General features: G+C 33.8%; 6 protein-coding genes across 11 annotated transcripts in view; 4 read left to right on the top strand and 2 right to left on the bottom strand.

The window, feature by feature from the left end:
* The first annotated feature begins 8,131 nt into the window (after positions 1 to 8,131).
* LOC18043120 (protein CHROMATIN REMODELING 24) lies at positions 8,132 to 20,614 on the top strand. Of its 3 annotated transcripts, XM_024184018.1 has the most exons (23): positions 8,132 to 8,394; positions 8,508 to 8,621; positions 8,814 to 8,912; positions 9,222 to 10,402; positions 10,493 to 10,623; positions 10,726 to 10,780; positions 11,210 to 11,338; positions 12,401 to 12,508; positions 12,648 to 12,703; positions 12,778 to 12,868; positions 13,766 to 13,903; positions 13,999 to 14,076; positions 14,348 to 14,557; positions 14,644 to 14,715; positions 15,597 to 15,677; positions 15,757 to 15,875; positions 16,826 to 16,937; positions 17,399 to 17,467; positions 17,555 to 17,649; positions 18,256 to 18,384; positions 18,886 to 18,951; positions 19,048 to 19,180; positions 20,193 to 20,614. In XM_024184018.1, exons 1-23 carry the CDS (start codon positions 8,289 to 8,291, stop codon positions 20,364 to 20,366), a joined length of 3,546 nt encoding a protein of 1,181 aa, XP_024039786.1. In that variant the 5' UTR covers positions 8,132 to 8,288; the 3' UTR covers positions 20,367 to 20,614. The 3 variants fall into 3 exon arrangements, with proteins under 3 accessions (XP_024039786.1, XP_024039787.1, XP_024039788.1); XM_024184019.1 differs by lacking the exon at positions 19,048 to 19,180 and having other exon boundaries at positions 20,193 to 20,285; XM_024184020.1 differs by lacking the exons at positions 18,886 to 18,951; positions 19,048 to 19,180 and having other exon boundaries at positions 20,193 to 20,285.
* Positions 20,615 to 24,484: 3,870 nt separating this feature from the next.
* Positions 24,485 to 25,330, top strand: LOC112097972. The gene has a single exon (XM_024183569.1). The coding sequence runs from the start codon at positions 24,485 to 24,487 to the stop codon at positions 25,328 to 25,330; it is 846 nt and encodes a 281-aa protein (XP_024039337.1).
* Positions 25,331 to 25,550: 220 nt separating this feature from the next.
* On the bottom strand, positions 25,551 to 26,084 carry LOC112097971 (sentrin-specific protease 1-like). Its single transcript, XM_024183568.1, has 2 exons — positions 26,067 to 26,084; positions 25,551 to 25,949 (listed from the first exon to the last, which is right to left on the bottom strand). The coding sequence occupies exons 1-2, from the start codon at positions 26,082 to 26,084 to the stop codon at positions 25,551 to 25,553; spliced, it is 417 nt and encodes a 138-aa protein (XP_024039336.1).
* An 823-nt stretch (positions 26,085 to 26,907) lies between these two features.
* On the bottom strand, positions 26,908 to 28,596 carry LOC112097970. Its single transcript, XM_024183567.1, has 5 exons — positions 27,985 to 28,596; positions 27,747 to 27,899; positions 27,554 to 27,658; positions 27,213 to 27,470; positions 26,908 to 27,087 (listed from the first exon to the last, which is right to left on the bottom strand). The coding sequence occupies exons 1-5, from the start codon at positions 28,594 to 28,596 to the stop codon at positions 26,908 to 26,910; spliced, it is 1,308 nt and encodes a 435-aa protein (XP_024039335.1).
* A 4,317-nt stretch (positions 28,597 to 32,913) lies between these two features.
* LOC18043119 (pentatricopeptide repeat-containing protein At2g13420, mitochondrial) lies at positions 32,914 to 36,818 on the top strand. 4 transcript variants are annotated; one of them, XR_002905591.1, is made up of 4 exons: positions 32,914 to 34,626; positions 34,831 to 34,967; positions 35,059 to 35,160; positions 35,975 to 36,818. XR_002905591.1 is itself a non-coding variant. In XM_024184973.1 (2 exons), the coding sequence occupies exon 1, from the start codon at positions 32,960 to 32,962 to the stop codon at positions 34,580 to 34,582; it is 1,623 nt and encodes a 540-aa protein (XP_024040741.1). In that variant the 5' UTR covers positions 32,914 to 32,959; the 3' UTR covers positions 34,583 to 34,626; positions 35,975 to 36,818. The 4 variants fall into 4 exon arrangements, 1 of the variants encoding a protein (XP_024040741.1); XR_002905590.1 differs by having other exon boundaries at positions 34,822 to 34,967; XR_002905592.1 differs by lacking the exon at positions 34,831 to 34,967 and having other exon boundaries at positions 35,975 to 36,817.
* A 20,767-nt stretch (positions 36,819 to 57,585) lies between these two features.
* Positions 57,586 to 60,103, top strand: part of LOC18041663 — a 3,043-nt gene continuing 525 nt past the window's right edge. The window contains exons 1-3 of the mRNA XM_024185109.1: positions 57,586 to 58,012; positions 58,096 to 58,217; positions 60,034 to 60,096. Coding sequence (XP_024040877.1) covers positions 57,754 to 58,012; positions 58,096 to 58,217; positions 60,034 to 60,096 — 444 coding nt within the window. The 5' untranslated portion in view covers positions 57,586 to 57,753. The remainder of the gene's footprint in view (positions 58,013 to 58,095; positions 58,218 to 60,033; positions 60,097 to 60,103) is intronic.

Here is a 60,103-nt window from a genome sequence, read left to right as displayed (position 1 = left end):
TGTAAAAACACTCTCATCCTAATTTTCCAATAAGGATAATCATTACCATCAAAGAATGGAGGTCTAGTGGTGGATTGGCCTTCCATGAAAGTTGAACTAATTTGGGTTGCTATTGATCTTTAACTCTAGACGGTTAAGTCTACACAAGAGCACCTTGCTCTGATACCAAATGAAATATAAGTGTGCAACCCAAGAGGGGGGGTGAATTGGAAATTTAAAAATTATCCTAGCAAATCCACACAACAAGTAATCTAATGCCTTAATCAATTCGAAAACAATAAATTCAATGAAAGCACAATAATAAATGAGCAAGGGAAGAGAAAGCAAACTCAAGGATTTTTACGTGGTTCGGCAATCCCCGCCTACGTCCACGCCTCCAAGCACACCGGGCTTGAGGATTTCACTATCCAAGCCTTTCCAAGGCTTCAACGATTACAATTGACTTCGAGGTGTCAATAAACCTTTTCAACAAGAGATTATATCTCCAATCTCTTTACCCCAAGTGTTTCCCACACTTGTACTCTCACAATTTGATGAGAAATGATAAATACAACAATGAATCTCTCTTTAAGAGTGGATATACAAATTGAAGAACAAAGATGATTTAAAGAATGATGATTCACGAAGTTGAAGCTCAATATATGTTGTGTGCACTTGTTCTTGCTTGTTGGAGATTGTTGGAGAGCTTCAAAATGAGTTGGATTTGAGTTTTTATAGTTTGAGCTCGAAAACTAGCCGTTACTCACATTTTGGTCGTAACCGAATTACCGGTTATGGACATCCGGAATTCCGCTTAATGTTACCGTTACAGCCACAAATTTGAATTTCTGAACATCCGGATTTTCGCTTTGTCACATCCGGATTTCCGCTTACGCTCAGTAGCATACTGCTCAACAACCGGATTTTCGTTTGTCAAGATCCGGAATTCCGCTTTTAATTCGGATAGATTCTGCCTCGAATCCAAACTTCCGTTTATCAGAAACCGGATTTCCGCTTGCTACAGTAACTGCTACAGTGAATATTTTCTCAAATTTACAGTTTGACCCCAAAACTTTATAAAACTATAATGTGGCCCAAAACGTTATGAAAGTTTGCAAAAAGGTCCAATTTCAGAACTTTAGAATAATGCTGTGTCAATCCCACAACTTTCTGAAATTATGACTTTGCCCAAACTTTGTGAAATTATAGAATGGCCCAAAAACATTTAAATAGTTTCAAATAGGTCCAAGTCCGAAATTTAGAAAACTATTTGTTTATTTCAAAGTTTTCAAAATTCTTTCAATTAAACCATAAACTTTGAAAAACAACCAATTTCATAAAATCATTTTTCCATTAAATATGAAACATTTATAATATGAAAATAATGATTTATTTAAAAAGAATATTAAATAATTTGAGCTTAAAAAATTAATCATTTTTAATCTTGTTTGTTATCATCAAAATCAATATTATGGAAACATATATGTTAACAGAATTCACTCCAGATTTACACTTAAATTTTGCTATATAACTCACTTTTCAAATTTCTCTACAAATATTCTACTTCTCTCTACAAATTCCTAATAAAAAATTCAAGCACAAAATTTTTTAGAGCTCTTGCCTTTATATAGGCAAATTTTGAGTTGATCAAGTATGGACATTTACATGATATTTTTTATGTGCAATTTTAGTTGCACAATCTAAGGCTCTAAAGTTGCAACCATTATAGATTGTTAGAGTGAGCATAATCAATGGTAACAAATGAAGTCAAAGTAAGACCCTCCATTTGCTCATTTGTTAAAGGTGGTTTATCCACCAAATTGATGTCTTAAACCTAGTGCAACAAGGTGCATGTGAGCTCAAACACATGGCACGATCTCACCTGTCCAAAATCAATGGTAGACCGAAGGACTAGCAAATCTTCCAAAGGCTTCTAATTCTTTAGAATTCAAATTTCACATCTATTTTTTCGATGCAAGTATCATGAATTTCGGGATTTATCTATAAAACACAAAAATCATACTTAAAAGCAAATAAAAATAGACAAGTCATAAAATAGGTTAGGGATTTGTAAATGTGATAAAATTATTAGTGCTATCAACACTGTAAGTAAAAATAATAATTTTAACCTTTATTAAAAGCACACTTTCTAGTGCTAATCATCTATATACTATCCTATGTTGCTCATCTTGTTCGAAAAATAATAACGATCAATTCTGAGAGAGTTTCTAATCCTTGGTACATAGGATTAGATAGAGTAGGATAAGATAGGATAGGATAAGAAAGGATAGAATGAGATATAATATTATTTTGTGTTTGGTGTAATATAAGATTGGATAATAAATAATCCTATTTTTTGTTTTGGTAGGCCATTTGGTTGGTTAGCAACTAATACAAATTTAAAAATTAATTCTGTGAAAATTATGTTAAATTAATTGTTATATTAAAAACTGGAAAATATTTGCCTGTTGTTTTTAGTTTTTACTACTTTTTTTGGTTTACTTTTTAAATCATAACTTCTAACATCCGAAGCTGAACTTAGCTACAAATACAATTCTAATTTATTATGAAATATAATCGAACTTAAAGCATTTTATAGGTAAAAAACGAAAGAAATCAGCCATTTTCCAAATTACCGCACATGGATTCTTTTCTACTTTCTAGCCGTGTTTTTTTACCACTTAATAAATTGGTCCATAACAATTCCCAGAAATCATTCACTTCACAATCCAAAATAAATAGCATCAGATTTCTAATGGAAATAAATTACGTAAGTAAATTAAGAGAAAAATAAAAAACGACCAGTTAACAAAGTGTAATCCAAATTTGAGAAGTCTTATTGCATTAAACTGATGAAAATATAGAAGATCAGAGATGATGCAGGCACGTTTCCTGTGAGATCGAGCAATTTGGGTATCCGAGAAAACGAGGGATATTGTTTCTCTTGTCCATTCTAATAAGATAGGATAAGATTTTGGTTTAAAAAAATTTATCGCAAGGGTCCCCCATAGGATATGTTTTGCAAATATTTGCCGGATTAATGGTGAGGCGCCCTGGATTTGCCTATCCTACCTCTATTTTTTGCTCTGAATGTTAGATTTGTATTATTTTTTCTTAATATTATCCAATCTCAATGTATATAGCAGCAGCCAAACAGCTCCGAAGGCTACGTTTGACACGTAATATTAAATTGAATTAACTATTAGGATTAGACCGGATCAAATTCAGTTGAGTCAGTCTAGATTATATAATATTATCTTATGTTTGGTATAATATCATATTAGACCATGATAAATTATATTTGAATGAAATTGCATAATATTTAAGTTGACATTAAAGTATAAATACGAACTATTCATGAATATTTTATATAAAATCATTATTAAAATTACTTAAAAGACAATTAATAAAAAATTAAATATATAGAAAATTAGTTATTAGGTAGACAAAATTATAACAGACAAATACAAATAGATTAAACTGAATTAAGCTAAATTAAAAAGCATTTAAAGATTTAATTTAATTTTTTATTACATATATTAAATACCTTTTATTTTATCAGAAAGTTAGCAAATAATATATATAAAACCAACCAATTACTTCTATTATCAATTTTCATTATTAATTTTAATATAGTGATTATTAAATTAAATATTATATTAGATATACGAGTAATGGTTAATTAAATAGACAATTATTTTTAAAATTAATCCTTACTAAATTCATACGTAAATTGGGATTGTTAATCCAAAGATTTAAGAATTAAATCAAACTTAATACCTTAATCTAATCTAAAGTGAAGCTTGCCAAATATAGGATAAATAGTTTATCCCAAAATTAATCCAATCCTACACTTAATTTTAGCTCTCAAACATAGCTTAAATGTCTGGAACAAAATAAAATAAAACCTCATCTATCTTCTGCATAAAACAAATGGCGAGACATTAGAAATCGTGTTCTCACTTAAACATATTGAATGGATCAAGGGTCAATATTGATCTAATGGAAATGGCTAGACGACTTGGATTTGGAATTGGCGCTTGTTTGAGATTGTTTTTATGAGGCTCAAAAGTAATTTTAAAAATTTTAAAGTTAATTTTAATGTTTAGTTAAAAAATTAAAATCACTATTAACAAAATCGGTTTCTTCTACAACAGGCTTTGAAAAGTAGAAATGAATAACTTTTCAAAATTTGATTTGAATAAACAAGTTTATACTTTAATAAAGTCCCATAAATATTCTTATAATTATCACCTAAACCCAAAAATATCCCAATTCAAATTGGAAACAAAATCAATATTTCAATAAAATTTATTATATTTTTTTTAATTCACGCATTTGTTTACCCCGTCGGCAACCATAGAGGCAAGAGCATTGACAAACATATGTGTTCGTTACCTTTTAATTAAATTTGGGATAGTATCATTTTAGCATTTAATATTTTATAACATAACATTTACCATCAAAGTTTTCTAATAATTACTTTTTCCCACTTAATGTTTTAATTTTTATCATTTTACTACCAAATCATTAACCCATTAATTAATTGTTTATGTCAAAGAGATATTTTAGAAATTTCAATATATCCATTATTTTAGGAATTTCAAAGGTATAATATTTACAATCAGTTGGGATAATTTTGAGATATTGATTTAGACCAATGGGCAAGTAACACAAGGCAACAAAGAATAAAAGAGAAGAAAAGTCAACACTATTGAGTGAATGGAGTATAGCTCAAGGCAAGCCCGGAGTACTCTTTGAGAGAACAACTCCACCACTTTGAGGGGTAAAATTGAAATTTAAATATGACAATTGAAGGCTTCATATCTGAGGGCTGCATGTCATAAAAAAAGACATAAATATTTTTTTTTCCTTTAAGCTACATGCAAGATCTTTTTCAATGAAAAAAAGAAACATCAACACCCCTCAATTATCCCCTAAAAAGCAGCAGGACCATTGCACTAGCTTTCACCACATGACAAAGAGTTAAGACTACATGAGGGCTAGAGAAATTATTTGCTCACTATCAAGTGAATAAAGAAAAAGATGAAAATAGCCCCAACTAAGGAGGGTTAAGGAGGGTAGCACTAATGAAAAATCTCCATGTGGCAGAAAAAATAAAAATGCCCCTTAATCCTATAAATTCAGCTTAAGACACAAGAAAAGGGTCTTTTCTAGATCTAACTTCTTAAAAGGCTTCTTCATCTCCTTTTTCCTCAATTTCTAAGGTTTCTTTCCTCCACTCTGCACCTTTATGGAAGATCTTGACTATCTCACATCTTAGAGGAGCTTTTTCCTTATTCTTTTCTTAAAAAACTCTCTAATCTCCATAAGACCCACATCTCATTTTTGTTATTATTTATCATAAACAATCTTTGTTATGGTTTGTTGGTATCGTAAAGCAATGTAAAACTTCATTTATATAGTGGATTTGAGATAAATTACTTTTGTGGATGTAGGCTAAAGGGCCGAATCACGTCAAATCTTGTGCATTCTATTATGCTTACTTTCTACTTATTATGATGATTTTGATGCCCAAATCGTATTTCATATACAAGTTCACATGAGTTATACTATGAGCTCTATTGAGTTCCTTGGATAATCTCTTTAGAGCTAGCCTCAAGTTCACCAGAACTATCCCCTAAGCTCTCTTGAACTCCCCATGTCAACTCTCTAAATTAACTCAAGTGAGTTTCATTAAGCTTTCCATATTATTCCAAACTCAAAAACCTTAGTTCACTTCCAAAATCACCTCAACTCACCTCCCAAATTACTTCAACTATATCACATATCCTAAATATTAGTACACTTAAACCTTTATTAACTAAAGTTCTCTTTAAATATAAATTTATTTGTTTGAATAAGATTTCATCTAGATTCAGTAAAACATCCACTAAATGATTTAATTTGGATTCTAGAGAAAATTTGGTGAGAGCAATATTTCCATTAATTAATTATTTTAAAATAATCAATTAACAGAAGCATTTTTTTCTTTGGTTATAATTTATTTCTTATTTTTAAAAATTTAGATGGTTAAATTATACTTACATAGTTTAGGATTAAAATTTATTTATTATAATTGTCGTTAAAAATTCTATTAAGTTTAATGGTTTAGTGGTAAAGGATAAAAACTGAAATACTGAAAAAGTAATTATCGAAAACTTTGGTAGTATAGCATATGTCAAAAAATATTAGGTGATAAATGATAACATCCAATTAAATTTTGTTTATTTCTAATAATTTTTTTGTGCCAATCAATGGGTTCATGTATATGGGTGTTTGTCACTGTTAGTTTTTATATCATCTATCAATTCTTTCCAATAATATTATTGATTGTTACCTTTTTCTCATATATTGTATCCACCTTTCATTTCCTTTTTATTCATTATAAGTTTTAAATCATCGTTGATGTTAAAATATGTTTACAATTATGTAGATGGACAGAAACAAGAAAATTGTCAATCAAACTAAAGCTAATAATGTACCACGGGATAAGACTATATAGGATAATGAGACTGTTAATTTTTTGAAACTTGCGTATCATAGAGTAGAGAAAAGATATTGCCCTGAGACTCATTTTACTAAATTAGGATGAAAAAAATTGGTCAAAAACTCATTTTACACCAACAAAGAGACAAGGAAAGAGGTAACAGTAGAGAAATGACATCGCCCGAGAACTCATTTTACAAAATTAGGATGAAAAAAAATTAGTCAAAAACTCATTTCACATCAACAATGAGATAAGGAAATAAGTCAACGAACAAGAAGGTCTAGCACAAGACATATTAACAATGAACTCGAAACACAAGAAATGAAAGTTCTAAAAAATAATATTGTTGAAAGTTTAATGATAATTTACTATTACATGAAATCTATTATTTGTTTCCATTTTGATACTTTGTAGCTCATTACATTTTTTTTTTATGTTTTTGTGAAAGAGGGCCTCATTATACTTTGATTATACAATAACTATGTTATTTGTGAAAATTATTAGATGATTTTTTAATTATCGATTATTTTAAGATAATAATATAAAAGAAATGGAATTAATGAAGTACAAATTTTATTTTTAGTTAAAATTATTATAAATATAGAATAAAAATATTGTATGGACATGTTTTTATGTGTGTAAGTAAATTTAATCTTATATTATGTTTGTTTTAGTCATTTATTTTCTTACAACTATTTAATAATAAGATTTACTAAACATCTATAACTATTTTTAAAACTCATAGCATTTTCAAATACAAAATTTATCAAATATTTAAGTAATTATCTTCATAATTGATTATTTCGACAAAATAATTAATAACAATTACTTAAAAAAGCTATAACATTACCGAACTGATCATATATCTAATCTTGCATCACTAGAGAAATACCTAGAAACAAAGGCATAGGAGTGACTGAAAGATGACGTTCTCTATGAGATTATGAGCATTCCGAAAAAAGAAAAGGTTGAGTGAAAATTGAAAATCTTTTATCATTTTGCCATTGTGTACATAATTTATATTAGGGTTTAGTTATATTAGAGTTGCTATAAGGTAGAGTACTCATTCGTAACCACATAATCAAAATTATAATAAATTTTTTATTATTTATCATTTTATATGTGTGGTTGAGATTCGTGCTCTACTGTAACTCTGCTCCAACATAACCATAGTCTTTATATTAATCTTTTATATCCTTGAACAGTAGATCTTTTTTATAATCGAAGGGCATGCTAATTATTCTCGCATTTCGTACCTCCATCTTATTGCTACCATGTGTCAACGTCTTCTTCGCCTTACAAATAAATCTTACCTGCAGAAAAAACATTTTTATTAAATGTTAGCATATTACATAGTATATGATGAAACAAGAATTTGGGAAATAATATTTCCAAGTGTTTATAAAATCTGTAAACTTTAATAATTAGGCTGGAAGTAATTATTGCGAACCTTTGTTATTATTTGACTTGGAAATTGGAATATAAACTTGAAATTGAAATAAAAATCCCACTAAAATACTTGCAATATAAATAAAAAATCATAGAAAAATGGAAAAAAAAAACATAAATCAAATTGTAAATGCATATTTTTAATTGATGTATTTGGGTTTTGCTTCCAATGTAGCAAATCAAATCAAAGCGAATCAAAATTCAAAAACCGGTGGATGAGCGGGAAAAAGAAAGGGCAGCCCAAATGATTTTAATAAATAAATAAGAATATTCCAAACAAGCTGATTCGTACAAATTGGCCTTCGCTTTTTTGCTCTCTGTAAAAAATCGACGACTTGAATTTCTGTTTTAACCCAAAAAAAAAAAAAAAATGGCAGAGAAGAAGAGCAAGCCACGAAGCTTAAACGACAGTCACTATCGTCTTCTCCAAGACCTCGCCTCTCCCACGAATCGAAGCGCCCTTTCGTCATTTTCCGGTAAACTTTATTATTTTAATTTTATTTTTAGGGTTTAAAAGTTAATTGACAATTATTATTTGTTTGTTTCTAGTAATAATTAATTTGTCTGCTGATTGATATCCTGTTTATAGAATACGAAGAAAAGCCATCCGTGGCCAAACACTTGGCCTCCTCCAAACTAAACGACAACGCTTCTGTTAAGAGACTTCAGTTTTCCGACACCACTCGTTTCGATTCTACTCTCGGTATTTTTGTTCTTTATATATATATATATATATATACACTTCCGTTTATAGTAAATTAGATTATTATTATTTGTTTTATTTATTTAATTATTTATGTGTTCATTTCGTACTTAGAATATGAAGAGCACTTTTTTTGATTTTCTATAGTGGTTCTTTTATTAGATTACTAATCTCTAATTTTTATGTATTTAGATGATAAGAAGCCTGTGAAGGTGGAAGCAGAAGTTAGAACTAATGATTGCAGTGTCTTGTCTCGAGATCATGATCATGTTGAAAGTAGATCAGTAATTGGTGAGGAAACTAATTTCGGATTCTGATTCTATTTTTGTCCATTCATTTGTTGGATTTTATGGAGTTACTGGTGTATTAATTCTTACTGCAACTCAAGACTTGTAACAAATGATGATAAACTTTTAGACATTGAAGTTAGCCTTTAGTAGTAAGCAGTGAGGCCACACTTAACACTGAAGATATTGAAAATTGAAAATTTGACTTGTATTTAAGCATTGTTATTGGTTTAGTAATTGGTATATGTTTCACCCCTTATGATGGAAAATTTGTTGTCTTACGTGGGTTTGTTCATGAATGGATCTATTTCAGATGAAGAAAAGCCACAAAAGGTTAAAATTGAAGGTAGACGTCGGCTCTGCAAAGTCTCATCTCGAGATGTTGATAACACTGAGAACAGAGCTGTTGTTGATGATGAACCTAACTTTTCAGATATTACAGATTTTGATTCACCCCTACAGTCTAAAACTGTGAGTACGATGGTGAACATTGAGAGCAGAGCTGTTATTGATGATGGGCCTAAATTTTCAGATATTACGGTTTTTGATTCACCACCAAAGGCTAAAACTGTGAGTGAGAATGATAATTATAAGGGTGGGAATGAAATTAGGGATATTCTAAATGATTTGAGCGCAAGGCTTGAGATTTTGTCTATTGACAAAAGAAGAGTCCCTAAAACTGTAGATCCAGAAGATGATTTTTCACGGTTGGTTAAAAATGGAGATACTGGTCAAGGGAGCAAAGGAAATTTGCCAGAATATGCAAGTGCGGAGTCCTCATTTTCCCTCACATCTGATCTTTCTGATTCCTCATCTGGTGTAACGAAGGATAATGTTGGAGGTGTTGTTGAGAGTGTGGCAGATGAGTATGAAGAGTCTAAGGGTGATGATGTTGCTGATGAGGAACAGGAAACCGAGAATGTTGGTATAGGGTTGAAGAGGAATGAACCAAGATGGGTGGACAATAATTTGGTGTCTGCAAGAGAATCATTCGAGTCTAATCTTGATGGGGAAGAGGATGGTGGTTCGTTGGGTGAGGTTGAAGGTGATGAGCATTTGAGTAGAGTACATGAAACTAAGAAACATCATCAAAGGCAGAAGAAAAATGAACCAAAGAGGGTGCATGATGGAGAAAGGTTTAATGGTCAATCTTTTGTATCTGGTGGTAGAGAAGAGTATGATGATGAAGATGATTGTGTAATTGTGAGTGGAAAACTTGTGGTTAATAGACCAGATAGACGTGATGGTAAGTTAAATAAGTCTGCTCACTCTGGTTTGGTCAATGTGCTGGATGATTACTCAGATGATTCAGTTTTGGAAGATGAGGGTTCCATTACTTTGAGTGGACCAAGGTCTACTTACATGCTGCCTGGTAAAATTGGAAATATGTTGTTTCCACATCAGCGTGAGGGGCTGAGGTGGCTTTGGTCTTTGCATTGTCAGGGGAAGGGTGGAATCTTAGGGGATGACATGGGTTTGGGGAAAACAATGCAGGTAAGAAAATGCATGCAAGGCCTTCTGAGATGATTTAACTCGTAATGTTTGTTGTAGAAGCAATTGACTCTGATTTGCCTCCTTTTGCAGATATGTGGCTTTCTAGCTGGATTGTTCCACTCAAGATTGATCAAGAGGGCGTTGGTTGTTGCCCCAAAAACATTGCTATCTCATTGGATCAAAGAATTAACTGCCGTGGGGCTTTCTGCAAAGATTAGAGAGTGAGGCTGTTTGGCTAGAATATCTGAATTTTGTGATTTTTTCTAAATTGCTAGAATTAATTTTTCTGTTTATAACATACATATCTATGTCTTTTCATGCAGATATTTCGGGACTTGTGTTAAAACTCGGCAATACGAGCTCCAATATGTACTTCAGGTTTTATTTTTTCTCCTTGCTTATCTATCTATCAAAGACGTTGACTAATCACCAGCTAAATCGCTATAAAATAAGATGCAAGAAATGCATGTAAGCCACAAATTCTTAGTCAATAATATCTACGGGAAGAAAAAATGCCACAAATACACATAGATCTTAAACTTCTAATTGAACTCGGGATTTAAAAGAAGTTGAAGCGATTAGTGCGTTTAGTAGATGAGGTTTTTCTATTGATTTATGCACGGTTTCAAAGTTTAAATTTTATTTAACATTAGACAATTTAGAAGCTGAATAATTCTGTAAGCTTTCTGAACGTCTAGGTTCATTTCTTTTTCTTCTTTTTGATACATGACTGAGATTCATGGTCTTTTGTTTGTGGGCATGACATTAAGGGTACCATCTCTATCTGCATCTTTTGTCTCCTTGTAGGACAAAGGTGTGCTTTTGACGACTTATGATATTGTGCGGAATAACTCAAAGTCATTGAGAGGGAGCAGTTTCATAAGTGATGAAGCTGGTGATGATGATGCCATATGGGATTATATGATACTCGACGAGGTAGGAATTTTATGCTAGCTATAGTTAAGAAATTCTGAACTTTTATGCAGTCAGTTATGCTATAATACATTCATGAACATTTATGCAGTCAGTTGTACACCTAGAAATGCTTTTCTTTCTTTGGGGTTTTTCTTTGTTTCACACATTATTTTACAATGTGAAATGAATATTTTATATGTTTTATGTTGTTTGATTTATCCTTCTTCTCTCTTTTACTCTACATGCATGTGTACATTTGTGCTTATATACATACATTCATGGGTATATACATACTTGCATGCTTTTAGCTGTACTCATGGTGGGCACCAAAATTCAGTTGATTCAGACAAAGCTCCATCACTCTCGTCTATTGGTCTCAAAATGCAGTAAAATATTGCCAGTGCAGATGTGATTTAGATGTCTAATTTTAGGTGAAGTTGAACAAAAGCAATAAATTATAACTTTTACCAAAGTGTGGTTGTGGTATTTTTCTTGATTGTTGGCCTTATTATTGATGAATTGTTGTGACTAGATGTCCTACTTCATTGTCAATTCTTGTAAATCTAATTAACTATTATTTTATCTCTATCCACAAGTGTCACTTTGGAGAGTCATTATCTATTTTTCGAACTTCAATTCTAATAAGTTTTGATTTGTTATAATTGCTGGTAGAAATCTTGACAGTTGTACCCTGATCGGAAGAAAATCTGGTTTTGGTAGTCTTTGCTAACTTTACTAATGAATTATGTTGCAAACAAAAAGGGTGCTTTCCTGTTGATGTGTCTATTCAGAATAAGGAAACAGAAATATGGATCGCCAAAAATGCTTATAGATAACGAGGTGGTATATGTTTTAGGTAATTTAAAGTGTTCACTCTGAATTTGGAGTCTTCTTATATATTCCTTTTCTCTCTTTTGTTTTATGCGCCATACGGGGTTTGTACTTGGGGGATAATAGCGAAACTGGCTTGTGAAGTTATCTTTTGCCTGTAACTGCTTTCATATCAGCATTTGATTTACTTTGACACTGTTACGTTACATTATGACTCTATCTTTTCCTTGATTGATGGATTTACCATCGTAGGGGCATCTCATAAAAAACCCTAGCACACAGAGGGCCAAAAGTTTGCTTGAGATACCAAGTGCTCACCGTATAATCATAAGCGGCACTCCAATTCAAAACAATCTTAAAGTATTTTCTTTAACCTTTGCTCTTTTTTTCCTTTTTGGTTCTTTGTACCTTATAATACTCCACTAAGATTTTACTGCATTTGAGGCAAAACATATATGATGTTATGTTTTGGCTTTTGTTTCTTGTTACTCTGAAATAGGAACTGTGGGCTTTGTTCAACTTCTGTTGCCCTGAGCTACTGGGCGATAATAAATGGTAAATACGTTCTTAAAGCTCTATTTTGCTTGAGTTTGTGATTCTTGTGGCTTGAAGGTTCAAAATATTGTCAGGTTTAAGGAAAAATATGAGCTACCCATACTTCGTGGAAATGACAAACATGCTTTAGATAGGGAAAAGCGTATTGGTTCTGCAGTTGCAAAGGTGATGATTTTATTATTTGTATTATCTTATTGGAACATCATAACTTGGAGGTTCTGATTCTCCCTTTTTTACTTCATTTGTCATGGTATGTATATTATGTATATCTCCATTTAATTAAAATATAGCGTTTTCAATTACCTTGAGCTTTTTTATTTTATTTTTTACACCAAGCATGTATATTGTGGTTAGTTAAACTGGTTCATTCCAAGCCTTTTCTTGGTCTCTATCTAAGTTTATTAATTGTTTTGTGGTGGTAGTGGGACTTGCATTTAAATACAGAAAATCTCTAAGAAAATTATACGAATTGCAAAATTCTCTGCTTATCATGTATGATGCATTCATACCAATGTACAGTGGTCATTGGTTCCTTGATTTTTTTTCTTCCTTTATGATCAGACTATAATCACTAAGAAAATATTGTTTAAGACGCTTAAAGCTTAGCTATAAATAATGGATGTATTATATGTTAAATTCTTTGGGGGTTTGATCAAGTTGCCCGGTGAATATCGCAAATCAGCTAAGTTTAATTGGAGATGTGATTGCTAGTTATTCCTATTGTTTTGTTTTTCTAGTTTTTGTTTTCATTTGTTTTTAACTTTAGATGCCCTTTTGTTATTATGTATTGTAAAAAGTAAAAACTATTAACTCTTTGTGGAAAAGAATAATTTTTCTCTGTATTTCTTTTCTAATCAATACAATTACATATTTATAGGAAAACATAACCTAGTCCTTCCTAAATTAACACCTAAATTAATTCCTACAATCTTTCTAATTTAAAGCTCCTATAATTATGGTAATTACAGCTAAACACACTCTTTTTTCATGCTTGCATAATATTATGCCAATAAAGAGATTTTTACTGTAGCATGATGTTTGGCATTTTTCTTTTTTGCTTAGGAACTACGGGAACGGATTCAACCTTACTTTTTGCGTCGCTTAAAGAATGAGGTGTTTCATGAAGATGATGTCACTTCAAGTGCAACACTTTCTAAAAAGAATGAGATGATTGTGTGGCTAAGATTGACTAGTTGTCAGGTACATTTTGCTCTACTCTGGCAACATTTTTCGTTTCTTGTAATTTCATCTTTGATTATCTTGTTATTCTCACAGTTCTTCTCTCATCTATATAGCGACAACTCTATGAAGCTTTCTTGAATAGTGAGATAGTTCTTTCTGCTTTTGATGGCTCACCATTGGCTGCTCTTACGGTAATTTTTGTTGTTTAGTTTTCACTTTGCTCACTCTTTCTATTTCTTGCTTTAGTGTGTGATCCTAAATGTAATTATTTTTTACATCTACTGAGGCTTCTACAGATATTTCCTTTCGAATTATTCAGTTTGTTTTTTCTTTGGTTTTTTTGCCAAATTCTTTTATTTATTATTTTTTTGGACGTTTGCAAAGTATTTTATTACTTTTTATGCTTTAGTTGGCTATACCTTACGACAAGATAATAAACAGTTATTGTTTGCTTTGAAGTAGATTCTGAAGAAAATATGTGATCACCCACTTCTCTTGACAAAGAGAGCAGCTGAAGATGTTCTAGATGGGATGGATTCAATGCTTAATCCAGAAGATGCTGCCCTGGCAGAAAAATTGGCTATGCATATTGCGGATGTTGCTGAGAAAGATGACTTTCAAGAGCAGCACGACAACATCTCATGCAAAATATCTTTTATTTTGTCACTATTGGTTAGAGATGCCACAAATTTGCAGATTAATGGTCTGAATATGTTCTGTCTTTGCTGAAGTGTAATTTGTTCTATGTTCATTGACAGGATAAATTGATTCCAGAGGGCCATAATGTTCTTATCTTCTCACAAACTCGCAAGATGCTTAACCTTATTCAGGTTTGCTCTAATCTATGGTTTCCCAGCCTGTGATGCCTTTGAAGTATTATGATCTTTAGCTGTTGACCTTCCAAGTGTTTCATGAGGGTAATTGATAGTGTGGTAAATAAGAGTGCTATAAACTCACTCATTTCAGGAATTTGCTGAGATATTTGAAAAAATTGAATCCAAATCTCATCATTATATCATTACCTTGTTTGTAATTCAAGTTCCAAAGTTAGTCGAGTTCTGATTCTGTCTAGGTGCTATAGCTTCTGGCTTGTTTCATTTTGAGTTTAAACTGGTAAAAATTATTTATTTTTTGTACATGGTTAGTTTGGATGAGTAATCAGCTTATTGTATGGTGTTGCTGGGTAAAGTTGTTTTTGCCTCTCAAGTCGACATCTCGTCTGCCTTTGTACTCTCACACTCTTAAATGCTTTAAGCTTCATATCCAAAAAATGATTGGGGTGGCAAAATATCTATTGTTGTAGATATTCCTGTCATTACAATCTCGATACAAAGGTTGTGACAACTTATTGGTACTCAAAAACATGTGATATTAGTTCCAAAAGCTAGGACACATTGTTTGAATACTGAAATATTTGAATACTGAAATATAAATATGATGCATTCGACATGTTGTTTTACCATTTTTCTTACAACCTTAATTTTTTGTTTTCCCTTTTGCATGAACTCATTTATTGCCAACTTGAAAGGTGGAAACAACATAAAAACTAGACTGCCAGTTTGTATATTTAAAAAATTCAGTTGAATTTCATTTGTGAAGTTTGCAAAAGTAATCTGGGTCACAAATCAAGACATTCTGTTGGTTGAATATTGGATTAGTAATTTACTGTATATAAAAGCCAATTTGTGCTTGATCTTTGTTTTGTTCATAGGAATCTATTGGTTCCAAAGGTTACAAGTTTCTACGCATTGATGGTACCACAAAAGCTAGTGACAGAGTGAAGATTGTTAATGTGAGTTTACCACAAAGTCGATTTTATTGATTGTTTGCTGGTGTGAAATCTTAATGTCTTAATATTTCTTCATTTAAAGGATTTTCAAGAGGGTGACGTGGCTCCTATATTTCTTTTGACATCTCAAGTTGGGGGTCTAGGCCTCACACTTACTAAAGCAGACCGTGTGATTGTGGTGGATCCTGCTTGGAATCCAAGGTGCCTCCTTTTTTCACCCTCTTGGACTTGGTAATTTATTATTTACACATGATTCTTCTGAATCTCGACATGAATGCTGGATATATATATGAAAGGCTGTGATGCGCATTATTGGGTGAATGTGTATGGCCATAAGAATTCCATGTAAGTTTTTTTTTTTTTTTTTTACCTTGAGTATTAGCTTAATACATACGGTAAACTATCAGCTTTTGATTACTAATGTACCGTATCTACTGGTTACTTGATTCTTCTCTTATCCTATGCCTCTCGGTTAACACTGAATAAGGCTGTCATGTCCAAGTATGGATGACCAGAGCATTTTTCTCTACCCACTATAATGTCAAAAGAAAACGGGTCACTTCTAAAACATATGGCCTTCCCAATTTTGCTTGACCAGAAACTATCTCAATAAAATGGGTCAAGGAAAATAACACTTGTTAACATCAAAATGCATACAGCTGAGGAAATCATGTTTATATTGTTGCAAGAGCTGAGAGAGAGAAATTTGACTATTTATATTGAAATTTAGATCAAGCATGGTAAAAGCTGTTGGATCAACATACATTTGCTCTTATTGATTTTATTTCTTACACTCTAATAACAGAAAACTATGGCAGAGACTTGAAATAAAAGTGAACTACTGTTGGATATTGATCTTTAAGATGCTACCTCCTTTGTCATGGAGCATCCCATGTTTTGTACAGGATTCCTGGTTCTAAACCCATCTTTCAGGGTACAACTAAAAGTAGGCTCCATTGTCTGACCCAAACACAAAAACAGATTAAAAAAAGGAAAAAAAAAGTAGAGGAATCACAGTCAACTGCAAAGTTGATGATGTGTAAATTGTAGTTACGATGAGATGGTGGTCTATTGAAAAATGTCACTAAGGCATAATATTTTCATTGTTTAACCATTATTTTGATTCAATTAATTTATTTTTATATATACAGTACTGATAATCAGAGCGTTGATCGTGCTTATCGAATTGGACAAAAAAAGGATGTCGTTGTGTACAGATTAATGACATGTGGAACAGTTGAAGAAAAGATTTATAGAAAGCAGGTTAGAGATTTGTTTCCTTCCTCTGTTTGGTTGTAGCTGTACAGAGATTTTCCCTTTTATTAGCCATATTTTGTAATTCCAAAGATGTGATTTTAAGCTGTTGAGACTACCACACTGCTAAATAATATGTTTTAACAAGTTGTAAACCTACATGGGCCCATAAGCCTACATGGACCCATAGCTGTTTAGAATCATCTCAATCACTTGAAGGAAATATCATACTCTGTTGAAGTGTTGAAATGAATTGAAGAAGCTCATGTTCTATACTTCAACACAATCTAACACTTATTTGAGAGAAATAATGGATTTTTCTAGATGCTTTCTATGATACAAGTTGTATTAAGATAGTCTCTATGCAGTTCTTTATGAAGGGATGATTAGAAGGTTTACTGTTTGCTTGTCTTTATTTTTGTTACACGTGAGTTTGGCATCATCTTGACTGTTCAAACTGCGTGGTTTAGATATTCAAAGGCGGATTGTTTAAGACAGCCACTGAGCACAAAGAACAGATTCGGTATTTTAGCCAGCAGGTATATGCCTGTAAAGTTCAAATATGTTGCTGAACTGAATTTTCATTTCCATATGATGCTTGATGTATTGTCTTCTTTATCTTTCAGGATCTTCGGGAACTTCTCAGTCTACCCAAACAGGGGTTTGATGTTTCTCTCACCCAGCAGCAATTACATGAAGAGCATGGGGACCAGCACAACATGTAATGAAACTACAGCATTATTTTAGTTTCTGTGAAATCTTTACCTTTTTGTTCCTCATTTGCATGCTTACACTGTGCAATGATTTAGTCAACATAGTATAAACTTGCATGGTAAATTGGTAATGGTCCCATCCTTAAACTTTTTTGGAGCTTTTACCTCCTGCTCCTTGTGGCAATAACTGAGTCCTTTTCCCTGAGCTGAGTCAAATGAAAACATCTAAATGGTGCTGGGCCGCAATATAATCTTAATAACCATATTTATTTAAGTTGGTCAAATAGGTTGTGATTATTTTTTTATTAGCTCAATGTTATGATACTCTTGTCAGATCCATCCTTTTAATTTTGATAATGGATGCTTTTATGATGCCTGTGACTTTTATATGCTAAATTATAATATTATAGTGAATTTTAGCAATATATGTATGCATAGCTGAATCTTAGTTTTGTAACATAATATGTTAAGTTGTTAACCAGCATTGTGAGCATGTCTGTACATGTACAGTATGCTTTCACTCAATGTACAGTTTGACTGTGGTTGTGTGTTTAATTCTTTTAAACAGAAGAGATAAACTTAATTTTTTTGTATCCTAATACACTTTTTCCTAGGGATGAGTCCTTGGAAGCCCACATACAGTTCCTTGACACACTAGGTATAGCAGGAGTCAGTCATCACAGTTTACTCTTCTCCAAGACAGCACGAGTGCAAGTAGTGCAGGAAGAAGAGGAAGCGACAAGGTGAAAATTTCTATCTTATTCTTACCTCCTTGGGTGCAATAAACTAGCTCATTACACCAATGATATGTCTATTGCTGACATTTTGACTTTTTAAGTACTTGTTTTCAACATGTTTCCTATCCACATTTCTAGAAGTCAGAACTGTTGCAAATTTGATATCCTATATTTGTATTTGCAAGAGTATCAGTGTCTGGGCATGCGTGCTGCTAATAGTAAAACTTGTTTGGTGTTACATATATTTTCAACTCCAAGATCGTGAAATTCTGATTTAAGTTGTATGTTTTCTGGATAGCTTGTAAATGTGCAGTACAAGTAACATCTTGTAACATTTTCTTCTTTTCTAGTTTATCAGGCTTTTATTGAAGATGCTAAAAACCATTAAGATAAAAGTAATTGGTCTACTAAGTTAATGGTGTACTGTTGTTCATGGACTATAATGTTTTGGTTGACTTCCATCTGCCTCACTGTTTCAAAATTATTGCTGCTTAACTTTGGGTGCAGGAGAAAAGGAACTGCATTTGTTGGTAATTCGTCATCTAGCTACTTGGTTGCACGAAACGTCGATGGGTACTTGAAGGATCTTTCACCTTTTTGAACCAATTGTTTATGTATTTGTTATATTTCAATAGCATGCTGTTAGTAAAATCTTTGTGCTTCTCACAGGGCTGAGTATGCGTTCAATCCTAGAGACATAAAACTGAACAAAAAATCTTCTTCCCCAAAAAATGAAGCTAAATTAAAAGAGTCTGATATCAAGGAAAGAATTAAAAGGCTGTCACAACTTATATCAAACAAGGTACGGTTTTATTGTAAGTAATAATAATTAGAATATCTTGACAATTGATAAACCTGTTTATTTAAAAAATTTCCCCAGTTTTTCTGGATTTTAGCCTTTTATTTAAATAGGTTTTGTAACGACTCTAATTGAGTCCCACATTGCTATGTTAGGCTTGGCTTGTGGGCTTATAAGTATTTGGGCTTCCTTTCCTTGGAAGCTGATTTTTGAAGAGGAGTTTTACCAATGTGTGCGTGACAGTTGGTATCAGTGCAAGTTCTTTCCCTAGGATGTGGCTTTATAAGCACTTGGGGTTCATGGAATTGTCAGCCAAAACCAACATTATCCTTTTATCTTCTCTCGTCTCCTTTGTGCGCCTCTATCAATTTGAGTAAATGGTTATTTAGAAAAGTTAATTAGTTAAAGCACATGTAAAATTTCTGGGAGTGCATATTGAATGCCTGCAAAAATTGAGTCATTCATCAGCATTTATACTATTTTTGTCATCGTGATTTCATAGTTTCTTCTAAGGATCTAAACCTCAATTATGAGGGTGCTGAATATATGAGAACAAAGGATTATATGCTAATGTTGATATGTATAAAATTTCAAAAACTGAGTTTGAGTAATTAGGCTGGCAATGTACTCGACTGTTTCAATTGCAGCCTATAGTTTATACTATTTGTGGGAGTGCTTATTGATTGCCTGCAAAATTTTTGAGTCATTCATCAGCATTTATACTATTGTTGTCATCATAATTTCATTGTTTCTTTCTAAGGATCTAAACCTTGATTATGAGGGTGGTGAATGTATATATAAGCACAAGGGATTTTATGCTGAAGTCGATTAGTATAAAATCTCAAAAACTGAGTTTGAGTAATTACGCTGGCAATGTACTCTGACTGTTTTGATTGCAGCCTATAGTTTAGACAGTCTCCTTAAGAAATTTTATTTGAAAAACTTACAGGTGTATGTGCTCATTTACCCTCAGTTGCTTGAATGTTGAATGTTCTTTTTGAAACATTGTTTCCAGGTTACCGTAGAGAGATTACCAGACAAGGGAACAAAATTACAGAAGCAGATTGCTGAACTAAATTCAGAGCTTAACAAGATTAAGATGGAGAAAAGACCTGAGCCAGGAGTCATTGATTTGGATGATGTTACTGGGAAGCTCCAACGAGGGCTTTTTTTGACTCAGCAATTTTGAACTTAGGAAAAATGGTCGTCTGAGAATTTTGGCATGTTTGTTACAGCACAATGCTGTTGTATATGAGATTGTCTTTCTAATTCCAGTTCTGAAGTCACTTAGTGAAATGAGAATACGTTTTGAGAAACATGAATCTGACGATTACTCATTAGTAATCATTTTTATTTGGTAATTGGAATCCTTCTAGAAATTGTAAAAGAGCCTGAACAAGAAAATAAACAAGAACACAGCGTAGTTGCAATACTCAAGTTCAAGGCTCTTCTCGCATGAAAGTGGAATTTTCTCAAAAGAGAAGGCTGCGAACCAACAGAATTGTTCTCTCACAGAAAAGTATTTTCACTTTTCAGTTTCATCAAACCCCAAATGTCAAATGTGCAAATAGGTTCCATTAATCTTAATGAAACTCGATGGTATGATTGGTTTGAAAGAGGCACCCATAATATAGTTCAAAAGGGTTGGCTGCGGAAGAGTTTTAGGAGTAAACATCAAAAGTTGTTGGTATATAAGAAGTGGCACAAGAAACGATCCCCAGCCCCTTTCAATTCGTCTTAGAATCCAGTCACCTAAGGTCCTATTAGAGGCTAACCTAATGTTCGGGTCACAATATTGTTCTTAGGACTCTGTTCCCCTCTTATATTTGATCAGATTCGTGGGTAGAAATAGAACAAATTTAAGGTGCATTTGGTAACTTTTTAATTTGTTGTTTTTCATTTTATGAAAAAGAAAATGGATAAAACTTGTTTGGTGGGCTATATTTTAGGAAATTACTACAATAACCAAAAATGAAGGGAAATTTACAAAAATAACCATTAATATTTTATTATTTTCGTAATTAACCCTCTCAACTTTTTTCTATCAACATTAGCCAAACACAAGCCTTTCTTCCCAAATTACCCTTCTTTACAGAACAAAACCAACATTGTTTCTCCCATCTCGCCAAACCAAAAGCAGCTTTTCATTCTTGAATCATAAGCCAACGGCGACCGCAAAAGACAACTGTAAAAGTGATATCCGATCATAATCTATCCAAATTCAACACAAATCGACGTCACTTACTGGTATGAATTATTTTCTGAACTTACTGAACTGAGTCGGGTGAATCTGAATCTGGCGACAGGCTGCCTGTCGCAGCAAAACTTGGTGCGACAGGCTGCCTGTCGCAGCAAAACTTGGTGCGACAGGTGCCTGTCGCACCAAAACTTGGTGCGACAGGCACCCTGTCGCACCAAGCTTCGGGCGACAGGTTGCCTGTCGCACCCACTCTTGGAGATTTATTAAAATTGTATTATTTTAATTAGGACTGAAATAAAATATTTTTTTTTAATTTCAGGCTTAATGGATTCAGTTGTACTTGAATTGTGTTACGATGGTTGGTGGGAGACATTAGAGAATGGCTGTATGGAGTACGTGAATGGTAAAAATCAAGCTTTTTTGGTTGGAAAAAATTACCTGTTTGATCAGTTATTGACAAGAGTATATGAGGTGTTAAAAATAAATCGTAATGACTATAGTATCACAATGAAGACAACTTTGAGGTCTAGTAACACATTATATCGTATATGTGCAATGCCCATGGATATATGTGATGATGAAATGGTGAGAGTTGTGTTGCATATGGCATCTGACGTAGCTAATTTTGGATGCATTCCTATATTCGTGACCACATCACCTCGAGTTCCGAGCGAAAGTATTGAGCCACATGTCGATACAGAAACTTCGTTTAGAGCAAATATGTCTGGCCCCGATAATGATGAAGAGGTGTTGCCAAGGACAATATCGCTGCAGCAATATTACTCTCCAATCCACGACAATTATGACAACATTGATGATAATGGCGTTACGTTACAGGATGTTGGAGCAACGGTATTTCCAATAACAACGTCGTTGGAGCAACAATATTCTCCGTATCACAACAATGATTTTCGGGACAATGATGATTTTCATAATGAGACAGAGGGGGATAATGTTTGTGCAGAACCTTCTAATAATACAAGGCGGGGCACTCGTTTCAATAATGATGGTGATGATGGAGGAGCCGGTCCTTCGAATGTTCCGTCGTTTCAGGATGAGGATGAGTGTGAAGACAATACTCCTATGAATAACAGAGGCAATAGACCTATTCCTTCTATGGTTCGATCGAGAAGGAGAATTGACCCCCTTACAAGTCTTGCTCCAACTTTACCTTCGAACATGGTTGCTCCAAGCTTTGTTAGCAGTTGTGACTCAGATGATATCAGCGTGGGTAAGCTATTTGCTGAGAAGAATGAGCTTATATTACAACTACGCAAGGTGGCCTTTAGAGATAAGTTTGATTTTAAGATTGCACGGTCTACTACGACACGTTTCGAGGCTCACTGTTGTTCAGAATCATGTAAATGGCGTATTCGAGCAACTAGAAGTTCGAACGAGCAACATGTTCCTTGGGTGGTGAAGAGAATTGATAATGTACACACTTGTCATAATGAGGTATTGGTTGATGGACGTCATCAACTAAGGAGCCGGGTTGTCGGTCATATTATCGCAGAAAAATATATTCAAGATAAGAGGATTTATACTCCCAATGACATAAGAGCAGATATGCAACAGGAATACGGTGTTCAGTTAACATACCAGCAGGCATATAGGGCGAGAGAAGTTGGTCTTGAAATAGTACGCGGCAACCCTGCAGAGTCATACAACTTGCTCCCTAAATACTCTCACGTACTAACTACAGCGAATGAGGGTACAGTCACTCACCTCGAGCAGGATGGAGATGGTAATTTCTTGTACTATTTTGTAGCACTCGGATCTTCCATCAAGGGGTTTATGCAGTACATTCGGCCTGTCATTGCTGTAGATGGTACTCATCTGAAGGGATTATATCGTGGAAGCATGTTCGTGGCAACATGTCTTGATGGTAACAATCAATTGTATCCGTTAGCCATTGGGATCATGGATTCAGAAAATAATGATGCTTGGGAATGGTTTATGATGAAGTTACATGGAGTGATTGGTGATAGACCTGAGTTGGTAATTATCTCTGATCGATGCACTGCCATAAGGAGAGCCGTTCTTAAAGTATTTCACAATGCAACTCATGGCGTTTGTTTTTACCACGTCAAAGGTAACATTAAGTCACAATTTAGAATGTCCAAAGCTCTTTGGGATGAATTTGAGCCTGCCTTTATTAATGCAGCAAAAGCATATGGCCACGAGGAATTTAAGAGACAACTTGAAGGGTTGTGGATGATCCACTCGGGTGCGGCTGATTACCTAGAAAATAATGTCGGTACGTGTAATTGGGCAAGGTCTCAGTTTGAAGGTAGGAGGTACAGCATTCTTACCACCAACATCGCGGAGAGTGTTAATGCTTTCATGAGGGAACCTCGAAAATTTCCTGTTACTCATCTTGTTGATCACTTCAGGAAAACATTGCAGCAATGGTTTTATGATAGAAAAATTGTGGCTGAATCCATGACTACTCGGCTAACAACATGGGCGGATGAAATAGTCACTGAGAGGAGAACTATAGCTGAAAGAATGATAGTTCGGCCGGTGTCTCCGCATCGCTTTCAAGTTATAGGCGGTGGGCTTAAGGAAGGGTTGGTTGACTTGCAAAAGAGAACTTGCTCCTGCAGAGTGTTTCAGCTTGATCAGCTTGTGTGTGCTCATGCAATTGCGGCGTGTCTAACACACCGGGTGGATTTTATTAACCTTTGCTCGGACTTTTACACTACAGAATCGTTGGCGATGGCTTATGCACAACCAGTGGAGCCAGTTGATGATGTGGCTGATTGGGAAGTTCCAGATGAAATTCAGGAGCTGCAGGTATACCCACCAGTTGAGGCACCGCCACCTGGACGTCGTAAAGAGCGCAGAATACCCTCGGCTGGCGAGGACGTTGACCGGCGAACTGTAAGATGCGGCCGGTGTCATGAACTTGGCCATAATCGTAAGCGATGTAAGAATCCTATTGCGTCGACTCGAAGTTAGTTGTATTTTGTGTGTTATTCGTTGGTTAAAACTATTATTGTTTTTGTGTTACTGCCATAAGGAGAGCCGTTCTTAAAGTATTTCATAATGCAACTCATGGCGTTTGTTTTTACCACGTCAAAGGTAACATTAAGTCACAATTTAGAATGTCCAAAGCTCTTTGGGATGAATTTGAGCCTGCCTTTATTAATGCAGCAAAAGCATATGGCCACGAGGAATTTAAGAGACAACTTGAAGGGTTGTGGATGATCCACTCGGGTGCGGCTGATTACCTAGAAAATAATGTCGGTACGTGTAATTGGGCAAGGTCTCAGTTTGAAGGTAGGAGGTACAACATTCTTACCACCAACATCGCGGAGAGTGTTAATGCTTTCATGAGGGAACCTCGAAAATTTCCTGTTACTCATCTTGTTGATCACTTCAGGAAAACATTGCAGCAATGGTTTTATGATAGAAAAATTGTGGCTGAATCCATGACTACTCGGCTAACAACATGGGCGGATGAAATAGTCACTGAGAGGAGAACTATAGCTGAAAGAATGATAGTTCGGCCGGTGTCTCCGCATCGCTTTCAAGTTATAGGCGGTGGGCTTAAGGAAGGGTTGGTTGACTTGCAAAAGAGAACTTGCTCCTGCAGAGTGTTTCAGCTTGATCAGCTTGTGTGTGCTCATGCAATTGCGGCGTGTCTAACACACCGGGTGGATTTTATTAACCTTTGCTCGGACTTTTACACTACAGAATCGTTGGCGATGGCTTATGCACAACCAGTGGAGCCAGTTGGTGATGTGGCTGATTGGGAAGTTCCAGATGAAATTCAGGAGCTGCAGGTATACCCACCAGTTGAGGCACCGCCACCTGGATGTCGTAAAGAGCGCAGAATACCCTCGGCTGGCGAGGACGTTGACCGGCGAACTGTAAGATGCGGCCGGTGTCATGAACTTGGCCATAATCGTAAGCGATGTAAGAATCCTATTGCGTCGACTCGAAGTTAGTTGTATTTTGTGTGTTATTCGTTGGTTAAAACTATTATTGTTTTTGTGTTACGTTGGTTAAAACTGTTATTGTTTTTTGTATTTCGTTGGTTAAAATTGTTATTATTCATAAAACTTTATTTTATTTTAAAGTTCAAAATGTGAGGCATTAAAATTATATAAAATTAAGTGCGGAAATTAAAAAAAATGTAAATTTCAACATTGAAATTACTACATAGGTCTACAATATAATATCGTCATTAAATATATCAACCGCAATCTTCTTTCTAAAGTACTCGACATGACTAGCGTTAAACTCCAACCTAAGCCCGAACATTAAATACATCGTAACCATCAATACAAAAACACCGCAATCGCCAGTTCCAGGCTCTTGTTGTGGCGCGCTCTTAACTGCGATAACTTTCCACGGGTCTTCACTCCGCAACTCAGGTCGTATATTGTAGAAGCCAACATATTCCAACCAGCGAGGGAATATAACTTCAAGTGGCTTGAATTTCAACTTGTACCTTTTGTCGTCGCGAAATGTGAGTAATGAGTCATAAATCCAGACTTTATTTTTCCGAAAGTCAACTCGTGCTAGTACCCAATGCGCGCCGTCCAAGTTAACAGGGATGAGTAACTGCATATAAAAATTTAAAAACATGTTCGTTATATATGAAATTGAAATACAACAAAGAAAAAACAACTCCTCGAATATTTTCATTATAGAACATGTGAAATGTAATAAAATACATACCATATCGACATCCGTCATTGATTTTTACATTGTGTGCTGTCGCCCACACAGATAACTATTCAAGCGGTCGTCGAATACCATTGAATCGACTGCACAATTCCCGTTATTCCATAACTGATTCAAGAACACCTAGTACATAGATAACCAAGAAATGCATAAATTAATTAAACTTAAAGGCAATAATTAAAGAAATTAAATAGTATTTGTAAGTTTTGTCGGCACGTTACCCAAAAAAATGTGTCCGTATGTGTGACACGTTGGAGTAAGGCATTTGGATACTGCCGTTGTTTCCCGCTAATCAAGCGGAGATACTCGTGAATATGCTGTAGAGAAACAGAAATATTACGATTTTAAAAAAAAAATTATACACAAATACACAACAGTATACACCACGAGGAAAATATAAATACCTCATCGCCTAGCCATCCCATCGAAGCTGTCCCCAAAATTATTTGAAAGAATGACCGCGGGTGCTGGACGTTCCGGCGGACTCTGATATCACCAGTGAACAATCGCATGCTCCATGATTTGGGGTCGAGGTAACCTCCGGACGTTCTGTCCTCGCCTGACCGGAGGAATCATGTAAGGACTGTTATAAACATACGACGGTATGTACGCGCGGCCGAACTTACTAACGCCCGGAGGCACCTCTGTGAACACCTGCACGCTCTCCCCACTAACATCCCCGTAGAAACTAACCAATGACGTGGGCGTAGACAAATTTTCATTGCCCACGTCAGTATACACTCCATAGTCATCCGGGGCCTGTACAATCGCCAAAAAGAACATATTAAATAATTATCAAATTAAAAGTTAAACGAACATAATTATTTAATATAAATTAGCTTACCGCATACGAGCGTGCAGTGGGAGAATCCTTATTTGGACGTTTAGAAAATGTGTCGATGAAGCCAACAACGGTTTCTTTAAAATCTTTTAATTCTGACTTTATTTCATACACGTTACGATCAATCTTATCCAGCCGTCGTCGTACGTAATCATTAAACTGCTTTGTCCTCGACTAATACAAAAGAAAAAAATAAAACTTTAGAATAACAATAAAAAAATAATAACAACCAAAGTGAAAAATATCGTATATTATTTATAACCTCAGAAAAGTGAAAAATATCGTATATTATTTATAACCTCAGAATCCCGTGCGTCATCAGAGTTGTCTGTTTGCTGCTGGTCATCAACAGCCACCTCATCCTCAAAAGCGTCATGACGCTGCTCAAAAGCGTCATGACGCTGCTCAAAAGCGTCATGACGCTGCTCAAAAGCGTCATGACGCTGCTCAAAAGTGTCATGACGCTGCTCTGGTATTGGGTTTGGTATGTCGTCATGATCGTCATGCTCGTCCGATTGTCTTGTAACCGACGGCATCGCGTTGATTGAGGGTTGGTGCTGTATAAAGTATCATTTAAAATTACTAAATGAAAAGTCAAAAATTTCGATAAAAAAAATTTTTGTACTTACAGTATACCGACCTTATGAACCCAGTCTGGAATGCTTGGCAAGTAATCCTTCACAGAGAGCCAATATTTTCTGCTACTCTCCTTTGAATTTGGCTCAAGAGTTTGTAAAACGTCCGTCTGCCATAAATTTAATTGAAAAATTTAAGTAAGTAAACCCAACTTAAATTTAGTAAAGTTAAAAAAATAAGTAATACATATTACTTACAAGACGAGATTCGTCGTTGAAGAACGAATAAACCTCCGCAAAGTTGATTCTCGAAGACGCCATAGGCTTCCATTGCAGAATGCGGGGAATCTTACTCTTCGTTTTGACGACCCATGTTGATGGTAACCCTCCGATTGCTTCATAAATCCAAGCCTACAACAACCAAAGTGAAAAATCAAATAAAACAACTATCAAATATTTAATAATATAAAACTTATTAATAAACAAAAAAAAGCACCTGCACCCCAGACGTAAATCCGTAAAGATTGTATTTTTCAATATTATGATCTGGATTTTTCAACCGAGTCTTCTTAAATTTCTCGTCTTTTTCGAACAGTGCATTGTCAAGACTCTCATAAATCATTTCCCACGACAATAGACCCCATGGACGCTTTCGGAAGTACTGAATATCATCAACTTGGTCAAGCCAATCGAAATTAATTTGACAGTGATTTTTTCTTGCATTTAGTACTCTGTCCGCAAAATAAAACATCGCAATCTTTAATGCGTCCATATCGTCTATTTCCTCGAAATTCAACTCCTTAAATACGGCATCAAATTGCTTCACATTAATCTTACGATGCACACCACCAAAATACGTATTCCGTAGCCTCTGCTCCATTTCATCATTTTTTTCATTGGTATCAACACCAAATGAAAGTCCAATAACCAAGCACCATTCGACAATTGACAAGCGAATCAAATGCTTACCAATTTGAAACCATAACTGATCCTCACGGCTATCTTCTTCATGGGCCACTTGACGCAGTAAAAGATTATGCAAAATTACCCCACTAAATGGAAAACTTCGACACTCCAAGAAATGCCCAAATATATCCTTTTTGAACATACTCAACTGCCGGTTTGTTAATTTTTCCTCGATAGCTTTTACGACCGAAGATAACATACACATGCTCGAAATTCGACCAGGAAAGTGATCAGCATAACGAAAATACATCTTGCCTACTTCAATATCCGGTGATTCTGATTTCGCCATGTATCTGTAATATTTATAAAATTATTACATTATATTTACAGAAATAAAAAATTAACTCGTAAAAAAAAAACTCTAATTTTTTGGTGCGACAGGCGCCTGTCGCACTAAATCTGGTGCGACAGGCAAGCCTGTCGCTCCAAAAAACTCGTGCGACAGGCCCTGTCGCACCAAAAAATTGGTGCGACAGCGCCTGCTGTCGCACCAGATTTGGTGCGACCGCAGGCCGCGCATGGGCGCGCGCTGCTGCCCAGCGATGGGCGCCGGTGCGCGCCCTGCCCCCCTCCCTCCCCACCCCCAAAATTAAGCGCAATCACTCCAAAATCAAAAACAGTACTCCCAAACACCACCAACCACCACAAACATCATCACCACCATTATCAATCTCAAGCTATAACTATTATTATTCTAAAATCTCATTTTAAATTAATGAAAATAAGAAAAATGACTAACCTAGGTTTTGTTGAAGGTTGTGGATCGTAGATCGGATGCCGGTGAGAGATGGAGCCGCCGCCGACGGGGTTGATGTCGCCGCCGATGATGGGAGTTGGATCGGTTTGGGAGAGATGAGAGAAAGAGAGTGTTGGGGAAGAGATGAGGGAGGGGTATTTTGGACTCAAATGTTGTTTAATGGCTAATGTTGATAGAAATATTTTTGGGGGGTTAAGATGAAAAAAAGCAAAGTTTTTTTGGTTATTAGTTTAAATTTCTCAAAAATGAATCATTTACGTTTTTTGAAGTTTGTGAAGGAAACTAGAAAAAATCATATTGGCATTCTCAAATTTTTTATCTCTGCTAGGGGTCTCACAAATTTGAATTTATATAATCATTACAATAAAGTTCATGGGTCCTACAATAAAGATGATTATAACAATGAGAATATGAACAAAAGTAATATAATTATAAATTGATTTATATTATCTTCATAATTTTCTAATTAAATAAAATTTTTAATGACATTATTTTTTTATTTAATATATTACATTATGAAATTTTTTAATGCCATTTTTTGTTATTCTTATATTATTTGGGAGGCTGATGCTGGTTTTTGGAGGTCTTTTCATTTTGCACTCTCATCTTCGGCTCTTTCTTCACTACTTTCGAGGGCTTAAAAGGAGAAAAGTTGATACTTTTGTCAATAAGAGAACTCACCCACCCTTTGTGAGATCAACTAGACATTTTAAGGTGCAATACCCTCGAGAGCATCTTTGTGTCTTTTTGAACATGTGATGATCCACTATTAATTAGTTCTCTCTTCGAGTAGGGTTTTAAGGATAGTTTGGCCTTTCTAATTGAGACCTTTGAGCTTACTTGGATTGGATAGCTGTCCTCTAAGGGACAGTCTTTGTTGGCAACATGTCCTTAATTCTAATTACCTCATTTTAAATAAATTAATTAGGCTAAGAAGCACATGATTTCACTAGAGATTGTACAGGTAGTTGTGTCCTAGTCCCCCTTTCTCTAATCTGACTTTGGTAGCTTGTAAGAAGATATTTTGGAGACAACCTAAGTATCTTAGTGTTGTTGGCAAGGCTGCCACTGTTCTGCGGTCCTGTATAGACACATGGTGACTTAGATATATTGTAGAAGGCATTTTTTGTTGTTCTCAAATTATTTAAGAGGCTGGTGCTAATTTTTAGAGATCTTTCCATTTTGCCCTTTTCTTTACTACTTTCAAGGGCTTAAAAGTCATGTGCAATATCTTCACAGGTGTTGTATCATGCCTTATTCAAATTTTATCACCACTAAACTTCTCCTTAGGTAGATCTTCTATTGGGGGACAGTCTCAATAGGGATCATCCTGGGATCTTGTGGCATGATCCTCATATTCATTTGCTTCCCCCCCCCTTTCCCCCACAAAGCTACTGCCTAGTGTAGGACTAAGGCGGCCAGGAGGATAAATGTAGCCCTTTGGAGAACAGGGTTGCCATTCGTGCGGAATCGGTCCTCATGAGGTTTTGGTTGCCACTTAAGGGGTATTTCAAGAGGGTGTGTTGTGCCTTTGAGGTGTCATTACTTATTTGACGTCTTGGTATGGTCGTTAGTTTGTCATGGCCAGAGAAATCACCCATAGAAGGGAGGTTCCTCATGTATTCACTACATCTCATAGGAGACTTTCATTATTTGCATTCCTCTTTGTGAGTTTGATTGTTCATTTCCATTAGCTTTTTCTCTTTATCTTTATGTTAATCCCCCATCTTACAGGGGCGGATACGTGCGAGGTAAGCCAACATGACAAGGATTCAGTAATAAAACTCGTTCAAAAGCTCAAAAGCAAGGTTGATGTGAAAACATTGGGAAACCTTTTGGCTGAAGATAAAGTTTGGTGATCAGGTCCGCAGGTGATCGAAATCAAAGAGAATCTTAAAGTGGAGGTATTAGGGGACCTTCTCCTTCTAATCTTGGTGGCTTGTAAGGGGATATTTTGGAGACAGCCGAGTAGGGACCATGCAATGATGACATGTCTTGGTTCTGTTTGCAAGGCTGTCACTGTTCTGTAGTCCGTACTAACATGTGGCAACTTGAACATATTGTATGAGATATTTTTTGTTATTTTAAGATGATTTGAGTGGTTGATGCTGATTTTTCGTGATCTTTTTATTTTGTCCTTTCATCCTCAACTCTTCATTCACTACTTTAAAGTCATGTGCAATATCTTCACACGTGTCATATCATGCTTGATTCAAATTTTACCACCAACATTTTGTTTTAAAGTAACTTCTCTCCACGTGGTACAATAAGATAACGAGAGGAAAACTTAAGGAAAAAGTAAAGTTTAGAAACTTTTAAGATAACTTTACATATTTTTAATATTATATAGAAACATGTATTAGTATTTTGAAACAATGTATAACTCTTTTTTGAATGTTTATATATAAATTTTGATATGTTTCATTTATTAATTATTAATATAGTACATATTTTGTCTGTATACCACTTGAATTATGGGTAACTAAATAAAAATTATAAATTTTGTAACTACACTTTTAACCCACTCATAGTAATAAAAAAAATTTGGTCTCAATATCATGATTATAGTTCTATTAAATTATAAAAGTTGTGCTGTTAATTGAAATCTTTCACTGAAATTACATTTAAGGACAAAATAAGTGTGTATAGTAGATCTTATTTATTAGTTATAAATACTTTTTTAATTTGATAAGCTATTTTAAAATTTTTTTTATTGTTGTTTGGTAATTTTTTTAGTAAAGTTTTTTAAGATTAAATAAATTATTTAATTCCTATTTGCAAGCCCAAATTTTTTATTTTTATGAGTAGAGGTTGATTTTTTTAAAATACTAAATATCTTTTAATTATTTAACAATCATATTTCATTATTTTCATAATATAACTTTAAAAAAATTGTATATTAAAGTTATTTTATAATTTTTAATAAAAAATCTCGTTAATAACTAAATAACTAAAATTTATTTTGTGAAAATTTTATTTATAAAAATTTATTTAAAAAGATATACAGAACCACCTTAAGACTTTGTTTGGTACAATTTTTCAAATAGAGCTTTTATTAGTTTTACCAAAACAATTTAGTTATTTGGTTGTTAATATAAGATTTTATTAAAAAAATTATGAAATTACTTTAATAGGCAAGTTTTTTTAAAAAATTATGTTATTAAAAAAATAAATTAAGATTGTAAAATAAGTAAATGATATTTTAAATATTTTAACATTTAAAAAGAATTTCAACATCCTCTCCCAAAAGCGTAAAACTTTAGTTTTTACAAATAGAAGCAAAATAACTTATTTAAGCTTAAAAAACTCTATTAGAAAAATAATTAAATAATAACAAAAATTATGATAAGAGCTTATCGGATTAAAGGTTCGTTGGGGATTGAGGTTGTGCAGTTGTTATTTGGTAAACACTAGTTGATGTACCTTAAAAGTTATGTTAATATAATTTTTTACTTATACGATAAAAAAATTTATTTTATCTTTAATAATTTTATTAAAATTATTATTTAAAATTTATATTTACTATATACTATTAATTTATATTTCATAATTATAATTTTTTTTCTATAACAGTTATAAATTAAAATATACACTATCTCAATTTTAAATAAAATTTAAATAAATATTTATAACCATTAAATAAGTTTCACCAAATTTATTTAAATTAAAATCATTTTATTTGGAGCCCCACTCATGATAAAATACAAAAGAATCATGGTTCTTGATGGAGTTTGTTTGAACGCTGAATATGGCGCTGCTTCGATCGTTATTCTCAGTCCAAACACGGACCCCTACGTCCACCATTACGCGCCGATTCCTTCGACTCAACCACAACCACTACCACTTCTACTCCACAAAAAGCGACGCCGTTCTTCCTTTCACCATCGATCTCCCAAAACTCGAGCCATCAAACGACGCCGACTTACTCTCCCAAATCGTACTTGCCCACCACAACCCGTTCCACGCCATGGAGTCCTCTCTCCAACTCCACGGCATCACTCTTTCCCCTCACCTCCTAAACCAAACACTCCTCCGCCTCCAACACTCTTCCAAAGTTGCCCTTGCCTTTTTCCACTATTCCCAATCTTTACCCTCCAACTCCAACAACCCTCGTCCCTCCACCTCCGCCTCCTCTTACAATCTCATCATCGACATTCTCTCCAAAGTCCGCCAATTCGACGTCGTTTGGCAACTCATCGTCCAAATGGACCAAAACAACATCACCCCCATTTCATCCGCTTTCTTGATCTTAATCCGCAGATTAATCGCCGCTGGCCTCACCCGTCAGGCGATCCGAGCATTTGACGACATGAAATGTTTTGTTCAAACTGAAAATCAAAACAACAACAATAACGTTAACTTCTTTTGCTTCTTGCTCGATACCCTTTGTAAATACGGCTATGTAAAAGTTGCTGTTGAGGTTTTTAATAGGAATAAGCATGAGATCATACCGAATGTGAAAATGTACACGAGTTTGATTTATGGGTGGTGTAAAATTAATCGAATTGACATGGCGGAGAGGTTTTTAGGAGAGATGATAGAGAGAGGAGTCGAGCCGAATGTTGTGACTTATAATGTGTTGTTAAATGGGGTTTGTAGGAGGGCGAGCTTGCATCCGAGTGAGAGATTTGAGAAAACAATAAGGAACGCCGAGAAGGTGTTTGATGAAATGCGCGTGAGAGGGATTGAACCGGATGTCACTAGTTTTTCGATTGTGTTACATGTGTATAGCCGGGCTCATCAGCCGCAGTTGTCGCTTGATAAGTTGAATTTTATGAAGGAGAAAGGGATTTGTCCGACTGTTGCTACGTATTCCTCTGTTGTTAAGTGTCTTTGTTCATGTGGGAGGATCGAGGATGCAGAGGAGTTACTTGGAGAGATGGTGAGGAACGGTGTTTGTCCTTCTGCGGAGACTTATAATTGTTTCTTTAAGGAATATAGGGGGAGGAAGGATGCGAATGGGGCTATGAAGTTGTATCGGCAGATGAAAGAAGATGGTCTATGTGTCCCCAATATGCATTCGTATAATATATTGATAGGGATGTTTATGGCATTGAATAGAATGGATATGGTGAGGGAGATTTGGAATGATGTGAAAGGAAGTGGGTTGGGGCCGGATTTAGATTCTTACACAATGTTAATTCATGGGTTGTGCGAGAAACAGAAGTGGAAAGAGGCTTGCCAGTATTTCGTTGAGATGATAGAGAAGGGTTTGCTTCCACAAAAAGTTACTTTTGAAACTCTTTATAGGGGCTTAATACAATCCGATATGTTGAGAACATGGAGAAGATTGAAGAAGAAGCTTGATGAAGAGTCAATTACTTTTGGTTCTGAGTTCCAAAATTATCACTTTAAGCCATATAGGAGATGATGCACCATGTCTTTGCAGCTTGAATCAAATCTTCAGCTCGTGAGGTACTCAATGACAGTAATTTTGGCATATTTCAAAATTTAATTTAGTCACTGTTCTGGTGTAATTAAGCTGGTTAATAATCCAATACTATGAATCTCATATCAACTATTAAGACTAAGTTAATTGGTCTATTCCCGCAGCACTTCAGGTATCTCCAACTTTAATGCTACATATATTTTTGTTGATGATTGATGTAGGGATAGCAGATTTTGAAGCCTTTGAAAACCTCAATGTTCCTGTAATGTTATTGGTGTAAATTGAAGAAAACAGCATTCTTAACTGTGGTCAAAGTCTAGATTGAAGTCCCTGTGAATATTATTAGATATAGGTGCCTGCTTTGCAGGTCAGCTATACATACCTTTATAATATGTTCTTGAACTCTAATCTTTTTCAGAACCCACACTTACTTTTGCTCCCAACTTCCTTGTAAACAGGACTTTTATCAAGGGACCAATACCCAAACATGGTGGATTTCCTTGCTTCTGCCTGTAAAAAGGTTTTGGGGCATGTACCTTGAGTTTTATAACTAAATGAAGGTAGTTTATTGTTTATAGATTTTTTTCTGCTGGTTGATTTTTCCTTTTTGTATTCTCATGCTTCTCTGTCGATGGGAATAAATCAGTCCTTTTATTTAAACAACCTGGATTAGTTTATATTCTTATCTTCATTAATGGATCGCTCTTTAATTTGTAGTCTTATGAGCTGAAATTACAATCCAGCTGTTAGTGACACAATGGAGGGCATTATAGCATTGGTACTACCTGCTGAGGTTTAGAATTTACCACTTCCAGTTATTAATAGTACAAATTTCAGTTATGACAAGAATTAAGATACAGTATTTTACTTTGATGGAAATCCAAGTTTTCAACTTGGAGAGACAGCTAGTGGGAATATTTGATCCTCTTGATCTAAGTACAGTAGGTAGGTGTAGTATATTTACAGAAAAATAAGAAGAATTAATTAGTATTCAAATTTAAGTGGTGTAATGACACTTTGTCGATACTTAAGTATGTGCTGGAACTAGCATATTTTAAATACAAATGATTGGATTAATTCTTGAGTAATTTAAATTCAGAAGTTCAAACTATCTTCAAAACTGTATTCCCTAATCCCTTAATCTTTGGATGATACTTTCATGCACTTCAGAACTGATGATTATTGAATTTGTAGTATGTTTGGAATTGGAGGTTGACATGTAGGCAAGTTGAACTTGTTTAAATATAGGAGAGTAGGAGGCATAAGCATGGCTTTTCTCTCAATATTTCTTCTCGAGCTAATAGAGTTGCTTTGTGTATAAACTCGAATGCTTTTCCTTCTCACTGAAACTGAGTAATGAATTTTGATTCGCAGAACAGAGTATGGAAGAGTAAAAAGAAGCAGCAGCTCAACTAAAAAGAGACAGCTAGCTGTTGGTCGGGGGGGAATGGAAAAAGAAAACTGCTGGCAAATTAATAGAATGCAGAAACCTGTTTGTTTGTGAGCTTCGTGTGTCAGTTGTATCTGCTGGCTGGCCCGGCAATGAAAGTTTAGCCAAACCCACAAAAGTAGATGAGTTGCTCCCATTTTTGTTGTCTTTTTATTTTTTTCAATCCTTTTATGTTTTCTCAAGTTTTGAAGTAAATTACTCAGTCATCCCCAAGTGGAGTGTGAAACAAAGAAATCTCAAATGGCAGATGTTTTGAAGAAACCTGGAATCTATCATGAATTATCAATTTTATGAACTCATGATTCGGATTGGGGTATTTTAATTATAAATCTCCTTAATCTAATTCGAAAGTTGTTTCCAAGATCGACCATAACGGCTTTGATAGGTATTTTCGAAATGAGTGATTTTGCTCCTTTGTGCTTATTATCATGACTCATGAGGCATGTGAAAAAGATGATCTTAAAAAACTTCTGCTATCCAGCACTGAAAAAGGAACAAATCCAATGCGGTGGTACAGCTTTTGTTTAGAAGAAAATATAATGAAGCTTTTATTTGCAAATTGACTGACAGGCACGGGTCCAGGCTATGCCTCTTTAGGCACTTAAGGAAGCAAATTTTCTCCCCACTGGCTTTTGTATCTTTCACCATCATTTGGACAGAAATTTCACCATACTTGATTCACTGCGAAGCCTATAGCTTGATCGGCATTGGCAGATTGTATGCAGCTATCTTCTGCATTATTCTTGTTGCTTTCTATTTCCATCTTGAATTACAGATTTACAACAGCAACTTGAAGAACTTGTTTAATCTAGTATCAATTAATTTATAAATATTTCTATTGTTTCAGTCTAAGAAGAGTTGACATACTCCGTGTGCACTGATCGAATTTTATTTATGAATTCTCCTTGTTTTACTGGCCATAAGCAACTGCCAAGTTGAACAGTGGCAGCTGCAACTCAAGTATAAGCCCAGGAATTTTAGAGATATTAGTTCATGTTAAATTTAACCAACCAGACTTCGTTATAAATCGAGTCCCTCTAAACGAGCTGCGTGCCAAATTTGCGACTAATATGCTTAATCTAACGCCAATTCCAAAGCACAGAATGTTCAGAAAAACAAGAGCAACAAACGTCATACATTCCCGATAGTGGGGTCAGCTAAACTGGAAAAGTACCATCACAATTCCAAGCTCAGCGCTTTTTTTTTTTTTTTTTTTTGGGCTGTTGTACCAAATTTACAGGACATATAAATACAGTCAATCATCTATTATCCTCATTTCGAATTAACTACTTGAAAATGTCTACTAATCCCAACAAAATAAGACAATTATTTGAGCACAGCTTCAATTATTTGAGCACAGCTTCCTGGTGAAATGAGTTCAAACATTTTAATTTAAATACAGCTGAATTTTTTATCTCAATAATAAATGTCTGTTTGGTATGACTTATTTAAGAGTCATAAGTACTTATTTAATTGTATAAGCACTTTTTAAAATTTTTTATGGTGTTTGGTTATTTTTTTAGTAAAATTTTTTTAACTTAAATAAGCTAATTTACCTCTACTAGCAAAAACCCAAAATTTAAGTTTTTGAGAGTAGATGTTATAGAGCTTTTCTAAAAATATATAATATAAAAAATAATACATAGTTTAATGGTTCAAAAGTATTTTTTTTATTGACAACCAAACACCCAATGACTTTTTGTCCAAAAATTATATTGGTATAAACTCTACTGCTATAAATTCTATTGTTATAAACTCTATTTAATAAGTTGTACCAAACGGAGCCTAAGTTTTACAAAAAATATCGTAAATGGGATCTTTTTTTAATAAGTAAAATACCACGTGTCCATTTTAAATCTCAACAATATCTACTTGAAATGTCCACTAACCCCAACGTTTTTATTTATTTATTTATTTTTTGGGCAGCTAGTTGAATTCATGGGATTGCTAGGAAATTGTTTTCATTGGGATTCTTCGCTAGAGGGTCCTCACTTGTTCCCTCTCCACGAGATCCCGTCTCCCTCCGCGGATGTGAGGATTAATGCTTTAGGGACTGCAGCGCTTCTTGGTATTCATATTTTTCCGTGGAGAATTTTGATGTCCGCCTCCTACGAGGGTCAACCCTCCTGGGGCAACTGATGACTACCCTTCCATTCGACGGGCAATGCTCGGTATGTTGGGATTATGTAGGATATTGATTGATTTATTTTTAATAAATATTTTTAATTAATAAAATATTTAAGATACTTTTAAGCATCTTAATTATATAAATATTTTTTAATAAAATCCATTTAATTATATTATATATATTTATATGATTATTATATGCATCCACAGAAGACATAAATAAAGTTAGGGTTCAACTATCTTGGAGTAGCTCTAAGGTAGAGCAGCCTCCAAAACTGTTGGATGCACGTTGTTACAATTATTTCAAATTCAAGTACATGCATCCAACAGTTCTGGAGGCTGCTCTACGTTGGAGTTGCTATAAAGTTATCTTATGATTAGATAAAGGGTTCGACTATGTTGGAACCCTTTGCGTAAGGTCCATTTAACCATTTAGCAGTTGCTATAAAATAAAACACTTTTTAATAACCACACGATTAAAGTTAGAATGAGTTTTTTTACTATTTATCACTTTGTATGTTTGGCGGTGATTCGTGCTTTACTTAGAGCAACTCTACCATAACCTTCAATAAATTAAGTTCATAGTTGATAAATAGAATTGATCGCTTTATTTATATTTAGACTGTAGTAACTTTATTGAATTATTTGTTTTAATCATATATAAATTTACTGATATAGTTTGACTCCATTGAAATATATCATAATTGAAATTTAATTAACTTTAAAATGACTGTTAAACTTGTTAAATATCATGGGCATTGATTTTATTACAATCTCAATCTTGAGTTCATTATAGTTTCATATTTTTTATTATAATTTCATTTGAGTTACCAATAGGCGTGACATACATTTATAGCAAGATTATTCAGTATCTTAGTGGAAGCAATTATGATTAATGAGATTATAAATTAACAATATAGAATTTATACAACACATCTTTTAACAGATTTTCGGTACTTGATCATGGAATTCTCTGGTCAGAATGTGTCAACATAGTTAGTATGTTGAAATTGATCATCAGAGAAACACAACAAGTGTTAAGGAATAAATGTAATTAAATTGATTGGATAACTAAGATATCAATTTTATTAACGATGTGGTACAAAATATTATTCAGTAAAGAAATCAATATCGCATGAGTCGAATTATTATTCAAGAACACTATCATTGATACCGTACAATTGTAGAGGTTAGTTTCAATATTTTAGTGAAGTATATTTGTAATTAAATCAGGCTAATTTAATTACAGACCTAATTATTGTAGCCATTATTATATGTACCCATAAGATCTGAGTTAACTCTTTTAATTAACTGTACCACTTCTGGATTGCTAAGTAAGATAAATAGTAATTTAGATTAAAACCCGAAATATATTATTTGGTGAGAGACTCCATTTAATATTTTAATGTATAAGGGGTCATGTGTTATTATACAAAGTGGATCCCTATACTAAAAACTAGTATAACGCTATTTTTTTTTGTTTTAATCGTATATGTCAATTTAAATCAAATATTTTTTATTTAATAAAATTAAAAAGAGATAGATAAGAAGCTTAGGGTTTCCACCAAAAGATAGAAAAAGTCTTGTTCTTTCATAGAAGAATAGGTGAGCCATAATATACAAAATAATGAAAAAGAAAATTTTCTCTTTAGCTTTGAGATAAAAAGTTTTCTACTGCTAGTTGTTTTCAGTAGTGATAAAGGGGCCCACACATTAAGTGCAGATCAGACTTGAGACATAATGTGAAAGATAGTTGGTGGTAGATCGTAATCTAACAAGATTGGTAGTGACATATCATGACTTATGAGGATAAATTACTTCTACAAAAAAGCAAAGGAATCATTTTTAGATTATGGTAATTTTTTATGTTGTATGATAATTGCGATCTAAATATTTCCACTGCAAAACGTTTTTTAACCAACAGACTTTGGGTTAAGTAGAGGTTCTTTATGCTTTGAGGTAAACTCTGTTTCAGCTAATCATAATAGCCAAACATCATGGCTTGGTGCATGGCTCTGTTGGGGAGTCAAGGGAATGAGTGTGAAAATACCTACGAGGTTGATGACAGTTGAGTGAGGAGGTATTACTTGAATGGAGATCAATGTATTTTACAACAACAATTTTGGATTTGTGGCATTGAATCTAGAGGAAGAGGCTTGAAGTTTTTGTCAGTTAAATGAATTTTTGAGGCTTAAGGTATTTTCCAAGGCAGAGTGTGAGTAATTACAACGAGGCTTAAGTTTAGAGCTCACTTATTATTCCAGGTTAGGGAGAGAGAGATGCATGAGATAGAGAGCTTAGGCTTAATTCTGTTGCATATGCAGTTGTATTTTACAGTTGTGTGTTGACTAGTGTTGCAGATGTCAGCTGTATTTTACAGCTACGTGTTGACTTAAATACTAGATTTTAAGAGATATAATCCCTAATTTTCAGGGATACTGATTTGCAATATCTTAAATGTTTTTTACCATTTTGTTCCTAGGGTGTAATGTATATAAATAAGTATTATTCTCTATTGTATAATATGAGAAAGTAGAGATTAAAAACAGAAGAAATCTAAATTTTCATGTGGCATCAGAGCAGCTCTTTTGAACTGAGCCTCTGAATTTTTCTCCTATTTCGTTCGAAAGTCTCAAGCCTTCCAATGGAGAAGACAACAAACCCTACACAAGAATATGAGATTTCCTCTAGTTCTGTAATAAGACAGGACATCTCTTCGGTCTCCTTAGGTACCGAAAACCCCTTTATGCAAATAACTCTGCACAAGTTAAATGGCAGAAACTTTTTGCAATGGTCTCAATTCGTCACCATATTTCTTCGTGGCAAAGGTCGATTAAGGTATATTACAAGGGAAACTAAAGCCCCTAATGTCTTGGATCCTGGTTACCCCTAATGGGATGCTGAAAATTCAATGGTGCAAGCTTGGTTGATCAACTCGATGGACGTGGATATTGGTAGGACTTATCTTTTCCTACTATCTGCGAAGGAGCTTTAGGAAGCCGTGACAGAAGCCTACTCTGACCTTGGGAATGCGGCTCAGCTCTTTGAAATCAAGTCACAATTACGTGACAAGAAACAAGGGAGTCTTTCAGTGACTCAATATTTCAATTCTCTAAACAATATATGGCATGAACTCAACCTTTACTACGAATCGCAGTGGCATTGCTCTGAGGATGCCATCAAATATAAGAGGATGTTGGATAAAGAACGCCTCTTTGATTTCATTTATGGACTCAACAAAGAACTTGATGAAGTTTATGGCAGCATTTTGAGAAAGAATCCTCTACCTTTCATCCGAGAAGCTTTTGCTGAGGTGAGACATAAAGAAAGTCGAAAGAGAGTCATCAAGCAAAAGACAAGTCCTTGGATGAGTGTGACTATTGCCACAGGAAAGGACATACTTGAGACTCGTGCTAGAGGCTTCATGGAAAGCCAGCATATTGGAAACCAAAACGTCAGCAAGAAGCAAAGGGAATGGTGACAGAGAAAACTAATTAGTTTGCTCTCACAAAAGATTAATTTGAGATGCTGCAACAGCTTCTCATACAAAATCAGCAAGCAAAAATAAATGACTTGACCTCCTCTAGTTGTAATGTAGTCCATACAGGTAACCCATCAGCCCTTAGCATCTAATACCTTGAAAAAGGTCCTTGGATTGTTGATTCAGGGGCCTTAGACCATATGATAGGGTCTTCTCAAATTTTCTCTAGTTACACTCCATGTCTAGGTAATTATAAAGTGAGGATTGCTGATGGATCATTATCCACTGTAGCTGGAAAAGGAACAGTAAAACTAGCAAATTGTTTGACTCTTTTTTCAGTTTTACATGTCCTAAATCTTAAATGTAATCTTCTTTCATTAGTAAACTTACCAAGGACACAAACTGTGTAGCTAAATTCTGTGGTTCTAAACGTCTATTTTAGAATCCAATATTGGGGAGGATGATTGAGAATGCGAAGGAATACGAGGGGCTGTATTATCTCGAGAATAAAGGACCTGTGAAAGGACATGCTCAGGTCTCTCAATGTGAATTTGTTTCTTCTGAAATAATGTTGTGGCACTATAGGTTAGGCCACCTTAGCTTTCCATATCTAAAAACCTTGTTTCATTCTTTATTTAAAAATAAATATTTGAGTTTATTATATTGTGATTTTTGTCAAATGGCTAAACAAACACGTGTTCCATTTCCTGCCTGTACTTATAAACCATCCCAACCTTTCACTTTGATTCATAGTGATATTTGGGGACCTCAAGGGTTAACAACCTGTCAAAAGCAAAATGGTTCATTACATTCATAGATGACCACTCTAGGACCACTTGGGTGTACCTTTTGAAGGAAAAAATATGAAATTGGACAAACTTTTAAACAGTTCAATGCCATGGTAAAAACTCAGTTTCAAACTGACATTCGTGTACTCCGTACAGATAATGGAACTGAGTATTTTAATTATATTTTACGGAATTACCTATCACAACAAGGAATTGTCACCAAAGTTCTTGTTCCGGAACACCACAACAAAATGGGGTTGCGGAACGTAAAAACAGACACCTTTTAGAGGTTGCTAGGGCTATTATGTTCACAACTAATGTACCAAAAATATATTGGGGAGAAGCCATTCTTACAGCATCTTATCTCATAAATCATATGCCCTCTTGAGTTCTTAAATTCAAGACACCTATTTCTGGTTTTCTTGATAGCTACCCATAAAATCACCTTGTTACCTCTAATCTTGCACTCAAAACTTTTGGTTGTACAGCCTTTGTATATCTTCTGAGTCTTCAAAGAACAAAATTGTCTCCTTAAGCCACCAAGTGCCTATTTCTAGGATATTCTCATACTAAGAAAGGGTACAAGTGCTATATGGAAAAGTCTTGAAGGATTATGGTTATTCTCACTTGTACCCTTTCTTGGTACGAGAATATCCTAGAAATATGCACTTAATGGCTTTAGGATACAACTTTGTTATTTGAAGACTTGGAAGTGTGGACAGGTACAAAACAATACTCGTGGTGAAGGGTTTCACACAAACCTATGGGGTGGACTACTTAGAGACTTTTGTCCCAGTGGCAAAGCTTAATACTGTAAGGATCCTTCTCTCTCTTGCTGTAAATTTAGATTAGCCTCTCAACTAGCTTGATATCAAGAATGCCTTCTTGAATGAAGAATTGGAAGATGAAGTTTACATGATTATGCCACCTGGTTTTGAAGAAAAAGGACCGACTGGAAGAGTTTTCCGGTTAAAAAAGTCTCTCTATGCCCTTAAACTGTCACCTAGGGTCTGGTTCGATCGATTGGAAAAGTCTTGAAGAATTATGGTTATTCTGAAGGGCAAGCCGATTACACTATGTTCTACAAACAATTTAAAGAAGGGAAGTTAACTATTTTGATCGTGTATGTTAACGACATTATACTAACAGGAGATGACAAAAAAGAGATAGAATGATTAAAGGCAAAATTAGCTTGTGACTTTGAAATCAAGGATCTTGGACCACTACATTATTTTTTGGGAATGGAGGTAGCTAGAACAACTAAAGGTATTCTAGTTACACACCGGAAATACACCCTAGATTTGCTAAAGGATACTGGTTGATTGACTGTAAACCTACTGCCACACCAGTTGAACCATATAGCAAGTTGAGTCTTGGATAAAATAGTGCACCCGTGGAGAGGGGGAGATATCAAAGACTAGTAGGGAGATTAATTTATCTTTCATATACTAGAATTGATATTGCTTTTGTGGTTAGCTTAGTGAGTTAGTTTATGCACTTTCCAAGAGAAGATCACTTAGTGGCAGTAAACCGGATACTTCAATACCTGAAGTCAACATCGAAAAAGGGACTTTATTTTGAGAAGGGAGAAAAAAAAAGAATGTAGCAGCTTTTGTTGATGCAGATTGGGCTAGAAATGTCATGGATAAGAAGTCTACAACGGGTTATTGTACTAAGGTGTAGGGAAACCTTGTAATTTGGAGAAGTAAGAAGCAAACTGTAGTCGCACGAAACAATGCAGAAGTAGAGTTTCGAGCACTAGCACACGCGGTATGTGAGCTTATGTGGATAGAGCGTGTTCTTAAAGAACTGCAGTTAATAAAAAACAGTCCTATGCAACTTTACTATGGCAATAAGGCAGCAATTAATATTGCTCTTAATCATGTCCATCATGACAGGACAAAACATGTGGAGGTAGACCGACATTTTATTAAAGAGAAATTGGAAACTGAAGTTATCTGTTTGGTGTATATTCCTACAGGACAACAAACTGCAGATATGTTGACAAAAGGAATACCTGGACACAAGTTTGAAGAGTTTGTATGCAAGCTAGGCATGACGAACATCTATGCTTCAGCTTGAGGGGGAGTGTTGCAGATGTCACCTGTATTTTACAGTTGTGTGTTGACTATTGTTGTAGATGTCAGTTGTATTTTATAGCTATGTGTTGACTTAAATACTAGATTTTAGGAGATATAATCCCTAATTTCAGGGATACTAATTTTCAATATCTTAGTTGTTTTTTACCATTTTGTTCACAGGGTGTAATGTATATAAATAGATATTCTTCTCTATTGTATAATATGAGAAAATAGAGATTAAAAACAGAAAAAATCTGAATTTTCACAAATTCAATTAGCACTTGAGTGAAAGATTTGTCAAAGTGTTGGATGTGTTTAACACTACTTAATTTTTCTCCTAGTTTATTTTGAGCTTTTTAAGATCTAGTAATATGTGCCACATACAAAAAAGAAAAAAAAATAGTGACCAAGATTATTTTCTAATTTAATGCTATATAATTAATTAACTATTAAACTCTCTATTTCATTAATTTTACAAAATTTATGTTTCTCTCTCTTTTTTGCAGTTAAAGGGAGTTGGGTTTGATTCCACTTAATGTCTCCACTCATTTGTTTCAATTGATTCAATTGTAGATGCATCAGATAAACGTGATGTTTTAACTATATGGTAAATGCAGATCAATGAACAGACAATTGATCGAAAGAATAAGGAACAAAGGGAAGTGCAAAAGGCAGTGGAAGTCAAGGTGTATCTGGAGGACTATACTAACCCGTTGGATGTAAATTTCAAGAAGACATTGATAGACCATCAGCAGATTCATTATTAACGTTTCCTATTCATCTACTAATCTTAGAGTTCTTTAACAAGACATACTTATCTCCTTTGTAAATTAACTAAATATTCTTAAGAGTTTACAGACGATGGAAGTTTTCAATTTGGTCTTGACTAGTGAACATTTCTTGTCCTCGTACGACTTCCTTTCAATGTACATAGTGAAGAAAAATAAGTGCACGCAGTATTTGATGCATCGAGATAGTTCTTGTCGGTTAATAAAAATCCTCAGAGACATCCAAGGGAAATTTCGAAAATAATTTGATAGCAATCCAACAGAAATAAAGATTGGCTGATGGAGGCATCACATGCACAACCGAATTCCTCATGAGTTTAGGCTCTAATTTCGTGAGTATTCCACTCGGTTCCTCTCTGCCTTTTTTTTTTTTACCTTATGTTTTGTTTACTCTCTTGACTATCTAGAGATCGAGATCATTGATGTGACTCAAAAGTGTATTACTCCTCAATATAAGAGTGTCTAGTTATAATATAACCCGGTGAGTTCGGGATCGAATCACAGGAAATTTAAAATCTAGTTGTCAATTTGTTAAATAAAGAAAATTAATTGAGGGAAAAGAAATCACTAGAAAGTGATTTAAAAATATGCTAAGGTTATAGGATCCACTCCCAGTTATTCAAACTATAATTTTAATACTCTCTCATTTTTATATTTTGCCTCACTTTTACCAGTTAATTTTTATATCATTTAATATATGTGTGTGGATAAATTTGGAATAAAATACCTAATGTGCCACAACTATATTAATATGTCGACATTATGTCAAAATACCATATAGATCTAAGAGAATCTATAAATTAACATGACATGAAAATAATAAAAAAAAACTTAATAAATTAGCCACTCATATTGAAAAAAAACACAACACTCTTTTTATTTGATAAACTTTTGAAATATGTTACAAAAAAAATTGATACAGATGGAAACAATAAAAGAAAAGAAAAAAAAAGAAAAATTCTTCAGCTATACTCTTGGCTATCACTCTCTCATGTCACCTCAACTCTCCCTCCCCTGCTTGCATCCCCTTGCCTTTTATAGGCAAGGGAAGTATCTTTTTTTCTTTTATTAATATTAATATTTTATTTTTATATTATATACATATATTGTAATGGTCAGGAAGCGTGATGGCCCCCTGACCATCACCAACATGATTGCCTATCATTTTTTAATTTTTTAATTTTTTAATTTATTATTATTTATTACATCTCCTTAATGATGCATTCCAAATTACTCCATCAGTCCTTTATTCTCGCTTTCAATTCTAATTCCATCTTTATTCCTAAAAAATATTTACAAGATATTAACATATTACGAATTAATTTAACATAGAAATATATTTAGGGAGTATTAAGATAATTTAGAAATAAAGAGCGCATTAATCGACACAATAAGTGAAAAATTAATAATTTTATTCTTATTAAATGTACACTTTTTAGTGTCAATCAATCATTAATCCCCCAGATGTTTCCAAACGATAGGCTTACTTAAAAAATAATTTTTAGGGTACTGGATGTGGTCAAGCTAAATTCAGAGCAGTACCAATCTACGATGGCTTGATTAATGGATGTTCATCGTTGGGTTTCTTAATTCTCTAATGGATATATTATAACTCTTTTTTTGGGGGGGGGGGGGGGGGGGGGGTGGTTAGCCTTCTGGCAATGTTTGTGATTGATGTTGAAGGAGTCAGGAGCTTTTTTAGAGGTATGAAATGGCTTCGGAGAACATGAATCTTCCATCCATGGTAAAAGTTAATCTGCATTACAATCACGTGAACTCAAATGTTGCTATGATAGATTTTTTTAGTGATATGGAGGGTGTGGGCTCCAGAGATGATGAAGATGGATTGGGTGAGGCGAATGGCTAAAGTAAGAGTGATAACATTCGATCTTCGAGTTTAGTTAACTTAGATGGATCTTTTCATCCACCTCTCTTCTTCTTTTCAGGGAAGGGTAAAGCTTTTGGTTCTTAAACTTACACATTATATTCGTTGTTTCATTTGTTATGTTTTTGTCTTTGCCTTCTCTCTTTTTTATTTTCCAAAGACAAGGGTATTATAATGGATATTATTATTGCGCATCATACCATTGCCACTGAATTTATTGTTGCTGTTCTGACTAGCCATTATTCCTCCTGCGACAGGAGTACATTGCAACAGTGAACATAAACCATGAGCATATTTCAACAGTGGATGTAAACCATGAGTACATTGTAATATAAATTATAAAATGCTAACTAAGAAGTTGGCTAAAGAAGACATTGTAAAGCATTTGAAATAGGAGAGTTGGATGTTATTTTCGCACCAGACATTATCGTGATAGACTTCTAATATTTATTGGCAAACAATGGATTGACAATCAAATCATCTGCAATAGAGATCTTAGATGAGAAATTTGATGAAATAATAGTATTTTAACATTAATGCAATCTAAAGAATTTTCTAAATATTAGATATCTTAAATTATGACATAAGTAATGGATATAACTCCATTTTTTTTAAGAGTAACGAATCATGATGTTATTAAAACTCAACAAATTTGAAACACAGCTAAGTATAACAGTAAGGTAAAAAAAGAAAAAGCACAATTAAAATACATTAAAACGTAACTAAATGTTACTTCACTCTTCATTATCCTTGTTCAGCAGCAGCCCATCAATAGTCACTTAAAGCAAAGTTAAGTTGTTCCAAGGCATTTGCTTTTAATTTTTCTTTTGCTATCTTTGTCTCTCTTGTATTTGCAACTTTAATCTTCTTTTCTGGATACAGTTCCAACTCCCTACAAATTCCACACAAGTTCAAAAAGTTGTGCTAATGGTGGTGAAGGATATGGTACTAGTTTCATTGGGAGACATTGAGAATTACATCATATTTCAATAAGGTAATTTTGAATTTGTGTGTGCCAAGTCTCAAGGAAGGGTTTTGGAACTTTTGTTGGTTAAATGAATTTTATGAGGGTTAGAGTGATTTTGTAATGTAGAGTGTGAGTAATTACAACGAGGCTAAGGTTTATGGTTCACTTATGATTTCGGGTAATGGACAAAAAATGCCTAAGATAGAAAGCTTATAATTTCATTAATTCATTCAACACTCAAGTGAAAAATTTGTCAAAGTGTTGCATGTGTGTAACACTACTTATTTTCTCTCCTGGTTTATTTTGAGCTTTTCAAGATTTAGTAACAAGTGCCATATACAAAAAAAAAAAAAAATGAGTGGCCATGATTATTTTCTAATTTAACGTTATATAATTACCTATTAGACTCTCTCTTTCATAAATTTTACAAAATTTATGTTTTCTATCTCTTCTTTGCGGTTAACAGAGTTGGGTTTGATTCCACTTAATTAACTGAATTAGAGATGTATTAGAGAAACGTGATGTTTTGACTATGGGGTAAAAACAAATCACTGAAGAGGTAATTGATCTATCTGGGGACATAATAACTCGTTGGATGTAAGTTCCTGGAAGATATTGATATATTATCTGCAAATCTGTTATTGACATATCCTATTCATCTACTAATCTCAAAGTTCTTTAATAAGACAAGCTTGTCTCTTTTGCAAGTCAGCTCAAATATTATGATAAGTTTACAAGCAATGAAAGCTTTCAATTTTGTCTTAACTAGCAAATATTTCCTGTTCTTTTGCTACTTCTTTTCAATGTACATAATGAAGAAGAACAAGTGGATGCAGTATTTGATGCAACAAAATAGTTCTTGTCAGTTAATAAAAATCCTCAAAAACATCCATGGGAAATTCAGGAAATGATTTTGAAGCAGTCTAACAAATATAAAGATTGGGTGGAGGAGGCATTAACACGAGCAATTGAATTCCTCGCGAGTTTAGGCTTGAACTTCTTGATTATTCCACTCCAGCTTCTCCCTCTATCTTTTTTTTTTTCTTCTATGTTTTTGCTCTCTTGGCTAACTAGAGAGATCGTTAATCCCCCAGACATTTACTACAAATGAGCTTACGACTTACTTAAAACACAATTTTTGGGGTAAGCCCATTCAAAGCGTGGTCAAGCTGAATTTGGAGTAATACCAATCTAAGGTGGCTTGATTGGTGAATTTTCAAAATTGGGACTCTCAATTCTCTGATGGATATATTATAACTACTTTTGCGGTTTAGCCTTCCTACAGTGCCCATCGTCAATGTTGAGGGAGTCAGAGAGCTTTTCAGAGTATAAAATTACTCAAGAGAACATGACTCATCCATTTATGGTAAAAGTTAATCTACCTTACTGTCACGTGAACTCAAATGTGGCTATGATAGATTTTTTGAATGATAAGGAGGGGGTGAGCTCTAGAGATGATAAAGATGGATTGGATGAGGCAGATAACTTAAGCAAATGCGATAACATTCGATCTTCGAGTTTAGTTAACTCAGATAGGTCTTCTTATCAACCTCCATTCTTGTTTTTCAGGGAAAGGTAAGGCTTCTAGTTCTTAAAAGTATAGATTATATTTGCTATTTTAATTGTTATGTTTTGTCTTTACCTTGTCTTTTTTTTTAATTTCCCAAAGACAAAGGTATTATAATGAATACTATTATTGCACGTTACACTATCACCACAACGTTTGTTGTTGCCGTTCTAACTAGCCACTAATACTTATGCAGGAGTACATTGCAATAGTAAACATAAACCATGAGTACATTTCAGTAGTGGACATTAATCATGAGTACATTATAATATATATTATATAATGCTAACTAGGAAGTTGACTAAAGAAGATAATATAGAGTATTTGATGGCAGAGAGTTGGATGCCATTTTTGCATCGTACGTTAACATGATAGACTTTTAACATTTATTTGCAAACAATGGACTAACAACTGGATCATCTGTAAGAGAAATTTTTGATGAGAAATTTGATGAAATAAAAGTATTTTAACATTAATGAAATCAAACGAATTTTTTAAAATATTAAATATCTTAAATTATAACATAAATAAAAGATCAAACTCCATTTTTTTTTGCCCAAAATCATGATGTTATTGAAAAAACATACGAAAGTTCAAACACAATTATGTATAACAAGAAAAGTAAAAAAAAAAAAAAGACAAAGCAGAATTCAAACAAAAATAAAACATAATTACTGAGATAATAAAAGTAAGAAAGACAAAGTATAATTAATTCACAATTAAAATATAACTTCACTCTCCATTATCCTTGTTTAGTAACAACCCATCAATTGTCACTTAAAGCAAAGTTAAGCTGTTCCAGGACATCCATTTTTGGTTTTTTTTTTTGCATTATTACTAAGAATTTAGGGAAGAATGATGATGGCGTCAAGCCAATTATGGATAGTTCTTAGCTCATTCGTTATCTTTGGCTTTCTCCTGTTTGCAAATTCAATCTTCTTCTCTGCATATAGTTCTATCTCTCTACGAATTCAACACAAGTTACTTTTAGCATTTTCTCTAATCTCTTTGGCGTTATCTAGCAAGGGTGCTGCTATTGCAATGTCATCTTTGGAATGCTCGATCAGCCTGTTCTCATATGAATAGCATCTATAGTTATTGACAGTAAAAAAGAAAAAAAAAATTCTTCGAAGCTGTGCCAATGGTGGTCAAGGATATGGCACTAGTTTCAGTGGGAGACATTAAGTCTTCATGAGAAATATAGAACATTCCATACATAATATACTATGAAAATAGAAAACATTTTAAGATCACTCTAATCTATCTAGACAACAATTTCTTCAACATGTGTGTCATACCTTTATCTCGAAATCCAACCTTAGAAAAACAACAGGTTTTCTGTTTTGTGCCCTTTGATCGATTGTCCTATCATGATTCAATTTTGTTTTTCTAACTTTTTTAAACTTGTTTTAGTTAATCATAATAGCAAAAAATGTAGCTGGATGCATGGCTCTATTAGGGAGTCAAGGGAATGAGTGAGAAAGTACTTGTGAGGTTGACAGTAGTTGAATGTGAAGATGTTACTTCAATGGAGATTAACGTATTTTGGAACAATAATTTTGGATTTGTTTTGTCGAATCTAGAGGACAAGGGCTTGGAGTTTTTGTTAGTTAAATGAATTTTATGACGGTTAGGGTAATGTCGAGTGTGAGTAATTACAACGAGGCTTGGGTTTAAGGTTCGCTTGTGATTCTAGGTGAGAGAGTGTGCGAGACAAAGACCTTAGGTTTTCATTAATTCAATTAGCACTTGAGTGAAAGATTTGCCGAAGTATTGGATGTGTTTAACACTACTTAATTTTCCTCCTAGTCTATTTTGAGATTTTTAAGTTCTAGTAACATGTGCCACATATACAAAAAAAAAAAAAGAGTGGCCAAGATTATTTGTTGATTTAATGCTATATAATTAATTGTGAAGCCGAGTTAGTTACATTCTATTATAATCACTGATGAGGTGACTTGATGACTCAGCATGTGTTGGCCAGCAGGTGGTTAATTAGTTATGACCAGGAGTGTATAAAACGCAAAGGAAAGGCTGACTGTTTGGTATCTTTTATCGATTTTTTAAGAGGCCTAGGTAGAGAGTGAGAGAATTCTTCGTGCAAGTAATTTGTTCTCTGCCATATGAGTATTCATTGTAATCAATATAATCAATATAGCTTCACACCTTGTTTGGGTTCTTCAACCATGCATATAGGTACGTTGGCACCGAACCACGTAAATCTTCTTTGTTGTTTCTTTGTGTCTTTCTGCCTCTAGCTTTCTTCCCACGTTATTTCTTTCTTGTTATTTTGGATTACCTTTGTTCATGATTCTTTTTTTTTTTTGGTTACTCTAATTCTTAGTGACAAATCGAGCTTGGTTTATCTTTTATTTGCTTAACATTAACTATTAAACTCTCTCTTTCATTAATTTTATAAAATTTTTGCTTTCTTTCTTTTCACTGCGTTAAAGGAGTTGGATTTTATTCCACTTAACGTCTCTACTCATTTGTTTCAGTTGACTTAACTGGAGATGTATCTGAGAAACATGATGTTTTGACTATAGGGTAAAAATAGACCACTGAAGAGATAATTGATCTAAAGAATAGGGAACAAAGGGAAGTACAAAAGGGAGTGGAAGTCAAGGAGTATCTAAGGGGACTTACTAACCCGTTGGATGAAAGTTTCGAGAAGATAGATATATCATTAGCAGATCCATTATTGACGTTTCTTGTTCATCCACTAATCTTAGAGTTCTTTAACAAGGAAAGCTTATCTCTTTTACAAGTCAGCTCAAATATTCTCAGGAGTTTATAGGCGAAGGAAGCTTTCAATTTGGTCTTGACTAGCCAACATTTCTTGTCCTTGTTCGACTTCTTTTCAATGTACATAGTGAAAAAGAACAAGCGGACGCAGTATTTGATGCATCAAGATAGTTCTTGCTAGTTAACAGAAATCCTCAGAGACATGCGAGTAAAATTCCGGCAATAATTCCATAGCAATCCAACAAAAAATAATGATTCCATAACAATCCAACTGGGGAATTAGTCTCCCATTCCCTGAACTTTCCGGATCCCAATTTCTTAAAATTAAGAAGTAAAAGCACAATACTTTGTAGTGGCCATTGCTTCTCGAGTTGATCCGAAGTAGACTAAATTGTCTTTAGAGTTAACCAAACACTCCAGAATTGATCGTGTACAACTTATAATATTTTGATTATAATAAAATTGAAATACCGTTAAATAGTAAAACTAAATTACAACTCATATTGTAACTAAATAGAAATTGTAAATAATATAAAATTATAAAAAAAAGAGGCTTGTACTATACAATTTTCTTAAAATGGATTTGCCACCTATTAACGGGTGCTTTAAGTCTGAATGACAACTATTTCTCAGGATATAATAGGATATGGAACAAGTTCAGCACACTATTGAATTGTTTTTAGTAAACTTCTGAAGTGCTTGAACTCGTTGACACAAAAAAAGTCAAAGGAGGAAAAAAATGTTTTGTGTTTTTGTGTGATTTTGCTTTTGAAATGAGGAGAAGCCACCAATTTATAGACATTCGGGTGAGGGTAGTATCATCCATAATTAATTGTATTCAAATTTGTAATGGTCACTTTCAATTAAAAGCTCTATAATTTAGAATCATAATCTAGTCAGCTAATTAAATCACAATATCTTTAACTGTTGTATGTAATCTAAAAGTTATTAAATTGATTTATGTTATAAGATTTCTAATTTAAGCTTTTAATTCTTGCAATTAATCATGAAAAAATTAAAAAAATGATAAAAAACAGTTTATCTAACGTCAATATTAGAGCTAAGGTCTCAAGTTCAAATCCCCTACTTGCAAGCTCCGCCAATAATTCCTTCAATTTGCTTAAGGTTTGGGTCAAACGACTTCTCAAACAATTATTTGTTGATTTACATCATAGTTTTCTTATGCGTCTTGTAGTCATCTTGACTTGATAGTTGATATTGTTATGACTTTATTCTTACCTAAAAAAAGAAATAATTTTTTCCTAAAAAATATTCATTTTTGGTTTTAAGTGTTTTTTTCTTAATACCTTTCAAGAAAAATGAAATGGGGAAAACTTAGCATCTTTTCAAAATCATTATTGGTTTTATCCAATTGTCTCTATATTTTGCCTCGGCAGAAAGCTGGTCCTGGTGCAAATGATGCCTAAGGTGAATAAAGATTCTTCTTATGTGTATGATGTTGACTAAGGTATGTTCTTGATGACATTTTGTTTCTTTTGTGTAGATGCATAGGTACTAAGAAATACTAGGAATCTTGAAACATATATTTTAGAAGATCATGTATTGATTCATGTCATATTCAATAGTGGAAAGCTAGTTTTTCTGCTCTAGTCTTGCCATTTTCCGAAGGTTCTTGTGTGATGAGACGAATTGCAAGCTTTTGAATGTGCTTGTCTAAATCTGGTTAGTGTTAGTTTAAAGGGCAGTAGGTCTGAGATTTTCTGGATAATTTCGGAAATTCAAACCTAGAAATGAGAGTTCCAAAGGATCCATTTTAATTTTGTACTAAGATTTTGTAATGCTCATGCCCATTAATTAGCTAAACATACTATAAGGAAAGATACAACTGCTGTCTGGTTAGATTTATTACCAGTAGAAGTACAGAATGTATTTAACAGTGTCGTTTAATCAGTAATGAAATGTTTACTTTCATTTCAAAAAAAAAAAACGCCTTCTTCTTGGTAGTTTGCATCCACACCCTATAGTCAGATTCAATTATAGTAAAAGTAGGTCAATATAAAATAACTTTGGTTTTTCCTATTTCCTTTTAAGCCTGGGGATGCTCAGATGTGGGGAAGATAATAAAATATTGATTAAGAAAATTTTTTTCCTCTTATAAACAAATGTACACTGAAGCTTTGTCTAGATATTAAAGTACTTAGTAGAATTACCTTTTAGTTTATTGTTAATACTTTTTGTTATTTAATGGGTACATGCCTACCCTAGTGTGTAGGTAGTGTAAGTTCCTACAACCGAGGCTTTCTGGCAAATCTCTAAACGCATCAATATGCTTAGATACTAGTGTATCTTTGGACAAACCTTTTTGTTTGAATGGTATTATTTCATAGTCAAAGCTTATGTTACATTAGCTGTATGTTACAACTATAAATTTTTAAATTCTTAGAAAAGATAATAATTATTAAAAAGGTCAATAAATTTTAATGTTTTACATTATACCCTAGGTTGTTTATACTCCATGTTGTTTACACCCAAGCTGCAATATTTCAATTTTTTTAAAGTTCTTCGTTTATATTTATAGCAAAGTTAGTATCAAACTCCTCAACAATTTTTTCTATTTTATTTAATTGAATCTTTAACTTGTTTAATTTTATATCTATTGAGTTTTTATTCATTATATTAATAATCTCTTGGTTTAATATATCATGATTTTTAATGTTAAAGTCTTTTATGAATTGTTTAACTTTATTAAATTCTTTACTTAGTTGATCACTTGATCTCTTAACTTTTTAATTTATTTTATATTCCTTCATTGAAATTATTAATTTCTAATATTTTGTCTACCATTTCTATATCATTTATAGATAAGTTTAGATTTTCTAATTTATTAAATAAATATAGTGACATTCAATTTAATTGATTATTTCTCCACATGTTTGAATCATTGATAAGATCAAAGAATTGAAATATTTTTATTAGAGGTTTTGATAATTTATTCATTGTACAATCTTTTTAATAATTCATTGGATTTATAAGATATTTATTACATATAATATCTCTTATAATTCATGATACTAAATTTAGATTACAAAATCTGTGTGATGGCATTGATCGTATGTATTTAAGAAGGAAAATAGATTGAATGTGTGTGTGTATGGTAGAAGAAAAAATTAGTTTATGTCTCAAGAGAGACAAGAAATTATAAATGTAAGTGCAAAAATATATTCAAAATTTGTGGATCTTTATGAGTATAATAATAATTTAAATCTTTATAAAATGTTGTAAAAAATTTATAAAGTTTTAAAAATAAATATAGAAAAGATGGATGAAAAAATGATTTAATTATAAAAAATCAATGAGGACTTATTTGAAAAAATAAGTAAACATATGATTAAAAATAAAATTTTCTATAAATATCTATTTCACCTGTACTTTGTTTTATATTAAAATTATTTTTATCTATTAAATTTAAAAAATATAAAAATTAATGGCATATATTCATTGGTTGTTTGTTACATTATATGTAATGTAAGCTTTACCTATTTCATATGTTATATGCTTTTTGGTTTCATTTATTAGCTATCTAGGAGCTGGCTACGGTACAGATGCTGTACCTTACAGACCAGGTTAGCCAGCTCCCCAATGGTGCCATCTGCTGACTTTGTTTCCACATATAGGGACACGTGGAGTGTGTGGAGTGGGGGATGTATGTTACAGAATCTGTAACATAGACTTCTCCTAGCTATCTAATATCCTTACTGATAAAAGTACATGCTATTGTCCATTGCGATTAGCCTTAGCCTAACTTAGAAGTCATTTTTGTCTCATCTTAAATTGACGTAGACAATTTAGAAATTCCGTTATAAATAAGCTTGGATTTGGTTTGGAACTCTAACTCTTTAAGCCTCCACATCACTGTAGTTTAAATTTGAACGAAACCTTGGTCAAGCTTTAGTATATGCCATTTATTTATATCTTGAGAACCAAAATCTGGACAAATTTGGCTTTAGGATTGATCTTAATCAGCCAATAATAATTTCAGCGCCCCATAAAGCTACTCAACCTAAAACCTTCCCTACTAGAGATAGCAAATAAATCTAGGTCCATCCCGCATCCACAAATATTTGAAAGATTCAAATTCAAAAAATCTTGATCCACGTAATAAAAAATGTGGACCTAGATGTAGAAATTGAGGATTCATGTGGATCCATATTCATTTGCATTTGGAAAACTAAATATTCGGATTTGCATATTTTTTTGAAATAAATTCTCTGCACTATTTATTTTTTGTCATATGTATATTTAACCATCACAAAATTTTAACAAGTGATTTGCATCACTTTATTTCTAAACTTGTATCGATTAACTACTTTGACACCAACAAAATTTAGAATTCATTAAATAATTCAAATAAAATGATCATTTTACCCTTAAATAAATTCATAGACTATTTTATCCTATAAAATTTTAAAAAATAAAATTATAATTACAAAAATACCCCTGAATTTATTAAAACAAATAAATCTCAAAATCCAAAGTGTTAATTTTTGTAATTGATAAAATAAGCATATATTAATGCACCTATGACATATGTAATACAACTAATTAATACATAAATGACATGTGTAGTTTAGTTTTTTTTTTTTTTTGAGGAGGTGTAGTTTAGTTAAATATAGCTACCACTGACATAATATTTTAATTGTTGTACGATTGATATGAAATCTCTTATGTATTTTAAAATTTCTCTTAGTAAAAAACTTGGAAACCCCACTATTCCTTTTAGCCTCCCCCGTCCTCACCTGAGCTAGTAGCAACAAAAACAAGCATAGTCAATTGCAGTAGAATTTAGAGCAATAGAACTCAAGGAAATATCTAAAATGTATCATATAGTAAGACTAACTACCTCGAGAATTTGGTGAAGAAGGGAATTGTGATCTGGGCCCATTCCCTGAGTGCAACTAATGTAGAAATAAGGCTCGAGCCCATGAACCTTTCAACCAACACTAGGCCGTAACACATACCAAAAGCAAGAACTTGACCAAACATTATTACTATTATAATGACAGTGAAGTGACTCACTGATGCCCCGAGATTGGGACACGTAGGCAGACGCGCCGCGCGGGGGGGGGGGGGGGGGAGGGCGGGCCCCACTTGGAGAGCGAGAAGCGATGATTTGTTTCAATGTTTCGTGGTGCTTCATCTCCCATACGGCTTTCAGGGTTTAACTGAAAATAACTCTGTAGTGTAACCGTGTAATACAATACTGAAAACTGATACGGCAGCAATCATCATCAAGCCTTCAAAGACTGTTAGGAAATGGGATTTGGAGTCCTGAGAAGCATTATTCGACCCCTATCAAGAACTTTAATATCACGAAGTCCGACTTCCACTTCCTCAACGACGCCGTTTTTCTCCTCCTCTTCGTTGTTAAAACCCTATTTTCAACTTCTTTCGACCCGCCAATCTCCATGGATCCCGATTTCGAACCATTTCCACAGCCTAACCGACACACGATTTCCAAAGCGGAGACCGGTTGAAAAGCCTCGCCGTAAAAGAGCCAGCTTGCGTCCTCCAGGTACTTATTCCCTTAAGCTTTCAATTTACATTTGATTCAATTTACGATTTTTGCAATTTTTCAAAAAAAAAATTGATTTGCAGGGCCTTATGCTTGGGTTCAGTACACGCCAGGGCAGCCGATTAGTCCTAATAATCCCAATCAAGGGAGCGTCAAAAGAAGAAACGAGAAAAAGCGAATGAGGCAGCGGCGCGCTTTTATTTTGGTGCGTTATTTGACAACTTATCATTTTTTTTTTTTGGACTTGTTAATGGATTTTTGCACGTCCTATTTGTCAAATTGATGTTCCACTTTCGGATAAAGCGTAAAGACATTGTTGCTAATTGGTAGAGTCAGTAGAGCCACTTTCTCTATGAGCTGGCCGTAAGGTTTCAATTTGGCTTTCGAATTTGATCACAATGGTTTATTTTCACTAAAAAATGCTGATATCAAACACAAAAGCAAGAAATAATTTTTTTTTTTTTTGGGTGTCTCTCTTTAAGATTTTCCATGTATCAGGCATTTATCTATGTCAAGGGGAGAGAGTCTTTGAAATTTCTTCAAAATCTGGTGTTGTCGTACTTGTCACGGGGGAAAATTTTGCTGTGAGATGGCTGCAGCAGTGCTGTCTTTAAATCTTAGATGACCTTTCTACCTTTATTGCACGTTATTTTATTTCTTTGGTACATTAATTTATTTTTTGTAAATAAGAAAACTATATTTTAGTATCTAATGGACAAATTACACTTGAATAGTAAAACTTTATTAACAATTGAGCTCAGATAGACATAGGCAAGGTTTCGCACAAGAGACGACATGGAAACCCTTTGTTTCAACTCAAGCTTCGTCATCGCCCATTAATTGAAGTATTGTAAATGTTGTATTATTTATTGTTTTCTGTTTTACAGGAGATTCATCGTAATGTGTTAGTACAAAACTATTTTGACATTAATTTTGTGAAACTTGAGTTTACTCCAACATCTCTTGTGAAAGCTAAATACTCCATTAGTGTTTTTCTTCAGTGCGAATCTCATTTGTGTGGAAGTCACCTGTCTGGAGTAGGCTCATGGTCAAGAAACTAAATAGATTGGTTGTCTCATCCTTAGGAATTTTCATTTTTGTTCAAAATCCAATACAGTTGCTCTCTTGAATGTTTTCACTATTTTTCCTTCCTTTCTGAAATCAATACTATCTTATTTGCTTTTTACACTTCAGTAACATCTTCATTGTTTGTGCACCATGTTGTAAACAAAATTGGTTTCCTCTTCCATTTTGTGATGAGCGACATGCATTTCCTTTTTCTATTCCTTAGAGTTTGCTAAGGGAAAGACCTATTGATGAAGAGCAAGAAATTGCAAAAATCCTATTTAGATTGAAATTTATAATATTTAGGGGTTGCTATTTAGAGTTTATTGTTTATATATTGTTTATTTGAGTTGTATTCCTAGTTTAGGTATGATCTTTATTAAAATAGGTTTCTAGTCATATTAGGATAAGTCGTAGTTGGTATAAATCAGTGTCTTTTGTAGCTTTTATAGGCTGGCCTTGGTTATTTGTTATTGATTATTTCTTGGAATAAACTCTAGGTTTGAGTTATATTCTTGTTTTTTGTTGATCTTTTGTGGAATTAACGAGACCTAGATTCGTGGATATTCTTCGAGTCAATATGAATTTAGTTTATTTATTTATTCCAGTACTCTCAAGGATCAACGGGATATTAAAAATATCACTATCTTTCCATCACCCTACATTTTTATCCTTCTGCTGAATCAGTTTTATTGCAAAACGTTCGTTTATAGAACCACGCTGCATCACCTACACTGATTACATTTGAATTGAGTACAAAGATAAATTCAACAATTGGCCTGAGCTTATGTTTTACCTATTTGTTATTTGTTATATTCTATTAGAATTTTGGCATCCTTATAAATTAATAAGAGGCTTTTGGGCCTTTGTGTTGGGTGCAATATTTTTAGATTAGGATGTGCTCTGGTGCAACATTTGTAATCACAAAATCTTTTTCTGTATATTAACCTATGCAGTCAGGAGGCAAAGAAGCGAAAAGCTCAGTGCAGGAGGCTAAACAGGAAGAAAAGAGCTCAGAAGGGTAGA

The sequence above is a fragment of the Citrus clementina genome, unplaced genomic scaffold (assembly GCF_000493195.1).
Source record: "Citrus clementina cultivar Clemenules unplaced genomic scaffold, Citrus_clementina_v1.0 scaffold_5, whole genome shotgun sequence".
Lineage (NCBI taxonomy): Eukaryota > Viridiplantae > Streptophyta > Magnoliopsida > Sapindales > Rutaceae > Citrus > Citrus x clementina.
Note: the sequence above shows the minus strand (reverse complement) of the source record. Positions and strands in the feature narration are given on the sequence as shown.

Bases quoted from the DNA above. Each gene is read 5' to 3' on its own strand.
- LOC112097972 (XM_024183569.1), top strand. From the start codon at position 24,485: ATGTCCAAAGCTCTTTGGGATGAATTTGAGCCTGCCTTTATTAATGCA.
- LOC112097970 (XM_024183567.1), bottom strand. From the start codon at position 28,596: ATGTTCAAAAAGGATATATTTGGGCATTTCTTGGAGTGTCGAAGTTTT. The intron at 27,659-27,746 runs GTAAGTAATATG...AATTTATGGCAG, and splicing joins TCAACGACGAATCTCGTCTT to ACGGACGTTTTACAAACTCT. The intron at 27,088-27,212 runs GTTATAAATAAT...CTTTTGTATTAG, and splicing joins ATGACGCACGGGATTCTGAG to TCGAGGACAAAGCAGTTTAA.
- LOC18043120 (XM_024184018.1), top strand. From the start codon at position 8,289: ATGGCAGAGAAGAAGAGCAAGCCACGAAGCTTAAACGACAGTCACTAT. The intron at 17,468-17,554 runs GTATATGCCTGT...TTTATCTTTCAG, and splicing joins TTCGGTATTTTAGCCAGCAG to GATCTTCGGGAACTTCTCAG. The intron at 18,385-18,885 runs GTGAAAATTTCT...CTTTGGGTGCAG, and splicing joins GAAGAAGAGGAAGCGACAAG to GAGAAAAGGAACTGCATTTG.
- LOC18043119 (XM_024184973.1), top strand. From the start codon at position 32,960: ATGGCGCTGCTTCGATCGTTATTCTCAGTCCAAACACGGACCCCTACG.